Source organism: Echeneis naucrates, chromosome 16 (assembly GCF_900963305.1).
Source record: "Echeneis naucrates chromosome 16, fEcheNa1.1, whole genome shotgun sequence".
In the NCBI taxonomy this organism is placed as follows: domain Eukaryota; kingdom Metazoa; phylum Chordata; class Actinopteri; order Carangiformes; family Echeneidae; genus Echeneis; species Echeneis naucrates.
Genome location: NC_042526.1, coordinates 22,197,442 through 22,264,524, shown reverse-complemented (window position 1 = coordinate 22,264,524; position 67,083 = coordinate 22,197,442). Strand labels below are relative to the sequence as shown.

Here is a 67,083-nt window from a genome sequence, read left to right as displayed (position 1 = left end):
CCACAGCTAATTTGCTACGCATGCAAAAAAGGACAATTTAAAGGCTTAGATCTTAACGTTTGCATTCCGCATGCCACAAACGTGAGATAAATCTGCTGATGGCTACCAGAGGGTTTATGAATTGAGCTCATCTTTTATCTTTTATATTTGTTGGACAGCATTTGCACTGAGTATTCATGTTTTTTCTAACTGCCCCCCCAGACCTCGATCAGGGCACCAGTGAGCTCCTACCCAGTCTGTGGAGGTACTTGGCAACATGCGATGCACTAATAGATAATGTCTCTTTGGATTTAGGTCAGGGCAATGTGAGGCCAGTCAGTGGCATAATCACATTTGTCTTTCAGGAACTTCATTGCCCAGGAAGAGCCAGGACACACGGCCCACTGCACCAGTATGAGGTCTGACAGTCCTGCTGAGGATTTTATACCTAACAGCAGCCAGGGTATTATTGGCTATGACATGGAGGTCTCTCTGAGCCTCCAAGGATTTACCACCCAGACCATCAAATCAAATCAGATTTATTTGTATAGCACCAAATCATAACAAAGTGCAAAACAGCACAGGTCTAGATCAAACTCTTAAAATGATTTAAAAAGACCCAACAGATCCCCCCTTGAGCAAACACTTGGCGACAGTGGCAAGGAAAAACTTTCTTTAAGAAACAGAAACCTCGGGCAGAACCAGGCTCAGGGGAGGCGGCCATCTGCCTCGACCGGTTGGGTTGAGAGAGGGAGAGAGAGAGAGAACAAGAGAGGCACAGGGAGAGAGAGAAAGAGAGAAAAAGATGCTCAGTCCTTCCCCCAGCAGTCTCGGCCTGTAGCAGGACTTTAACTTTTTAACTATAAGCTCTGAAGTTCAGAAAAGTTTTAAGCCTGGTCTTGAAAATTACTAAAGAGTCCGCCCCCCGGACCGATACTGAAAGTTGGTTCCATAGAAGAGGAGCTTGATAACTTAAAGATCTGCCTCCAGATTTACTCTTGGAGACTCTAGGAACCACAAGTAAACCTCCATCTAGAGAGCGGAGTGGCCTGCTAGGACAGTAAGGAACTATCAGCTTTCTGAGATATGATGGAGCTTGGCCATTAAGAGCTTTATACGTTAACAGAAGGATTTTAATTTCTACTCTGTATTTTACTGGCAGCCAATGAAGAGCAGCTAACACAGGAGAGATATGATCTCTTTTCCTAGTTCCTGTTAATATTCATGCAGCAGCGTTCTGAATCAAGTGAAGGCCTTTCAGAGATTTCTTTGGACATCCAGATAGAAGTTATGAATGCATGGACAAGTTTTTCTGCATCATCCTGAGAGAGGATGTTTCTGACTTTCCTAATGTTTCTCAGGTGGAAGAAAGCTGCCCTCTTGACTTGTTTTATGTGAGGGACAAAGGACATGTCCTGGTCAAGCTCATTGATAGGTACAGCTGAGTGTCGTTTGCATAACAGTGAAAGTTGATGGTGTGTTTCCTGATAATGTTGCCTACGGGAAGCTGATAAAGCGTAAAGAGGATTGGTCCAAGTACTGAGCCTTGTGGGACCCCATAACTGACTACAGTGCATGAGGAGGAGCTTTTGTTAACATGAACAAACTGATGTCTGTCTGATAAATAGGATTTGAACCACCTTAGTGCAGTTCCTTTAATCCCAATTTCATGTTCCAGTCTCTGTAGTAAAATATTATGATCTATGGTGTCGAATGCAGCACTGAGATCTAAGAGGAGAAGTATGAAGGCTGACCCATTTTCTGAAGCCATTAGAATACCATCCAGATGGTTGTGTAGTTGGTTTGCTACTGCTTTCTCAATTATTTTAGAAATAAATGGAAGGTTCGATATGGGTCTATAGTTGGCCAAAACGTGGATCAAGATTCAGCTTTTTAAGCTGGGGTTTGATGACTGTGGTCTTAAGAGTCTGAGGTACATAACCCCAAGATAAAGTCAAATTAATCAGATCTAGAATAAATGGCTCAATTAAGTAGAAAATCTCTTTAAAGAGGCTAGTTGGTACTGAGTCTAATAGGCAGGTTGATGATCTGGATGATGAGACTATAGAAGCTAGCTCTGAGAGATTCAGAGGAGAGAAAGATTCCAGATGTACAATAGGTGTTGCAGTTGATTCAGGAGTTGCTGTATTCAGTAGAAGATTATTGTCTAATGTAGGTAAGAGCTGATGGATTCTTTCTCTTATTGGGAGAATTTTATCTGTAAAAAAGTCCCTAAAATCATCACTGCTTAGAGCTGAGGGGATCACTGGTTCAGCTGAGCTATGGCTCTCTGTCAGCCTGGCTACAGTGCTGAAGAGAAACCTGGAGTTGTTCCTGTTTTCTTCTATCAGTGCTGAGTAATATGAGCTTCTAACACCACGGAGAAGTCTTTTATACATTTTTAAGCTATCTTTCCAGGCTCGGTGAGACTCTTCTGAGTTACTGGAACGTCAACATCTTTCTAATTTCCTTGATGTCAGCTTTAAGGCACAGATTTGGGAATTATACCAGGAAGCCAGCCTCCTCTGTTTCATTACTTTCTTTTTTAGAGGGGCGGCATCATCAAGATTTGAACACAGTGTGGCCAAAGTGCTAATCACAAGGTCATCAACCTGTGTATGAGAAATCCTCATTTGAATTTAGATATGGCATTGTTGGAAATGATGACAGAATGTGCTCTTTAAATTTAGCCACAGCAGCTTCAGATAAACATCTTCTACAGCTGAATTTATTCTTCGATGCTGTGCAGCCAATTAAACTCAAATGTAATGAGGCAGTGTACTGAGTACTAACTCTGATATAAACTCAGAAAACTCTGATAGGAATTCTGAGTACGGACCAGGTGGACGGTACACTGTAACTAACAGATTATCATTAATTTATTGAAATAAGTTTTGGGTTTGATTTTGCTGTTGTTTCTGCTCTTTGTGGAAGATTAGTTTCAAAATGTGTATGAGTATGTGAGAGTGAAGATAAATTTAAGAATGATAGAGATGCAACCACAATACAAACAGATCCCACCCTACCTCATCATCTATATGTGGTGTGAGTTGAATTCACTATATTATTTCAACACAGTTGGGAATGCTCAGTTTTAGGGAGAACGTCTGCAGTATTTTAAGGACAACTTCTCACATATTGAACAACTGGATTGTAGAGTTAGTGTTTTTGACTGTTGTTACCATCAGCTGTCTGTCAAGAGTAAAGTAGTTTGATGGGGGTAATAATGTTTGATTGAATGCCATGCAGTGTTGGTGCCTAATATCTTTGCTTCATTTAACACAGGCAGATCCTAAGCGCTGAAATCTTCCACTGTATTTCCACATTGTAAACATGGTGAAAGATGATCTCTATGTCCAGGAGAGATGGTGGCACTAGGTGAGGTCAAAGAGGGTCCAGAGATTTATTCCAAATGGTTAACTGCCAAGAGGATACAACATGTTACAGAATACTGCCAGGACTTTATTATCTGAGGTATTAAGATGGCTGTGCTTTCTAAGATCAACAATATAAATGTGAAAAATGACAGCATGCTGCTCAGTGAGAAGTTGTTTTAATCACATTGCCATGTCGTTGAGAGGTCAGGCTACATCCAGACAGACTCCAAAGGCTGTTAACTGGGAATGAGATACATTTATTTTCAAGTATAAAACAACAGATTTCACATTTTTGTTTTATGCCGGCCTACAGTGACGTAAATGTATTAGAGTGCTTTTGTATTCTCCAAGAAGTGTTTTTATCTTGCGTTTTTGTTGGAAAAAATAAAAAAGCTGTAAGGTATTTTTACTGTGCTGTGATGAAAGGTGTCAGAATTTGAGCTGAGCTGTGTCTGGACCTGCATAGCTCAAAATCATCAAGGAATAGGTGATTCCTACGTTTGTCAAAGTTTCTTACAGGATAATGTCAGGGTGCTGGTCCAACAGTTTAAATTCAGTAAAAAGTGGCCGCTGCACCAACACAACAACCTTTAACATTCCTAGAGTAAATTACTTTAAAGAAAAGGTCAGAGATTATGTGAGAGCTAAAACAGTTTTGTAGCAAGAGTGGTCCAAACCTCTGGGACATTGAACAGGTCTGATTAGCAACGGCAGCTTGTTTAAGGTCAAAAGTAACAAGCTATTAATTTTATTGCACACAAATATGTCTCAAGTTTTTTCTTTTTTGGAGAAGTCATTTGAGGTGTCTTAGCCACAACAGCAGATGATCATATTGGGTTCCACTTCTGTCAGCAAGAGCTGAGATCTGATAGTACACAGGGCAGAAGTTCACCAACAATGGACAGTGGAAGACAGACAAAATGTAGCCTGCTCTGATAAACGGGGATTTCTTCTGAGACAGCTGTTCTGGAGTTAACTTCATGAATCCATGAATCAACCTGCTGTATGGACAGTATGTCATTAGAAATCATTTCCAAAGACTGCTTAAACTGAAATGTGTGAACTGGGAATTATTTTCTCTTCCTGGGGAGCAATAGTCAGGACAGCTTCCCATCTAAGTACTGGAGAGGTTCAGACACCTCAGGTCACATTCACTTCTACAATTCTCTTGTATTCCTGTTCAATCCTACAGGCATAAATTGTCTGATTTTCTTGCGGTGTCTTTATCAGGGGAATCTGTTTTTTGTTAAAACACTTACGGAATATGTGATTCAGATGTAAGAGCTGTGGAACCAGGTTCAAACAGGTGTTTGTATTCTAAAAACCCCTAACCCTTACCAAGATCAGCCCTAAAGCCTATATTATTCAGTATTAAAGAACAGAACACAAACACCGTGATCAAGCATAAGGAGGCTCATAACCCTAACCCTAACCCTTGGTACCAGAGCACCCAGGGCTTAAGGTCGATGATATCATCGGGTCTTAGGCTGCGGGTGAAGAAAGGAGCTGAGTTATCAACCATCACCACCACCATCTGGTGGTGAGTTGGGTCAAATGGCGGGGGAAGCCTCCAGACAGACCTGGTAAGCCCAAATATGTAGCGCAGGTGAGCTGGGAATGTTTGGAGAGCCCCCTGTCCGAGAGGCCTTCAACTCCCACCTCTGGCTGGAGGCTGGGAGCATCAAGCTCCAGTGGTTGATGTTCAAATCCTCCATTGCCAAAGCTGCAGCAGAGATCTGTGGCCTCAAGACCCTGGGTGCCTGAAGGGGCGGCAACCCTCGGACACTGGTGGACACTGGTGGTCAGGGAAGCTGTCCGACTGAAGAAGGATGCCTTCTGTGATCTCTTAACTTGGGGGACTCTGGAGGCAGTTGCAGGGTACCGATGAGCCCGAAGGGCTGCGGCCTTGGCGGTCGCAGAGGCAAAGCAGCAGGCGGTGAGGCTTGGAGAGGACATGGAGACTTTCGGTCAGCACCAAAGCTGCTCTGGAAGACTGTCCGACACCTCAGGTGGGGAAAGCAGGGAACCGTCTGAGCCGTGTACAGCAACGGTGGGACATTGCTGAGCTCAAATGAGGAGATAGTCGGGTAGTCGAAGGAACACTTTGAGGAACTCCTGAACCTGACGTACCCACCCTCTGAAGCAGAGACAAAGCAGGAGGATGGGGGCGTGGGGGTCATTGGCAGTCGGGAAGTCACTGAGTTAGTCGAACACCTCCACTGTGAAGTTGTGTGTGTTTTTAGCTTCAGTTCTAGATGACAACAGAAGACGTAGATCCACTCCACACAATGTCTTTATTATTGCTTTCAAACATGATGTGACTTAGGTTGAAAACCTTTAAAAAACAGAATAAACAATTCAGTCAACAAAACCAAAGCATGATGAATACAAAGCCATTTTAACTCAATTTTATTTACAAGATTTTAATGTTCTTAAATATATTTATTCAGAAAATGAATACAATAGAACGAGTTTACTCGTGTTTTAACACTATTTTATCAATTGAAGTAATAGCAATCATGATCTTGTTTAATAAGATTTAATTCTTAAATGTCTGATATTAAACTTTTATTTCTTACTTTTAACTTTTTAGACAAAGTTGATCATTAAAATACTGATCATACATTTTATTAACCAATTGAAATCGTCTTATGAAATGATTTCAAATCAATAAATGCAGACGCTGAACCTAAACCAACCACAGGAATTAATAAACAGAGATTGGACTAAGAAACTCCTAAATTTACACATAAAACTCAGGTGCCACATAAAATACTACATAAATTAAACAAATAATGTTGATTAAACAAAAGTAACATACCAGCAGCGTCTCTGGTCAACTGGGCATTGAGCTCTCATGCACTCCTCCTCCAGCAGCCTCATGCAGCTCACAAAGAAAGAGGCCACCTGCTTACCTGGCTTAAATCACTTCACCTCTCTTCCTCTACCTGCAGGATCTCTACCTGACTGCTCATTACTGCCCTCTCCTGCTTCTCTACATACAACCTAAGCAATTGGATATAATAATAAACAGTTTTGGCTTAACAGCCACAGTGGCAAAGCCCTAGGGATTGATGAGATCCATCCTGTCATGGATGACATGCCTCTACAACATTGTGTTGGGGTGGACTGGTCCCACTTTTTAGAAAAAGGGGCCAGAGGGTGTGTGCCAACTATAGAAGCACCACACTACTCAGCCACCCTGGGAAAGTTTACTCTAGGGTGCTGGAAAGGAGGGTAAGGCCGATTGTTGAACCTCTGATTGAAGAGGAACAATGTGGGTTTCGTCCTGGTCATGGGACAACAGAGCAGGGAGTATGCCCGTCTTGTCTATATGTGCTTTGTGGACCTGGAGAAGGCATACAACCAGGTCTCCCGCGAGCTTCTGTGGGGGGTACCGCAGGAGTATGGATTGAGGGGGTCAATCCAATCTCTGTATGCCCAAAGTGAGAGCTGAGGGGAGGGGTTGAGGGTCAGGGGGCTCAGGATCACATCGCTGCTTTTTGTGGATGATGTGGTGTTGTTGGCACCATCGGTCTGTGACCTTCAGCTCTCACTGGACTGGTTCACAGCTAAGTGTGAAGCGACTAGGATGGGGATAAGCACCTCCAAATCAGAGGCCATGGTTCTGAGCAGAAAACCGATGCACTGTTTACTCCAGGTTGGGAATGAGTCTTTGCCCCAAGTAAAGGAGTTCAAGTACTTTGGGGTCTTGTTTCATGAGTGTTGGGACTGTGGAGCGTGAGATTGGCCGGAGAATCGAAGCAGCGGGAGTGATATTGCAGTTGCTGTATCGTGCCACTGCAACAGAAAGCGAAACTCTCAATCTTCTGGTCAATCTTCGTTCATACCCTCACCTATGGTCATGAGAACTGGATTATGACCAGATTATGACTGGATCATGACTGGATCATGATCTGGATCGCAGGTACAAGCGACCGAAATGAACTTCCTCAAAAGGGTAGCTGGCTTCTCCCTTAGAGATAGGGTGAGGAGCTTGGTCATCCGAGAGGAGCTCAGAGTAGAGCTGCTGCTCCTTTGCGTTGAGAGGAGCCAGTCGAGGTGGTTCGGGCATCTGGTCAGGATGCCTCCTGGGCGCCTCCCTATGGGAGGTGTTCCAGGCACGTCCAGCTGGGAGGAGGCCCCGGGGCAGACCAAGGACCAGGTGGAGAAATTATATCTCCACTCTGGCCTGGGAACACCTCGGGATCCCCCTGACTGAGGAACAAAGGAAAGTCTGGGGCTCCCTGCTGAAGTTGCTACCCCCGCAACCCAACCTCAGATAACGGGACGAAGATGGATGGATGGATGGAACACATCTATAAGCCCACACAACCAGACACTGCTGTCCATGACAGCTCAGTTCGTCAAACATCTGCTGGCACGGGCAACTGATCTGCAAAACCAGATCCATTCAACTGGACAAAGAAAAAGCTGAAATGATCTAAACACTGACCGAGCAACACAGAGTGTCAGTCGCCATAAGAGTATGTGCTCATATAAACGCTATGGATATAAAATTTAACCCTTCAAACACAATTTCCCAAACAGGATCCTTCTCCTGGATGGTAACTTACACAAGATCAACTCTTGCCATCTCTTCCGATTGGCTGTGGGCTGTCATGCTTGTTTGCCTGTGTGTGTAGGTGTGACAGTGTATGTGAGTCAATATGATCACACTTGTCAGAAGTGGATTTTAAGGAGGATATTTTCCTTCAGTTTTTGATGAATATGTTCAATTTTTTTGGTGCATTCTAAAAAGCATGAGTAATTTCATTTCTTGTGGGTGTCAACACAAGCTGCAGTGTCCTGCTTTCACGGTCACACATTCACACCCACACACAGACACGCACTTATACACAAAAGATCTCTCGCTGCAAAGCTGAACTCCAAAGGTTTACTCTCTTTTTATTTGTAATTCATTCTTTCTTGTCACGAGAGTTCTTCCTTTTCTCCTCTGTTTGTCACATCTCTTCTCCCCTTGTCAGTGTTGTGCTTGTCGATGTGCTGCATCATTGGTGAAGCCACGTGCTCTCTGTTTATCATCAGGCAGGGGAGGGAGATAGAGAGAGAGAGGGAGAGAGGGATGAAGTCACTGCCTCTCTCTCTCATTTTGTCTAGTGCACCAAAAGGCACACAAACTGAGCTTGGTACACTCATCCGACCTTAGCCTGAGGGACACACGCAGGCACAGAAACCAACAACAGAGCTACACCAGACTGAACTGACGGAAGAAATCCTGAGCTACTCCGCAGGTACGGCGTAGCTTTATTTATCTGCTGCATTACAATCTCGTCTCTGAGAATGAGTATGAAACAGTCAACCTCAAGTGTTTTTTGTATAATATTCTTTGGAAAGCTGACATGAGCATGATAATTGAACTTTATTTAACCTTCCTTGTGCTGTAGGTGTTTTGTTTCAAAGGTGCACAGCAGGAAAAAAGAAGGGTGTTCAAGTCAGAATAGGATTTTTTGTGTTTTTGAATGATGAGGCTGACCCATCCCTTCATCACACATAAACACATGCGCAAACACACTCTACTGTCCGCAGAGAAAACAGAATGTTCCATATACTCACCATCACTGCCTATTAATGAAACAAAAAGGATGGGCGTGTGCTTCACTGTCACCAAAGTCAGTGGAATCATAATGTATTATTGTTAATATTGAATTGATCAAGTTGGATTGGTGCTGAAGTTGCTGCTTGCAGGTTAAACTCTCTGTAAACACCACAGATGTGACTCTGTGCAGAGAGCTGTGTGTGCGACAGAAAAGGTTTGCTTTGCAACTGATGACGGCGAGTGAATGATGACTCTACAGTAGGTTGAAGTCATAAAACTTGATTGAGTTTGGCGCAGGCTTGTGTTAGTGGAGCCACTGCTCTGCCTGCATTTGCTGTATGCTGCTGAGACTGAGGCTATAATGCACAAATGAAAAATGCTAAAAATAATGCATAGCTTGAAAAAAGAGAAGATAGAGTTGTCAACTTATAACCGTCTTCTCCATTTTTTCAAAGGGCTCGGTTGGCTCAGACTATAACTAAACTATCAGCAGGAGTACAAAATCTAAGATCATTCATTTTCTGTTGAATCATGCTCTAAATGTTTGCAGCAATAGCACTGCCAATGCCCCATTTTTCTCTGGTGCTCTTACATAATATCTCCATAGGATCCAGAATGCTGCTGCTGGATCTTTTTCATTGTGTTTTTCAAAACTGTACAACTTGGTCATGTTTTTTTTTTTTTTCCCCTTTTCTTTTTCATGTGCTTCACATGAAACAACTGCTGAAGCCAAACCACTCTTTCCTTTGGGAACTAATCAGCTTCTCACCTCAAGAGTTTATAAATAGATTTCAAAAGTGATACACTCCTGCTTTTGCTTCGATGTGAGCTGTGACATGTATGAGTATAGCAGAGCGTTTAAGTGTGTCAGCAAAATGAATTTAAGCCATATTAGTATAAACCTGATGGTTGTTTGAACTTGTGTATTATGATTAGGATACAAGACAAAGTCAGAGTGACTGCTGCAGTCAGTTTTTGATTATTATTATCATTATTTTCAAGTCATTTGCCACATTTTTCTTATTTCAGGACATCTGAATTTTATAAATGTTGGAAGTCATGAAGGGACAAAACAGCTGCACTGTACACTGTCTGGCCTTATTAAAAAGGCTAAAAATGTTTTCACCATTTGTCAGTAACAATGTATTCAAACAAAGCCAGTTGTCACAATATGAGTCAAATAAACTCAATTGTGTACAACTGTACCAAAAAGTGGAGGCTACAAATTTCAGTCAGTTGGGAATTTTTAAATGTCCCAAATATTCAGTGATCTTTTTTTATGATTCATGATGCTGTTGACTGATGAGTCACTCATTTTGTGGAAGATGCCATCCTTTCTGACTTGCAAAACTTTCTTCAGTCTTTCTTGTTCTTTCTGTTTTGAACCCCTATCTCACTCTCAGCCACCACACCTCCCTTCCTTCCTCCTGACATTTTCAACTGCTAAACAATGAGGGTTGGCACTGAAAGAGAGCCACTGAGAGAGCAGTGCCGTTATCGCATATTTTGAGTGCTAATTTATTTTCTCTGCTGCACACTTCTGTTGGATCTCTGCTCTAATTAAGCAACAAGCGTATTATTATTTTTATCATTTTTATGAAGATTACAGTCTATCTTGTGACACTTCTCACTGCAGCTTTAAATACCTCATTGTGAGTTTTCCAAAACCTGAAAAGACACAATTCGTTTTTCTTTTTTATTTATTTCAAGATGGAATATGTAGAATTGTATTGCTAAAATAATCCTTCTCTTTTTCTACCAATTGTTATGCTTCACACTTCTCTGTCTTTATGGTCGGGATCTTATTAATCTCTTCCTCCTACGTAATATAACCTCATGTCTACTACTGTCTGTGTAAATTTATTGCATGAAATCTCCTTTTATTTCTGTGCATGTTGATACTGCCTTTGCACCTGCAATGCACCATCCCTAGTACAGTAGATCTTGTTTCTTGTATTTTTATACCTGCTGCTAGATGGGGCCTGGATTGTTTTGGAACTTCCCTCCCAAGGCTGGCTGCACGGTTCCACAGAGCCTCCTGCAGACCATGTACGTAGGATCGTGAAGCCTCTGTACCTCCCTACATAACGCACCATACCGTGCAACGCAGGTCTCTCGTTTATCCAGCCTGTGTGGAGTTATTTATGGCATTTTCCGTCCATCCGATCCATTCTGTCAACCAGTCAGTCCAGTGTTTCACATCTTCATTCTGTAGCAGTAGAGCAAATGCCCACAAACCCACAAAAAATGATTCATGTGGTCCCTTTGTCATCTGACAAATGTCTATTTATAATGATTTTATAATAAATACGTACACTGGGACTGATACTGGGAGCCAAGCCAGAATCTGAAACTGATCATTTTCCCCAACAACATTTGGTGGCAACCTGTTCCAGGTTACACACTGCGTCTACTGTTACAGCATGAGGGGTTTGTTCATTCTTCACATGTTTCACAAATAAACATGTGAATTAGCAGCTCTTTTTTGTAATTACATGAAGATGAACATATAGCCACAATTTACATTTCAATAAAAGAAAGAGAGAATTTCTCCCTTCTCACTGACACTGAGCCATCTTCATCTCATCATTCTGTACATGCACTACAACTGTCAACTTATATCAGCAATCACAGTGTCAATGTTAAATACTAGAAAAAATCCTATGGCTTAGGCCATATTTTTGATAAATTGAGAAAAGTAAATAATTGGTGGATGAGCTTGTTAATAAGACAAATGCACTCCCAGTCCAACATGCTGCTCTATCCAGGGATGTTGCTTTACTTCGACTTCATTTCTCTACTTTATTTCTGAAAAATCCTAATCACATGAAACTTTACACCAAAGGATTGATAATTATCTCTGTAGCATAAACTAGTCTTCAGAGCTAATGTTGAGCTTCAAAAAGTTTGGGTGTAGTTACATAGCACGGAGATACTAGCTTTGGGCAGCATGGCAGCATAGTGGTTAGCACTGTTGCCCCACAATAAGAAGATTGTGGGTTTGGTTCCCGGGCTGGGTGCCTTTCTGTGTGAAGCTTGCATGTTCTCCTCTGGGTACTTTGGTTTCCCCCCACCATTCAAAGACATCATGTTTCGGTTAACTGGTGACTCTAAATTGTATGTAGGTCTGACGGTGAGTGTGAGTGGTTGTTGTTCTGGAAACAGATAAGCGGTAGAAGATGAATTAATAACCACAAGCTTTGGGTCAATCCACTGATTCGTTTAATTTTTGTAATTAATCAATAACCTGATAAAATTTGACAACAGGAAAATGACTCATTAGCAGAGCATTGTTGATGCTAATGGTCTTCTTGATAAAAATTTCAGTTCAGTGCTAACTTGTGTATATTAACCCCAGGTATTTTTACCAAGACCATTAGCACCAGTCCCACTGGTATTATGGGCCAAATTTTGTCTATTGTATATTTTTATTGCCTTTTCTCTACTGCAAGATTTGATGGAACCTACTGGATGTTTTGCACCTTTCTTGGTCAACCTTACTGTAATGGAGCATAACAGCATGGCCTGTCATCACACATGCCAAAGCATTAATTGCTTTTCCTCAGTGCGTTTGCGTTATCTAATACTGTCACCCAGCCAGGATGCTGCTTGTCCTGTGTGTCTGAATCTGATGTGGATGGTACTGCATGTCCCAAACATCCCTGTGTGTGCTAGATATGTGATGATAATATGACCTTGGTAAATGTTCCTAACTGATAAAGTAGTGCCGTTCATCATATTTCACACGTGAAAGGCAGAAATATTGAAAAAGAGAAGTAGCACAAATAAATATGACATGTTGCCAGGTGGAGATTGGTACTGAAACAGAAGTAATTTCTTCATACAGAATTAGCTTTAGTTATTGCATTGTCTTATTTTTAGATAGCAAAAATGAAATCATGCCAGGATCAAATGCCTTCAGGCCAAATATAACATGTGGTATGTTTCCATATCACCTTAATAAATTCCCCTCAGCTCCACAGGCTGTGTCTGGTTAAACGTAATATGACATTAGCAAAAGCTTTTAATGTAAAAGGTCAATTCATTTAAAGTGTCCACCTGTTCAATTAAAGAGGGAGGGGCTGCCACTGTTAATAGACATTTGATATTTCTTGATAGACACTATCTATCCATGCAGATATTTGTTTCATGTTTCATCTGTTTGATTTGTTTCAATAACAATGAATGCCTGTTCCTTGACGGAATGTAGCGTTAAGGGGTTTGTAATGCTGGTGATATTAAAAATGATTTCGGCCTTTGCAGAAAGGCTGCTTTGGTGAATGATGCACAGGTCTGACTGGAAACAAATAATATTTCAAAGGAAACAGTTTTCCAATAGATCAAAAAGTTGATGGCTTTATGTGTTTTACTTTAAAAAGGAACTGATTACTCAGTCACTTGATAGCTCACTATATGAAGATTTGAATTTGAACAGTTTCAAATAGTGGTTTGAGTCTGGAAAAGGGACTCTGTAAGCAAAAGTGGCAACAAAGTGTTAAATAAAGAAAAATAAAGGACATCCTGTTTGCATTAATGGACATTCATTTTTTTTATTTTTATTATTTGGTCTCTCAATTTTGCTAATAGATTTTTAATTTTACCTCAAGAGAACTGACATTTTCTTTCCCCCCATTATGTTCTGGTGTTGCCTGCTCTGCTTCTGAGCTAAAATACATGGCACTCCTGCTGAGTTCTGATATATTGCCTTTTTCAGTGGATGCTGTAATAAAATCATGTCTCAGCACACCATTCATCCCCTCAGTGGGCCCCACCAAGCTTTGCTGCTCAGAAACTGGTTGTCCACTTGGGTCAGGAAAGAGTCCAGCAAACACATACCTCTCCCCTCAGTGTACTGCTGGTGACCGCACACTGACTGCCCTTCTGTCTTGGCTGGCATGTGACCTGCAGCGCTGTGGGCTGTCTATAGCAACTTGACAAATAGAATGAACATTTGATTTTTTCAGGTCGGCTCCCGGACAACCCAACTGTGCCATTCAGCTGGAGCCAAATAAACAAATTATTGTGATGATATATGGATGTTAAATGTCAGATTTCAGCAGGTCACAGACAATATTCAAGCTGTATTTGCATAAAAGCAGGCATAGCTACTGTGTTGTGTGAGTGTTAGGGAGAGCCTTTTTAGCTCCGGCACAAGGCAAGTTAGATATAGCTCATGGCTGAGATCGTGGAATAAGCTGCTCACTTGTACTATTGATATATGATTGCTATTTTTATATTACACTAACTGGCATTACTTTTTTCTATAATGCTTGATGTAACTAATCACTGGCTCCAGTCAAATTGGGTGCGTTACAAAAATTGAGTTTCATAAACTGTCACCAACAACTCTGTCAGACTGAGAAGAGCTGCAAAGTTGTTGTTGTTGTTGTTGTTGTTCTACTGGTGGGGACAAAAGCATAATATGTGGTGATGATTGACTAAGGTAGAGTAAAATTTCATGGTGAGCCAATCAGAGGCAGAGGAGGGCAGACATTACAATGTATGCTGTTAGTAATTGATTGTATTAGGTGAACGTATGATTCAGGTTTTGCTGTGAATAAACTCTTGAATTTAAGGTTGTTTGCACATCTGACCAAGTGAACTCGAAAGTCGTAACATTGTTGCATTAATCTCTTGTTTCAGTTCTGCTCTCACATTGTGATTCCTGAAAGCGCACCAGACTTTCTGAGCAGCATCGTGCGGTTGGACAAAGCAGGAAGTTACCTAACTACATGCTCAGGAACACAACCGTTAGATAGGGTTAGGGTTAGAAGCTGTTATTTTCCTAACTTTGACAGTCTAACATATGACAACATATTAGCTCAGTTTAAGGGCTGTGACTGCTGGTAGTTGTGGTTGATTTTGTTTAAATATGCCAAATTGTGAATTTATGGGTTATTGTTGTATCGGATTGACCTAAGCTAGCTAACAACTCGTAACGTCAGCGGTCGCTTGTTGCCACGGCAACAGTAACCTTTCACGTAAGGACCAATGAGCCGCGTGCATTTGGTCCCGTGTGGTCCGGTGAGAGTTCGTATGAGCTTTCACAATCCAAGGAAACGATCTGTTGTCCGTTTAAAGCGGACCAAGCAGCTCTGATGGGAAAGTGACCAAAGTTTCTCTAAAGAGGAAACAAATCTTTTTTTTTTTTTTTTTTTTTATACCGGCACACCAAAGAAATTTTATTATGCTGTGACTCAATTACTAACTAGGTACCTTTGGAGAGACGTCATCAGGATTACTAATTTACTACTAATTATGTTTTTAAAATAATGTCCCAAACACTGATCATAGCGGATTTAAGGTCAAAGATGCTGTGTGCAGGTTGTGGTCACTGAAAGTGCTCCTTAAGTATCCAAGTATCCAGACACTGAAAACTAACTTTCTGTATCTAATTTACGTTGCATTGCTGCTAAATAACAGCCAAGCATTGTCATTACAAAAGTAAATATAAAGTTAAATAACTATCATGTAAATATTTAGCACAATTATCAATCCCTTTGTGGCACAATGAGAAAAAACCAGGAGACAAAGGCGACTTTTAACTTTTTTAAACCTCAAACAAAAACTGACTGAAACAGGAACAACTTTACCATAGAGCCCGGGAACGTAAACCACAACCCCGACTCACCTCACCTCACCTCACCTGCTGGGTGAGGAGCATAGCCCCTGGTGTCCGCCACACTTTTGTTATGGCATATAACATTGTATAAAATGTGTAAGATTTGAAAATTTTGAATCTTTAAAAAAGAAATAAGACATTCTCCATTTCATAAATCACATAAATGCCATTTTTGTAAGGTCTCAGCAGTTTACTTTGTCTCCATCACAGTTAAAACAAGCTAACACAAGCTTTAGACTGATGTTTCTGAAAAGTCATACTTTACTTATACTTTGCATTTGATAGGCTGCATCTCTAACACAACACATTGAAGTCACCATAAATAGATTTCCAAATAAAGAGGCTGTTACAGCTCTTGAGTTTGTCCTTTGGAAAACCTGCCAGTGTTCTAACTAAATAAAAGCTGGAGGCTGCAGATTACAAAGGCTCAGTGCTCTGACCTCTGCACATGTCAAAAATGAATTACCTTTACTCTGTCACAGTGACTGCTAAAGTAAATTCAGTTCTCACCAGGAACTCAGAACCCTTTGTGGAGTGCTGCCCTAAATTTCATAACTGAGGGCTAAGGCCAAAATAGAGTGAGTCTCATAAGTGATTCTTTGTGTCCCCTTCCATTTTCCTTTAATTTACCCAGACTAGCTTGGTTGCTGTTGTGACTTTGTTGTCATTTATTAGGGTGGACCACTCAGGATTAACATTTCAATTCTGAGTGACTGCGACAACCTCCTCTAGGAATCACATCTATTTAAATAACACTAGGGTGACCAGCTGTCCCATATTTTGCTGAACATCTGTCCTGCAAGAATAAAACAATGCCTAGCATTTCAAAGATCACAGTGATAAAAGTAGGTCTAATAATAATTTAAGAAAATTGTGTTCCACTTCACGCCTCGATTCCATTTCCCTCTTCTATTAAGACACCAATGGTTGTAGGCAACCCAGATTTGAGGCATTGAAACAAAAACATTTATAATATAACACAAGGCTATACGCAATTTTTTATGTGTCCCACATTGTTCACTAAAGCAGTCGTACTGCCCTGCAGCTGAACAGTTTTGACCTAGGACTCTAGTTAACACCGCACACCTACAAAGCCAACAATCTTTAGCCACTCTTGTGACTCTGGGCTTTGTAAATTTTAGTGTCAGTATGCTAACATACAGGCTACTTGACAGAAAATACAAACTCTCTTCACCATGGATATCTTTCCAAAATTAAGTGTTTAAACTGTTAAGTATTTCTTGAGATATCTCACTGAATAAATAGAAATGATAAATAATCATTCACTAACTGATCCTTCAGAGGCTCTAGATTACAATCACAACTTTCAACGTTGTTTTGCTTATAGTTCTTAACAGTTTCTACTATCTAATTGTTGCAACAGTGAAGGGGCTCATCCTTTCTATGTTTTCTGGAACTATTTTCTTTCTTCCTGTCTTATTGGTCCCTTTGGTGTCCTGCTGTCTCTTTGCCTCTGCTCCAGTTTCCAAGTATTGATTCAGTGAATGTACATGAGGTCAGCTGCTTCCCTTCCACACGGCTGTGCAATTGATTTCTTGTCTGACAGGAAGCAGTTCACTCATTGCCTCTTTACTTTGTCTGCAACCAGTTATGTTGCCCCATTGTCACTGTATGGATGGAGTGAAAATTATGTCCCAAACCAGTTCCATCTTCCGCGCAGAGAACAGACAGCTAGTGGACAAAGAGGACATATTCACTCCCTCAAAGGGTGTTGCATTCAATTTACGTAGTCCATCTTTCATTCCTGATATTTGAAAACAGTTAAACATTCATTACATTTTACAGACTGATTTTCTGATTCAACTTTGACCTCTACTTATTGGAGTTATGCATGTCTGCACCTTTCCTCTGGTTTTAAAAGTCATTTTAAAGCAAGATTTGTTGTTACAGACCCACAATGCCCACAAGAAAGTGTAAATCAAATTTGTGCTTTCTCCTCAATTTTATGGAGCATTTTAACAATGTGTTGTATTTAAAATTAATTTATTCAGTTTAGTAATAGTAACTATTTGTTGTTCATCGTGAATCTATGGGGTGCAGCATGGTGGCGCGGTGCTTAGTCCCGTTGCCTCACAGCAAGAAGTTTTATGACTTGATTTCTGAAGCTCTGGGGCCTTTCTCTGTAGATTGCTATGTTCTCTGTGGGTTCTTTCCTGTCCAAAAATCATGCCCTTTTAGATTAATTGCTGAATTTTAATTGTGATTATGAATTTGGTTGTGTGTCTATTGCTCTGGACATGTGATTGACAACAATCTGTAAAGGGTATATCTTCCCCCTCACCCAATTTCATGGCATGGATATAGTACATCCATAACATAAACACTACTCACTCAGACAAAAATGAAAGTGTAGATCTTAAAAGCTGTGTTGTGCCACTTGCATTGCACATAATGATGATATATCATCCACCTAAATGAGATAAGAGGCTATTTTTGATTTAGGGATCCTCATGAAGACTTTATCTGCCTGCCTTCAAATTTTCCTTACACATAGTATCATACTAATGGTCCATAAGCATGATATGTAATTTGGCAAGATATATATGCCAATGAGCCCAAATATTATATGTAAATTAAAGCAGGATAGAGAAGAACGGAGAACAGTATTGCTAAGAAGTAGTTTATATGACAGTGCAAATAAGAATTCAAACTGTGGATCAGCCCTTCTCTTACTGCTTATGAATAACCTAGTGATGAAAAGCAAAAAGAAAATATATACACGTGAACTTAAAAATAGGAACCAAATTTAACAAAGAAATATTGAGCACAGGATGATGCATGACTGTGGGAAATGATGCTTTTTAAATATGTATGATGTTCAACAAGGGCGGTACAGCAACATAGTGGTTAGCACCCCACAATAAGAAGGTCGCAGGTTCGGTTCTTGGCCTGGGTCCTTTCTGCGCCTGTGTGGGTTTCCTCCAGGTAATCCTGTTTCCTCCCAACGTCCAAAGACATCATGTTTGAGGTAACTGCTGACTCTAAACTGTCCGTAGGTGTGAATGTGAGTGTGAGTGGTTGTTTGTCTCTGTCTGTCTCTGTGTGTTGGCCCTGTGATGGACTGGTGACCTGTCCAGAGTGACCCCGCCCTCACCCAGTGTGAGCTGGGATTGGCTCCAGCACCCTTCACGACCCAGAAAATGATAAATGGTAGAAGATGAATGGATGAATGTTCAACAAACACAGGAGAACATGAGCCAGACCCAAAGGGACTGAGTTGTCATAGCAACAACGTCTGGGTAGCTCTGAAAAGGAGGAAAAAAGGAGTGAAGAAGGGAGAGAAACGAAACGAGGACAGGTCCATTTTGTTCTCCTTGACAAACTGCTGTGAAAGCAGACTGTTTTCTTTCCAAACCACACAAAACCCCATTTTCCTTTCTTTTTTTTTTGACAGGAGTGAGCAGTGGGGAGGATGTTCTGTGGAGAAAGAGGAGACATAGAAAACAGACCCGTAAATAGTTTCTCACTCACTAACACTTTGCTGCTTGACCACAGTTGGTTGAGTGATAAAGAGAGGCTTTGAAGTTCGGTCCACCACTGTGGAGAGAGCGCTGTGATGGCCACATTCCATGGCTTTGGCTGTAGAGCTGTTTTTCAGAAACACAACATTGCTGAAAGTGATGAGATGGTGATGAGGAGAAGGATGTGAAACAGAACACAAAGGTTATGGGGAAACACAATGCTAGTGGTGGACCAAGTGCTCAACTCTGTTACTTGAGTGAAAGTGTATATATTCCTGGTCAGGAATTACTCCAAACTGAGTTGTTCATTCATATGTTTACTTAAGTTAAAGCAATGGAGTACTTGCTCCTGAAAACACGTAAGTATTAAAAGTATATTATGATTTTGATCTCAACACATTGTTGTATTGTTGCTGCAATGAATTTTCAGAACCTAATGAATGATACAGCCTGCTGAGTGCACTGACTTGTTTACAGAACCCGCAGAATAAAATAAAAAGCTTTTAGAACATACTATGAAACCTTGAGCCTTGAAATACAATTGAATCGACAAAAGGACAACAGCCATGACAACCCCCCCCGCCACCTTCCCTTAATTGAAAACTGTATCTAAGCTGACCAAAATACAACCAACAACACTGTAGAGAAGAACAGAAATTTCATCTGCTGACTTCAAAGCTATACTTAAAAGTAACATGTAACTGGACGCTTTGTTACTGTCCATTCTTAGATACTGGAAAATTGCTATATCCGGTATGTATATAGCAATTTTGATGAGTACGAGTGCCATACGAGTAATGTGAGTCAATATCCGTGTTTGCGCTGAAGGAAAATCCTTGTCAGGACGTCCTATGATAGGACAGAGAGCAACACATCATACTCGCCATACTACGCGTCATGCCCAGTAGTTAGCTTAAAACATTATTCCAACATGTCAGATGATTATTTTAACACACTAGCTGTACTGGAGAAATAAAACATATAATGAATAACTGGCATATGTGGGTCTTTTTCATTGTACCTTCTGTTTGCCATCATTTTCATGGAGAAATGATCCGACTGAATGGCTGGGGGTGACTGGGGCAACAGGACTAACCACTGTAGGACCCTGCTGCCCCGTTGCTCTGGGCTTGGAAGTGCTACAAGCCAACCGATGGTTTGCGTTGAGGCTTGGATTTGAACGCAGGGCCTCTGTATGCAAAGCATGCATGCTTTACCACTGAGTTACCTTCCCAGGCCGATGCATATCTAACTTTACTTTATTGATGCAATTATGAAAAGAAGAGTGCATTCTTACAAGGTTCTATTTTTCCTAAATTATACCTAAATTCCCTTTCACAAATGTGTTTATAAAAACATATAAAAATTATTTTTAACCACCATGTACCAGTGTCTTTTTAGGAAGACAAGAGAACTATCTACAGTAAGTGCAAAGTTACACAAAAGATAGAGTATTATGTCAGAGGTGGACAGCCCTAAAATCTTTCCACCAGCAGCAATGGCGTCATGAGGCCAAATATAGCTGAGTAATGTGATGCTAATTGATTTCACAACCAGCTGTCTTACATAAGCATGTCAGAATGAACAGAGGGGTTGAGAAGGAGAGGGATGATGTGGGATGGAATGAAAATAGAAAAAAGACAGAAAATAAGGAAGGGATGACATGGAGGACTGTCTGACAGTGAAATAACTGAAGGGACAGTGCAGGCTCACAAAAGACAGGTGTGATGGAGTGGCAAAAAGAAGAAAAATGTTAGGTACAGCAAAAGGATGAAAGAGTTACTGAAAGCGCTGCAGTGATGGATATGAAAGGTTACAAAGGGACAAATATCAGACAAGCAGCATTTATTCATTATTTCCATGTTCAGCAGTGTAGTGAGATTTGTCTGCATGTGATGGAATCACCTGAGCCACCATGTCTGTACCAAAAGTAAGCAAAGAAGCATGTTAACAGAACAAAACAATAAACTTTATGACCTGACATTGACTGTGAAACATAATCAAATTTAACGTTTTGAATTTAATTTTTATTGCATTTTGTATTTTTGTTTCACTAAATTAACTGGAAGGAATTTGTTTTACCCAGTGCAGACAGAAGTGTGAACATATAATTTTCTCCCCCTCTACATTATTTTAGTATCCTTAAGCTCTTTAGTATGGTTTTAAAGTGTTACTGCTTTGTTCAGGGGTTAAAAACTGTATTTTTATAATAATCTGAGACAGTGTTTATGAATGCCAATGTCAGGACAAAAATATTGGCTATCCAGTGAAACAATTGGTTTATTATGGGCTACATACTACCCAGTGCTTGCCATTAGTGACTGAATTATTCTCCAAAGGAACATTTAGAAGTCTAAATGGCCACACTTTCATCATTTTATCATGTATTTATGTACTCACCACGCTACATATAGTGCAGGTCTAGACCAGACTCTTTATGGAGTTGTTAAAAAGACCCAACATATTCCTTCAAGAGCAAGGCCATCTGCCTCGACTGGTTGGGCTTTAAGAGAGAGAGACAAAGTTCAAAAGTTGCAAAGTTGGGTAAAGCAGGGAGCGAATGAGAACAGAAGGAGGGGATATTCAATGCAGGCACTGCAGGAACATGATGCTGCATGGATTTCATAGAGATATGGGAGCAGCAAGTGTTGCAGGAACATGGGGTAGTGATGAGTCACCACCTGCAGGATGAGGACAGGGAGAGAGAGGAGAGGAACTGGGAGAGACAGAGACTTCAGGAAACATGGTTAGAAGACTGTATTTACTAACCGTGTTTCCTTGACTATCTGACTAATGTCATTTGGCTTCATTGATAAATACAGCTCAGTGTTGTCTGCATAACAGTGATGACAGTTGATGCTGCGTTTCCTGATAATGTTGCCCAAAGGAAGCAGATGTAGAGTGAAGAGGATTGGTCCAAGTACTGAACCCTGTGGGACCCCATAATTGGCAAAAGCGCTTGAGGAAGAGTTATTGTTAAGATGAACAAAGTGATGTCTATCTGATAAATAGGATTGTGTTTTGGAACCGTTTGTGTTGGTGGAGCTAAATAAATTATTAAATAAAAAAACAAATCATAATCTCTAGTTGCTTATTACTGCTAACTAATAAAATACACTTTCAGAACTTTTGTATAATCACAATATCACACAAGAGGGAGTGCTCTTGTGCTGAATATCAGCACAACAGCACAACCTTGATCTTAAAGGTGAGGTGAGGTGCTGCAGGAATGCTTCAGAAATTGCCCAATATCCATTTTAGTCCATTCTCCAAACCGCATCACCGTGTATCATGACACTGGTCAGTAGAGATGCTCTCTGTTAGCTGCCACAGTCACACATGGTCACACAGACTTGAACCATAATACAGCGTCACATTGAGACAGATACATTGTTTGTGCTTGTCTAGGTACAACAGGTTGTCAGCAGGTTGCCAATTTTAAAATGAAACCAAATTCATTTAGGAAGACGTCATGATGGACAGGTGTTAGCTGTACTAGCTCAACAGATGCAGCAGCTAACAACCCCCATCTCTTAATCAGTTGCTACTCTGCCTGTACCAGCTCCTCCATCACCTCTTCACCGCCCAACTCTAGCGACACCCCTGAACCCTGGGTGGGAACCCCTGAATGCTATGAGGTGACCCAGAGACTTATGGCCCCTTTCTAACAAACTGTTACTTGCTGTTCGCTCTCCAGCCTCATACCCTTGCCTCTGAGCTTAACCATCAATCACCTCACTGGCGGACTTCACCTGTGGGGGAACACAGAGTGTGAGTAACAGTCTGAAGTGTGCTTTTTTCAAATGTTTGCTGAGGAGCTATGCAAAGTTTTTGGCATGGGGTCCTTCACACCAGAGATTGCTTGGGAGCTCCCGGGCTATGGCAGGGGGACTGAACCATGGCAGGTTATTCAGGTTATTCTGCACTGAAGCCAGCCTCTGCAGGTGGAATTCTGCTGCCCAGGTTGATGGCAAAAGCCAAGGCTTACTGGTAGTCGTAGTACTAGTGAGCCCAACCGCCATGCAAAACCCCCGTCATCAGAGACTTCTGCTCCTTCCTGGTAGGCCCCGGTCTCAGGTGACCCTTATAGACTCTAGTGGTGATCCCTGCATCATGATCAGGATGAGAAGGTGGTTCCGCAGCTAAGGCTCAAGCAATTTCATCTGTTGGACATGTCCTGGGTATTGTCACGCACCAGACAGCCCCGGTTCCCACACTCCTGTCTGTCCACTTCCACATCCTGAAGTCAGTGTGTCAGCCCCTCATCCTGGGATGCCCCTGGCTCCGTCAACACAACCCCAGCATCAACTGTGAGACTGGGTCCATCTGTGTGTGGGTCCTTCCTGTCACCTCCACTGCCTGAAGCTAACCTCCTTACCAATTTAATCACCACCACCAAGATTTTCTGGTGGAAGATGGAATGGTGGAATGGAAGATGGCCTTCAACATACCATCTGGGCACTCCGACTCTCCTGGGAGGAATTGACTGCTACCTCTTGCGAGACTCTGCTGCCACCTCAGCCAGTCTGCCCTGTGAAAAGGCTTTCCCTGGGGATATACAGTTTGCCAGTCTAATCCAGTTTATCATCAATCACTCGACAAATAAAGTGTAACTGTTTATGCTTTCACTGTAACTGACACAAAGAATTTCCAGAAACAAAAAATTACCTGCATGGATGAGACTTTTTTTTCTGAACTCACCTTCAAATGGCTTCAACACTTTCAGTGTCATCAACAAAACACTTTGCTGTTGCCTCCTTTCAATCTTTTCCATTTTTATCTCTCTCTAACCTTATTTGTTCTCTCCTGTTCTCTCTTATCTCTCTAGCATTATCATAATCTCTGATTCTTTCAAATACCTGGAACGAAATAAAGTCACTGTCTCTGTCCAGTGTTCATGTTCATTAAGCTTTTTTTTTATCTATCCAATGTGTTTCAGTGACCATTTCTCTGAGTTGCTTGGAGTATTTTTTCATACCCATGGTGTAAATTGTAGCCTGTCAATCAAAATAATTCAAATTAAATTCACCTATGGTAATAAAGTTGTTTAAGTACAACTATCACTACACTAGAATATAATATCATAGAATATCAAAACAGAATGTAAATTTTACAGAAAATATGAATTTAATTCATATTTTGCCATACATGAGTATGGCATTTCTTTGAAAACTGAGTCATGTGTTGAGGAAGTTATTGATGTGTTTGTGAGCAGGGAAATTGTGCCAAGTTTGGTGATGTGGAAGGATGTAAATTTTCCATGACACTATTATACAAAAAAAATACTTAAAGCCGAAAGTTTGTCGGCCACAATTAGATGGTTCCCAACCAGCACATGTATTGTTCAATATTCTGCCACTATCGATAAACTGGTTCAGGATGTTTTTATATGTAGTGTATGCAAACTATCACAACAGCTTCCATTTCACCCAATACCAAAATTAGTAATTCTTGCCTTTCCACCCCCGCCCCAAAAATATTTGCTTTTGTCAACCTCTATCTGACATAATGGACCCATTGTGTACTAAATCTCGAAAAGCAAATCTTTCATAGTTATCCTGTGAACATGCACTGATTGAAAGAAAGCTCAACTTGTATTTCAGCAATAACTATTCAATTTATCAGCTGTCTGAATTCAAACACACTCTCCCATCATCCATCCTCTAATTTAACGTTGTTACATCTGGTCTCTGTTTGTGAATTACATTTTTTGTTCGTCGGTGGACAGATGTTGAGTATTTTGTGTTACTGTGTTGACATTTCTACACTTCTAAAGATATGCAGTAATTCTGAAAACACTATTGCTATATGTCATTTCAATTTATACCATTCTTTAAAAATGACCACAAATGCAATAAGGAATGATTTCTTTTCAAAACTCAGCTGAAGTTTACACAAACAAACAAAAGATGAAAAGGTATCCTATTTATCCTATTTATTGTTATTGGTTGTCGAGCTCTGATTTCTGTGTGATTTGATTGGTTACATGTGTCTCACGCGTGAATTCTGCGTGCAGGACAATGTTAATTCAGAGTATACAAACACACACAGTCTTTTAGTTTTGAACATGTCGAATGAAAAAAAACATGTGTTTGCTGGTTTGCAAAAAGTGTGAGACTGAAAATGGGCTTCTAGCAGCTCAAGGATGAGGTTTCTCTTCTTGTGTGGGGAATTGTTAATTTAAGTGTGCTAGTAATTGTGAAGGACTGTAATGCCCTGTCCAACTTAGCAACTTCAATCAACTTCATAGACACACATACACTCATACTACACAAAACATGTGAAGTTAGCTTTTTTAAACTCTTCTTAAACTCTGCTGTTATGTACTTTAGATGAGTTCCAATTCATAAATGTTTCATTAAAGCAGCACAGTTTTGTAGCAAAACTGTTTCACATCTTGATCCCATCTCCTCTGTTTCAGATCAGTTCCTGATTTGTCAGCTGCTCAGATTACTCCTGTTCTATATAACATTCAATCAGCAAAACAATCCTTTCCATAATTTCACACTGTGGATTTGTGAAATTGTAGGATGTCACTGTTTTATTACATTTAAATGAAAAAGAACTGCCATTCTCATGTGTCATGCTTTGGAGCAAATGGAGAAATGAAGACAGCACTCTGCCTAATGAAATGGTATTGTAACTTTAGATGTGTATGTAAGTGTGTGCCTGTGTGTTTTTTGTGTGCCATGATGGTGTAGGTTGCTGTCCAGGATGGCGGGGATTAAGGAGCAGCAATTCACAGAAGAGAAGCCACTGCTGCCGGAACAGAGAGGAGTGGACTCAGACATGGTTAGTCTGCCTTCATTTACCTTTATTCTGGACCCCATGAACCCTCTGATTGTCTACATACCGACAGGCGCTGTGCAGGAGGAGCTACTCTGCAAGTCTCAATGTATCAAGACAGAGATTTTTGTGCTCATTAGCTGAGACGGTGTATAATTAGACAATGTGCTTGTTTACTAGTGGAGGGGGAAAATGATTAAATGCCAGCCAACTGTAACTCTTTGATAACAGCAACAGAATGAAACAACGAAAGGTCACTTAAGCTGAAAGAGAGTGGCGGAAGACAAAGTGGGGGTAAAGGCAGTGGGAGGCAGAGAAGAGGTCTGTGGGTGATTACATAAAGGCACCCTTTCCCAGTCCACTTACCCATTTGCTAAGCAACATTTGTTTCTGGCTCAATCAGGGAGCTCTTAACTGAGTTGGTTATTATGACGGAGCAGAAAAAGAAGAGGGGTTGATCCAGTATAGAAGAATTGATGAAAAATGGCCAGTTGTGACAAGGCAACAACGTATTGAGCTGATTGTAAACAAGTCTGGTTTATTTTTCTGCTTCTCATGAGCTGCATGTTTCTGCTGGTGAAATCAAATGGCCTCACTGACTAAACCTGTTCACCATGACTCGATCTGTGTGTCTGAAGTTCCCGGGGATACTGCAGACCTGTGAATCAATGTGAATGACAAATCCTACCAATGATTGATCTCAAGGTCACTAGGCTTACGCATCATGACACTCACAAACAATCAAAGTCATTATCTGAGGCCACAATCGATCCAGCACCATGTTTTCGTCGCTGACCTCATTGTTGTGTTGAAGTGGGGACTTCAGCACAAGCACTTTGTACTTTTATCTCTCAGCACATTTAAGCCCTGTTATGTGTTAGTGACCTTTAAGAGCAGTTACTGAGCCATTACCTCCTGGCACAAAACACTGCTCTGACTCTCATGTTGCATAAGGCTGCATGACTTCACATCAAGACATTCCCTGGTAGTTTAAAATTACAACTTTTGGTAGAAGTTCAGTTTTTTTCTTGTTTGTTGTTGAATTTGATTTGAAGGTGTCGGGTGTTAATGTGTTGGGCGTTCAGCCCTTAAAACCAGAAACAAACTAATACTGATACATTACAATTTCCAAATAAGTGCGAATAGGCCATAATCATACATTTTGGTAATAAAATCACCAAAATGTATTGGACCAAATATTAAACTATCAAAAATATAATTTGTAAAAGACCAAGTATTTTTGCCCCTGTTTTGTTCATATTGAGTTCACCACAGAAAAAAATTTTACAATTCAATAATTTGACTTATGTCTCAGATCCTAATTATGGCCCTAATGACCATCCAAGTGGCTATTCGGCCGTTTCATTCTGAAGCTTATACTTACAGTGTCTCCTAGATGCAGCATAGAGTGGCGAGTGGGTAATCTCTGCCAAAAACCTGCTCCTTTTCTTCAGCAACACGAGGGTGATACATCTTCAGACTGATCTTTCTGGTGATGCTGCACCAGGATGAAGCCCGGGGTGTTTACAGGGGTTTGATTTCAGTGTATTTTTAAGACCCCTATGAATGTTGCAGCAAAAAATGAGTCATAATGACTGATAATTTACATAACATGTTCATGTTTTGTGAACGTTGCTGCTATGTTTGAGCTGGTTCTTACACAATAACTACCTTGTTGTGCTTGTTTTACACAACACAGCAGGATAAAGGAGATGGTGCATCAGGGGGACCTCCCTGCCCTACCAGCCCCCCACCCCTTAATCGCCCTTCTCCCCCCAGTCGCCCCACTCACCGTTGGCATGTCATCGCACGGCACTGGCTCCGCCAGACCCGCCGTCGAACCGGTGGGGTCCTCCCGGTAACTACCAGAACCACCAGAACAAGCCAAGAGCACACTGAAGCAATCAAGCACACACAGCCAACAACATAGAACAACCCATAAAAAAGTTATAATACATAGAAAAAGCCACTGTCTACAAGTGTTGGGAAACCCTGAATCTTTGCCACCATGACTCATAGTAACAACGTAGTCGAAAGAAGAAATTATTTTTGAATGACTGAAAAAATATGTATTTCTCGACCAAAAATGTGGTGTAACTGTAAGTAACAGTTTAGAGGTATTAATAATAGATTTGTTCAGTTCCCATCAAATTAATCACCAGTACAGAACTGTAGATGACAAGACCTTTGTATACTTCTGACGCATTTACAGATTATAAAATTCCTGCAAATAGAAGGACTTGGCACAAAACACAACATGTCTTTCACTGCGCACTTTTTTTTGGGCTATTATTTTTGTATTTGCTTGATTTTAACACACTATAGGACCTGTTTTCGCAGACGAATTAAAATCTAATTTATTTATATCGCGGCAAATCGTAACAAAGTTACATCAAGGTACCTGTCCTGTAGCATCACAGCACATGGTACTGTCAAGAAGATCTCTTGGCTCAGACTTATTAAAGTCAGTCCTCTGATCCTCCTGGACCTGATACATTTAGTTTAGTGCTGCAGAAATTCTACTTTTCAAGACGTATAGAGCTGAAAAGTGTAAAATCTAGGCCAGAATCTACATTTGTGAAAGCAGCCTCCGGACACTGAGACTCAGAAACCGAACACTCAGCAAACACATCATGGCAGAAAACAGCAGCACCAGAGAGCACATACTCAAATGTTTAAGTATACTGCAACTCGCTCAATGAGTTGAGCTTGTGCACATCCTCTACATTCAGTATGATGGGCGAAAGGGGTGGCAGTTGTAGAAGAACACCACCTGCTGGTCCGAACATCACACTGACATCACTAATGTTTTTCCTTGCATGAAACTACTGGGACCGAAACTGCCCTTTCAATTCAGATGACAGATCAGATGTTATCGTCTTCCTGTTAAACTACTCCAGCTGTGTGATCATACAGTGGCATATTCACAGAATTAATGGCTCAATATGATTCAGAGTTGTCATGTACCTCTGCAGGGCAGCTTCAGGTTTCAGTGTGTCTTTCCCTCTCTGTAGATGTGTCATACTAATTTAACTCATTGTATTGTCCTTTTGTCCGATCACTGTTAATAACTAAACAGCCCTCTTTTCCCTCTTACACCACTAATCCTTTGGACTTTGTATATGTAGAATATCTATCTGTATCATATCTATATAAATCCTGTCAGTTTTTCTTTCAGAAATCTCTTTTCAACATGCACGTGCATGTGTGTTCTTCTTATTCTTATAATTTATTTCTTTTTTTGTCCAATTGTTCCTGTTATAAAATAACACAGGCTAGAATCAGTGAATGGTCATAAGTAAACTTTATATTCCAGTCATCAGCATCTAATTGTGGATCAGAAACCTGTTTTATTTAAGCTTAGTTCTTCTTAAATGGAGAGTCAAGACCATATTCCTCAAAAAGTGAGCACCTCTTCTGTAAGACACTGAGGCTCTGAAATATACAGATGGTGACGAATTAAAGGATAAACAATTTTTAAGTGACTAGAAGAGCTTCAATTCTAAAAGGCATTGATGAATTTCATCCATCCAAAAGTTTTTCCTTCCTGGTGTTTTGGTAGATAGACCAAAATCTCGTGGAGGTGTCCAACATGGTTTTTTATCATTTTCATACCACTCAGTGACCTCTCCCACCTTTTGAAAGGGAGCACTGTCATCTCTTCCCTCCACTTGTTTTCCTCTAGTTTGTCACAGGTCTGTGTTTTCTTCACAACTTCAAAATAACATTTCAAGATTTTGTAATACATTTTTGAAGAAATTTTCTGAAATGATATTTCTGAATCAAATTCAGTGTTGAAATATGACAATGTTTCACTGGCGCTGACACAGCTGTCAGAACTGCTGAAGCCAGCTCTTCATCCTTCAGTGTGTGTAATTATTTAAATCTGTTTTGTTATTGGAGGAGTCAGAACTGCCTGCAGGGGTTGTGGCTCCCCCTTGTTACTTTGATCTCATGACAAAAATGTTTTTTTCATGCCCAGATGTTTCTTCAGAGACGTCAGGTAAAATGACTGTAGAGGTGATTTGCTTTGGGGTGGATCTGGAAGCTACACTCTTTCCCTCATCCTGTATTACATCACCATCCTTCTTCTCTTTTTTATTACTGATGTGTTCACTGTTCCCCACATACACCTTAGCAAACTAATATAATAATATGGCAACTGCAATAGCAGTTGCTGTACTGATGTAGGAATTTAAATATTTGGAAATTTCAAAATGCTTTTAAAAGGCACACCACTAATTTAAAGATCACTTTCCTCTCGTAAGTCTCCCATGTTATTAATTACCTTACTGGCTTGCTGGTGTCCCTCTTTAAATAAGAAAACAGAATGTTTGATCGTTGATTTTCATGATTTTTTTTTTCTTAAATTGGAGCAAAAAAATGTATTAAATAAACACACATCTTGTGTAAAAGTTAAACTTGATATACTGCTAAGGTGCTTCTGGGTGGTTTTCTGTGTCTATGGTTTTGACTTACTCTGTAATGCTGCTTTTGTGTGAGTCTAATGTCTTTCAGCTCCAACAGAGGAAAATGTCCAAGATAACTTCCCTCCTGCCTATTTTAATTTATTTCCTTGTCATCTGTCTTTACTTGTCTCTTTGTGCAGGAAAGCTGTGAACAGCTGATGCCGGAAGGAGACTGGAAGGTATGTGTGTGAGTGCTGGTGTTTTCGTCAGGTGGAGATTGAGCCTCCTCTCTGTCTTACCTTTTCTTACCATCATGTCTCTTTTGTGTTCACGATGTCTCCTTTCTGTTTGCCATCTTTTAAATATAAGAAAGATGATAATACAGAAAGTGCTTTCGAAAGGCAGTTTTACCTCTGTGATACTGAAATAACGCGACAAAAGATCTGAAATATTTAAAGATGCAATGAAAAAAAATCCATTGAAATAATTCTGTTGTGATTTTGTGTAATTGTTTGTTTGAACATCTAGGCCAAGGAATGACTGATATCCTTATCAGCCAGTGAACAACATCAACATGTAAAACTTTTCATCTTCTTAATAATAAGCTCACAGTTAAGTTTGATAAGCAGCTAGCCATCTGATCTGCTATACAGCATAGGAAAATCAGGTTTTACCTTACTCTGTATGGCTTCCAGTTCTTGGCCCAGACCCTGAGGGACAACCTGACATACTATTGTGCCAATCACGCAAAGCAAAGACCTTACATGACTCTCAGCTCAATGAATGGGCAGTTATTACTGTCGGACATGAATGGTGTCAAACTTGCCTCCAGGAGACAATAGATTGTTGTTTGGCTTGTATAAATTTGACATCCTGGCTGGCTTCAAGCTACCAAAGGAGCTGGGTATGTTGCTTCATGTGAGGCTTGTCTTACAGATTCTGCAGAACTGAACATGTAAGGTGAAGAAATGGGCTTGATGGCCTTACCTCTGGAATGCAGGTTCTTTGAGTGAAAAATCTACAGAGGTTGCTTCAGGCCCTTTACTTTTTCTACATTTTGCTCAGTTGTGGCCCCATGCTAAAATCATTTAAAACATTTTTTCCATCATCACTGTAGACTGAACAGCCCTTACTAAGAGTCTGGCACAGCATCTTGGGTGCGATGCAACCCAAACTTTTCCTGTCGTTCTTCTCTTCAGGGCCATCTCTGGCTCTGTTCGGTTGGAGGCGACCATCACTGCAGGTCTGTGGGTCTGTTGGTTCAAGTCAGGGCTCTTGCTGGGCCACTCAAAGCGTTGTCCTTATGTAGCTCTTGTGTTGGTCATGGTCCGTACTGATTGAACTACCTTCACCTCAGTGAAACACTCCCTCACCTTGATGGTGCCGACCTCATGTGTCACCATAGGAATGTTATTTGTGCAGTTGGTAGGCAGTGCTTGTTATTGTGCAAACATAACTCTTACAACTGAGATGGAAGATTTAAATGTTTCATCAGATCAGAGAATGTTCTTCTTCAAGTGGAGAGTTCTTTAGGTGCAGAAAAGTCTTTGGTCTGGGCACTCTTTGTTACAATCTGCACCTGTCTCTCATCCCAGGTTCAATATTTTTCCATTCACCTGCTCCTGCCTCACTCTGCCTGCCAAGCCACACCTCCTCTCACCTGTCGTCACTCACCTGATCACACACCTGTAGCTCATCCCCTGCAATCAACCCCAGCATATATTCACCAGCTCCACACTCACTCCTGGACAGATTTTTGTTTGCTAAGCGAAACTTTCCAGCGTTTTTCTTCCTGATTTCCCAGTACCAACCCTGTCTGTTCTTGACTCACCTGTTTTCTCTACCTCCCACTAAATCATCCCAGACTTCTGTCCCTGACCACAACTTCTGCCTTTGCCTGCCTGCTATATTCTGAATAAATCTGAGACTTCTCAACCAATCCTGCATCTCTATCTACTGCATCTGGGTGCATACCACACCATTACAGTACAATCTGGCCAGACATGGATCCAGCAGAACCATCTCATCACAGAACTGGTTTGAGAGGATTGAGAGCATGCTTATTAGGGGTGTGCCAAAAAAATCCATTCATATAAGAATCGCGATTCTCATTTACTACGACTCAGAATCGATTTAAAATGTCCCAAAATGGATTAAAAAAAAAAAAAAATCCTCAGGCTGTCTGTCTCAACTTTGTCCACGGGTCCTCCTGACGTCACCACACAGCCAGTTCCAGAAGATATGCATACGCAGTAAGCACCAAAACAAGGAGTAAACTACAACAATGGAGGACAGACAGATTCAACCGGCCCCATCTACGATTTTAGGATTTGTAATATCACACCTGTCCTTGTTGAAAGCAAAGAGTTGGCTTTTACCGAATGCCTGGGAAGACTGAGACTGACATTGGAAACAGCACGTTCCTTTATTTAAATTTAAAAGGCAGCATGTTTAACAGCAATATTTTCTTCAGAGTGGCGCACTCTGCGACACTTTTCTGCATGGTCTGCCTGACTACATTAAGGACAAGCTTGTTTCCTACGCTCAACCCTGCACATTTGACAGACATTGAGCTCAGCACCCGGTTGGACCTCCATATCTATGCCAGGAGAAGAGAGAGGAGGCAGAACGCAGCCCATATGAACTCAGCTCATCACCGAAGTTCCCTACCTGCAACAGGAGCAGGCATAGCAGACAAGGAGAATGCTCTCCTTGTCTGCTATGCCTGCTCCTGTTGAGCCGGAACCTATGTAGTTGGGTCGAACTACATAGGGGTCGAAGGGTCCGACACCACTGGAGGAGCGAGAGTGGTGTCGGATGGGGAACCTTTGCATGTACTGTGGTCACGCCGGACATTTCGTCTTCTGCTGCCCGGTCAAAGGGCAGAGCTCACCAGTTAACGAGGAGGTACTGGTGCGTCCCGTGGCAGTATCCTCCCCCCCGCATCTCCTCTGCTTTTGAGTTGCTTCAAGGTGCCACTATTTTCACCAAACTTGACCTCCGTAATACCTACCACCTTGTCTGCATCAGGGATGGGACATGTGGAAGTGTCACAGTTGTGTTTGCAGGGGTGAGGACCCAAATGCAGGAGCAGGCGGAAGCTGGTGGTGAATGTTTTAATGAAAACTGAAGACTTGGAACAGACATAAATATACAAACTAACAGAACTCAATACACTAGAAAAATACGAAAGCCTAGCAGGGCTCTCCAGAATACAAAGATTACAGACTCCAGAAAACAGGACAAAACAAAACAGAGGATCAGACCAGGACTAGACAGAAACCAAGACTTAAATATAAACTGAACTAAACGAGACAACAAGGAGCAGGTCTGGAGACAGGGGCAGGCAGGGAGCAGATTGGTTGTGCAGGCACAAGAGGGAATCAACAACAAGACACAGGTAAAGCACATTAGGGCAGTGAAGGCAATGGACAGGTGGGAACTTCACAGGATGAGGGAAGAGACAAGGACTTCAAAATAAAACAGGAAGTGACAACCAAAATCAAACTGAGTCTAAAACAGACACTAACTGACACTAACAGAGAACTGACTGACCCTGACTGGAACACTGCCTTCCAAACTCCTACCGGATATTGTGAGTATATGGTGATGCCATTTGGCCTCACCAATGCCCCAGCAGTTTTCCAGGACTTGCTCCATGATATCCTTCGAGACATGATTAACAAGAATGCCTTTGTCTGTCTAGACAATATCCTCATCTTCTCCACTTCCCTAAAGGATCACATCCACCATGCTCAGACTGTCCTATAGCGTCTCTTGGAGAATTTCCATGTCCAGTCTGTATCCTTCCTGAGTTATATCATGGCCCAGGGTCACCTTGAAATGGATCCTGCTAAGGTCAGGGCAGTGATGTCTTGGCCTATACCAGAAACCTGTAAACAGTTGCAGCATTTTCTGGGCTTTAACAACTTTTATAGACGCTTCATCCGGAACTATAGCTCAATTGCTGCTCCTCTCACTGCCCTGACGTCCTCCAACACTCCCAGTCTGCCAGTGCTGCCTTTCAGATCCCGAGGGATCGCTTCAGCTCTGCACCCATTCTCCAAGTCCCCGACTCAGAGCGTTGTTGTGGAAGTGGATGCATCTGATGTTGGAGTTTGGGCTGTCCTGTCCCAGCGAGCAGCCAGTGACCAGAACTACATCCATGCGCCTTTTTCTCTCAGTGCCTCTTACCAGCCAAGAGAAATTATGATATTTGCAACGGGGAACTTCTGGCTGTGAAGCTCTGGAGGAGTTGCAGCACTGGCTGGAGGGAACCAAGGAACCTGATGGACCGACCACAAGAACCTGGAGTACATCCAAACTGCTAAAAGACTCAACTCTAACGGCACAGTGGGTCCTCTTCTTTGCCAGGTTCAGCTTCACCCTGTCCAACAGACCTGGCTCCTACAATGTCAAACCTGATGTCCTTTCCCATCAGTTCCAGAAGGAGGGTGAAGTTATCAGCGCGTCAGATACCATCCTCCCATCTCCATGTGTTGTGTCATCTCTGACCTGGGAGATAGAAGAGAGGGTAAAAGCTTCCACAGAGGGTCAGCCGGGTCCTAGTGCATGCTCTACAGATCATCTGTATGTGCCTGTAATCCTGAGGCCAGATTTACTCCAGTGGGCCCATGCTTCGAAGCTGTCCTGCCACCCAGGGATAAAGAGAGCAAAGGATGTGGTCCAGCAATGTTTCTGGTGGCCCACATGAGAGGATGACACCTGGGAGTACATCAGTGCCTACCCAACCTGCAACCAGAACAAGTCTTCTCACCAAGTTCCATCCGGTCTTTTACAGCATCACCCTATGCTGCATTGTCCCTGGTCCCACGTATCCGTGGACTTCGTCACAAGTCTTCCACCATCAGAAGAGAACAGTCATCCTGACCATCGTGGACCACTTCTCTAAGATGGCTCACTTCGTGCCCCTGTCTAAGCTCCCTTCAGCAAAAGAGATTGTGCAGTTGCTCCTCAACCATGTCTTCCACCTCCACGGCATTCCTATGGATGTGGTCTCAGATGGAGGGCCTCAATTCTCCCTGAAGTTCTGGTGCATGGTGTCCCAGAACCTATCCTCTTGGTCTCCTGATGGTTTCCTGATCTCCTGGTGGTCTCAAAGCCTCAAGAGTTTGTGCAGTGGCCATGAGATCTGGTCTAGGCCTCATAGTTTTGACAGCACTTGCTAACAGTTAAAGACGGCATCTGAACTGAGGAATAGGCTACGAAACATACACTAGGCTTCAAGGTAAGAATAGACAAATTAAAACCTGTCATGATATCAGTTCAAATTTCCCCTCTGTTTATCACTCTGTGTCAAATGAGATGTAAGTTTAACCCAGGCAGAGTGAATGAAGGAAAAAAGGCCGAAATGACAAAGAGAGAGAGTTGGAAAGCAAAGCATGTTGCTTCAAGCTGAGCCAGCAGTACACTGAGTTTCTGCACAGGAAGGCCGGGAGGATGGACAGAGAAAAGAGGGGATAGAGGGAAAGAAAAGGGGGAGAGATAGGGTTAGAGGCAGGACAAAGGGTTGGGCTGCTGCATAACAAAGAAAGCAAGGAGGGGGAGGCTGTGTGTGAGTTATTCATAGTGCGTGTGCACTGTAGTCAGCATGATTGTCACTGAGACACCATTTCAGTAATGTTAATATGCACGTCCACTTCACAAGCTTCCATAAATATTCCTTTGTGAAGATTTATTATTAAATTAGAGAAATTTCCTAAGCGATTTCTAAGGTGGCTTATCAATGGTGAATTATCCTGATGCTAATTGAGGGCAACACTATTGATGAAGAAATCTTGGTAATTGCTGTATCTAAGGCTACAGCAATCAGGTGCATGGCAGTGCTACTAGGTCACACTTTACATATTGGTTATACTGGAAAATGTATCTGTCAGTGTAACCCCATGCCTCTTGGTTGAGTTTCAAAGTCTGGCAGCTGGTGTCTGTGCAGTATGTAGACACACAATGTAAAATGTGAGGATGTGATATTATGAAGACAAGGTTACATTTTGAATTTTTGTTGATTCACACAAAAATCTCTTTTGAGCTGACATCAAACAATGGTAAGATTTAACCTCATTTAGACAAATTTATAAATAGCAACAGTTTTGTTTTTGCCGAAAGCCGATAACAACTACATTGATGACAGCCAGAATGAGTACAGAGCAGTGGCTGTGATGAGAGAGGCAGTGAGAGAGAGCGAGAGACAGAAAGAGAGCAAGTGTGATTACAGACTCAAGACTGATGTGCCATCTGACCAATCCTGAAGGGGAGGTGTGGCTGTGAACCAGTCGTCTGGAGCATGCCCCACCCCTATCTCTGGTGACTATGAAGTGGAAGAGGAAGGGAGGAGGGCCGCAGCTCTGAGCCTGACAGTCTGGGTGGGAGTTGTGTTGAGCATACAAAGACACTGCGGCAGCCAGCATCATCTGGAATCCAACTCTGCATCTGACAGCAAGTGCTCACCAGGATCTATTCCCATAATATATGAGAGCTCGCCTTCCTGTCTGCACCCTCATCTTTGTCCTTCTCTTGATTGCTGAGAAAACTGTTTCTGTGGCGCCATGCCTGAGTGCTGGGATGGGGTGAGTGGGTAACGTACTCTGCAGTGTTTCTGAGAGATCTGTTCATATTGTGTGTCTGAGTCATTGTGTTTGGGCCCATGTGAATGATGCCAGAATAAATGACTTGATAAGTGCTGGCATGTTCTGTGTTGAGAATGCATCAAATGGATCCCTCTTTGATTTTGGCCCACTGACACAGTTCAGCTCACTAATGCTGCACAGATGCTGTGCAGAGCATCAATGCACTGCTCTCTGCGGATGTGTGTGTGTGTGTGTGAGCGTGTAGAGATGTTAATCCTTCTGCAGTATCATCCATTCTGGCAGCCTTAATTAAACTGGTGACAGTGTTTGTGTGAAGAAAGGAGATCAGAAAGTAGAGGTAGATTATTTGAGTGGAATAGCTTTTTTTTTTTTTTTTGAGAGGGGTGGTGTTGTTCATTATTGTGTGACACAGCCAAAATATTTTCTTAAAATACATTAAGGAAATTCAGAGATATTTCTAATTTTCAACGACGAAATTTCACTGTTTCGGGGGATGCTGTAAATTCCTTCCTCACCCACTTGGGAGTCTGAAGGTCATCAGGAGCTTGTATGTTTGGGTAAAGACTCGTCATGTTTACCCGTCCAGTCACTAAAGACACACTCTGAAGAGGGCCCCTGATGCAGTAATTACCTCAAATTAGAAGGCTGTTTGACGATAACACTGATGTTGATGCTGAAATAAAAGAGACATAATCTCCCTGGATTGACACAGAAACTGCTGTCTGCAGGACTGTCTGCTGCTGCTGGGATTATGCAGGATTTTGGCAGCTGGGTGAACACACAGTGTTTGTTTGTGCACTGTGAGGGCAGTCAAGATTACATGCCTGTGCATCCTGAATCTCTCCTGAGTTTAAATCAAACTGCAGTTTATCTGTCTGAAGGTATAATAATCCCGATATGTGTGTATGTGTGTGTTCTGTCTGTCTACATTACACAGTTAATGGCAATACAAATCTCATTCCTCCATTTTGATTTTGTCTGACTCTAACTAGCGAATGCTGACAAAATGTGGGTCATAACAACAGTGGGTTGGATTCACTGCAAGCCAACCGTATGCGAGCCAGTGCGATCTGTTAGAGAACTTTCATCTCAAGCCAAACATGATGATGATGATGATGGCAAATCACAGACAATATTTGCATGTAAAATTTTAAAAACCACATTTAAAAATGTGTTTTTTCTACAATAAGAGTGGAAGAAATTCCCTGCGAGCTACAAGCCCCCAACAAAGGCGATGGATCATTGTTTTTGTTTGTTTGTTTGTATGTTTTCTTTTTAATGGCTGTAGAAGAGACATAGACAGAGGAAGCAAGGCCAGATAGAGATCTGTTACAAGTGCTCCACAGTGTGTGGTTAACAATCTATAGTCAAACAAACTGTAATTTACCTGGGAACATCTTCCTTCGTGCTGTATTCCCATTTCATAAAACCCCAATCTACACTAGAAAATACAGACACTGATTTTCTCATTTGTCATAACAGAATCCATTCTTGATGGATAACATTTTTCTCTGCGCCTTAGCCCTCCCTTGAGCCGTTCATGAGAGTGACAGAAATCATTTATATCATAATTAAATGAATTCAAACCATGCCTCCCTTACACGATTCTTTGTTTCTTAATTTTGATTTAGGAATTTACATTCTATTAAATCCATGTTCATTAATGGATCAAGATATTGTGTGTCTCCTCCTGACACCAGTTTCCTCTGGGAATGTTCAGGTGCAAAATAAACTCACAAAAACACATGACTTTGTGTGAACCACCAGGTGTTTGTGCGTTTAACAGGAACACGATGTTGAGACCCCTTTTGGGATGTTGCACGTAGTTATCCGCGGGGCTCCCAAAGGGAACAAGCCTGCCATCCTCACCTACCACGATGTGGGACTGAACCGTAAGTATTCATGAAGAATGTGTGTGTGTGTCTGTTTCTACACTTATCAGAGGTGATAATTGGCCATCCCTGTCACATCAGAACTTCCTGCCTTCGCTCTGCTCGGGCACATGATGCATTTACACATGCAGCAACACTTCTCTCATTTCATCATCTACAACAGGAGGTCTATGTCACCAATGTCACCTACAAATAATTCCAAGAAACATGGGCGAAAAATAAGATTTTTCAAAGTTTTGGAACTAGAGCAGAGAGTTGCGTGTTTGTTTGTTTTTTTATAGATATTAATATGCAGTCACATCTGTTTAAAATTGTATGATTTTAGTGAGATAGTAGATATGGAACACTAAAATCATCTGCTGTTCTGTCATTCTTGGCATGAAATCCAAGTCTACACTCAAGATATTCCAATTTATACAATTAAGCAAAGGCTGTCATGTTAAACAATATAAGTAGCGTATCAAGCAGGCAAAAGGAAACATCTTCATTTTTATGCCCTTCACATATAGTTAATTGCATCTTGACAGCATTGTGAATAATATTGTGTAAATATGAAAGTGTAAAATTAGCATATCAAGTTAACTTCACCTACAGCCTATGACTTTTCACTTGACATGACAAAACACTTTGTAGGGCTGCCATTGATTCACAATATTGGCTAGCACTGCCCCTTTGGGTGATTTGTCACTTTAATCAGGTGCACCATCTCTACAACATGCGCTACAGCTGCAGTCAACACACTGAGTCAGACAGTAGCCTATATATTCCCAATCCTGCACCTCAGCCAAGCAAACAGCTGTTGGCTCCAGCTATATAGGCACGCTGCATGAGGCTGGCAGAGGTCTCAGCTAACTCTCCATAAGAGGGTCAATGAGCCTATTACCCATAACGTCAAACTGAGTTTGTCTCTTAGTGTGATGAATTATGACAAAACAGGGGAGAGGAGGAGAGGAAGAAGAAAATCTGAGCAAGTGTAAATGGCGCAGATGAAATGTAGGTCAGAAAAACATCCCCATCCTGCGGAGGAAGGCGGGGCGGAGCCAGCAGCAATGCAACACTGCCTCCCTGGGAGGGGGGACTGAGGATGGCAGGGGTTTTGATCACAACGTGCCATGGACCAGATCCACAGCGATGCTGGCTGCTGATGTAGCTGTACTTATCTGACTCTTGGTTCCTGCCCTGCTCCTGTTTTCAAAACATGCTGTTAAGATGAAGAATGTAATGATGCATAAATCTATGTTCATTTTCCACATTTCTCATATGACTTAAGAAAAATATTTCGCTCATCTACAACAATATGATAGGTAATCTCTTTACTGTTTTGCTTTGTTTTTTGGCCAAAAAACCTAACTAGTGTTACTGTGAAACACATACTTGGATACTCGACAGCGCTGGTGAGGAGTCCTAGAAGTTTTTCTTGTCAGGGACCCAGGGATACATTTGTACGCATATATTATAGGAATATATAAATGAGAAATATATAAAGATACATAAATATGAAAATAAACACAACAATTCAAGACAAATACACTCACCTTTGGAGAATGCAACCAACATTTCTTTGGTTTTAATGAAGAGTACCTTAACTTGCATTTTCTATTCTCACATTAAATATAAAAAGACTTCTATTCAGGCTAAATGAGCAGTGGTTAAAGCTGCCACTAATGTTTGTATTTAAAAAAGGTAGTGCAAACATTTGACAATTGCAGCTTCAATTTCATGACTCTACAAATAAAAAATAGGAACTGGTCCACATGACCACTTAGCTGAGCATTCACTCTATCAGCAGCAATACTGAATTTCTCCCTGCTAGAACCATGAGGCCAAGTTGAAAGCTGAAAATATATATTTCTCATGCTCCACTACCTCATGGCATTTTTAGTCAAAGGCACCTATTCCTTTGTTTATCTGTGAGATAAAATGAATCGCAATAAGCAGACGGCACAAAGATCTGTCAGTGCCTGCCTTTGAAACACAGCAAGAGAACGAGAGAAAAGAATGAAAAGATTAAAAAATGGAAGACAAAATGGCGAGAAAGATTAGAAAGGCATGACAGAAGGAGAAAAGAAGTCAAATAATAGGAGCTGTTGCAGATGTAGAAAATAGTAACAGATGGAGGCATCTATCACTATGGTTGACTGACTGAGATTGAGACTGCAGAGGAAAGGGGAGCATGAGAACAAAGGATAATAGATGCAGAGAAGATAGAGTGAAAGAGAAGTGCAAAGGGAGAAGTAGGTCATGGTGTGAATGATGCAGGCTGACGCTGCTGATGTCCGATGATTCAGCACAGAGAGGCTCCTCATCTATGTCCTTCAGTAGCAATGCGACATAAAGTGAATGACATCTAGTATTCATGCAGCTGTGGAAAAGACAATTGATACGTTTAATGTGGTGACATTTATTGGTTCAGGAAGTGGAGCTTAAAATTCAGAGAGAAATCTTTGGGGAATCAAGAGAGCAAGAATGGAGGAGAGTGATTTAACTTTAGTTATTAGTCAATTATTTAAAGAATTTAAAAAACGTTATTCCTTTCGCGGATGACTGTTTCAATTATTTCAATTGCTAACCCAAACAAAAAATCTGATCAAAAGGAAAAATGCTGAACAGTGTAAATGCTTGGTGTGTCTCTGATGTATCTTCGTTGGCACAGATGGTCACCTTTAATCCTGTCTCTGAGTGTGGTGCAGGTTTATTGTGTTCACGGCTCCACCCTGTCCTCTCTTTACCCCTCCCTTTGCACTCTGCCCCGTCCTCCTCGTACCTGATGCTCCCTCTTTTTATTTTGCTCCCTCTGTCTCTCTTTAAGACAAATTGTGCTTCAACACGTTCTTCAATTATGAGGATATGCAGGAGATCACCAAGCACTTTGTGGTTTGCCATGTTGATGCCCCGGGACAGCAGATTGGAGCTTCTCAGTTGCCTCAGGGGTACTTGAATGCACACACACACGCACAAACACACACACACACACACACACACACACACACACACACATTAAATAAAGACTGCTGATGAGGTTTTTTATTTAAAAGATTGACTGTCAGCAGCATTTCCCTCCAGGGATTAATAAAGTATTTCTGATTGTGATTCTGAATGGAATATGAATACATATGAAAAATTGAGGACCTTGAGGTCTGAAGGAGTTGTACCCTTTCTTTCCGTAGGTATCAGTACCCCACCATGGACCAACTGGCTGGGATGCTGCCCACTGTGGTGCAACACTTTGGGTTGGTGCTCTGCGCTGTGCTTTCCGATTACATCTTTCACATTCACACATTCCACATTCACACGTTCATCCAGTGCTTCAGTAACAGCCATTTGCAGGGACATCGTGTGCTCTTTCTGTCTGTCAGATCTCTCCCTTCTGTGTTACATCCAAAATCTGCATTTGCTCATTTCTGTTATTTATTCCATCACTTTTGGATAGTTTTGTTGTTTTGATGTTCAGCTGAATTACAGAAAACTCCTATGCAAAATAACACAAAGCCAATCAAAATTTGACACATAAAACTGTTAAACTGATCTTGGTTCCCACTAAATTTAACACATTAAAGCTGATGTGACTCAACTGGTCTTTTAGCCCAAGCAGGTTTTATAGAAATAAAGGAAAACTGAAAGAACTTCTTAAAATTTGAAACAGTACCAGCCACAGCACATCACTCTGCACAAACATGAATTTCAATGTCTGCTGCAATTAATCACTCTCTCTAACATGGCATAGAGACAACAGAAAGTCTCAACACACTGTATCAATGCAGTTCACCCATCAGATCTGAATACACAGCCTCTAATTGATTGGCACTCTTTTTAGATTCAAGAGCATTGTTGGGATTGGAGTTGGAGCTGGAGCTTACATCCTGGCCAAGTTTGCTGTAAGTTAACTCCTAAATATCCTTCTGTGAACTGCACTGTTGCTGACTATGAGCATCAAGTTGGAATTAGAAACATAGAGATTTAATGTGTATTTCTGTGTCTGCTACTCTCAGCTTATCGCTCCTGAACTGGTAGAAGGTTTGGTTCTGCTCAACATTGACCCCAATGGCAAAGGATGGATTGACTGGGCTGCCACCAAGGTGCATGCTCTTTCCTGTATTCTCCTGTTTCATATTCAATTTTCCTACAATAATAACTTTCCTACCTTTTCCCCCAGTTGTCAGGTCTTACCAGCAATCTGCCAGATACTGTGCTGCCACATCTTTTCAGCCAGGTATGCTCATCAGACAGGAATTATAGGACAAACTAATCTTTTTGCAGAACTTACACTATTTATATCTATATTTGGAACTACAACTGCTTTATGTTTATCCTCTCATCATTCATTCATTTATCTTCTACTGCTTATCTCTTTGTGGGTCATGGAGGGTGCTGTAGCCAATCCCAGCTCACATTGGGCGAGGGCTGGGTACACCCCGGACAGGTCACCAGTCCATCACAGGACCAACACACAGAGACAGAGAGGAACATTCACTCACACTTGGTGGTGACATTTTGAGTCACCAATTAACCTAAATATGCATGGACGGTGGGAGGAAACCCACATATGCAAACTGTACATAGAAAGGCCCAGGAACCGAACCCACAACCTTCTTATTGCGGGGCAACAGTACTAACCTCTATGCTGCTGTGCTGCCTATCTCCTCATCAAAACATAGTAAATCTGTCTTCGCTTTACAACTTTTAATTCACATTTGTGTGCATGTGTCTGTGCATGCAGGAGGAGCTGATGAACAACACAGAGCTGGTGCAGAGCTATCGGCAACAGATCAACAACACTGTTAATCAGTTTAACCTTCATCTTTTCTGGAACATGTACAACAGGTAGGGAGATGCAAAACACACACACTCACAGCTCTCTCTTGCTTTCTCTCTCTCACCCACATGCACACCATTTATGATGTCTCTACTTTTGCAGTCGCAGGGACCTGGAAATGAACCGTAGTGGGACTGTGCTCAACGCCAAGACCCTGAAGTGAGTTTACAGACATGATACAGAACTTAAACCAGCTGATTTCAGCAGGACTATGTCTTTCAGAGGTTAATCATTTTCAAAAACAAAAACAAAAGTAAGGTTGCAGAGTGAGGGTTGACTATTTTGGCATCTTTCCCAATAAAAATGTTTACGTGACATCAGCATGAAACTCTCGCCTTTTGTTGGAGAGTAAATATATGATTGTTTAACAAAAAGGCAAATGTACAAAGTAGTGCAAAATAACATTTCCACAACATAAGTTACATCATAGCAGGAAACAAACAGTGTTATGTGTCATCAGATAATCAGTGACTAGGACCAGTGCAGTGTTGAGAAAACAGGAAAAGCAACCTGCAGCTTGAATCAACATTTTTTTTTATTGTGGGTGACTTGATAGAGATTATTAGCTGTAGATTCAATGATAAGCATACAAGAATACTCTACCTGCCAAAGCTTTTAATTGAAGTATTAGTCAGAACATAAACTGACTCCAGCTACCTACCTCTCTCTCTCTCTCTCTCTCTGATATGCACTTCTGATATTCTAATCATTTTGTTTTTAATATATTTGCTATGTTATATGAATACTGGCCTCAAAATTAGAAAGGAAAACATTATCTTGGCCTGTGGGAAGTGAAACTAGGCATTTCTGGCTGTTTTCAACAAATTGACCAATATATTCAACATAGAAAAATAATCCAGGCATACAAATGGTGAAGTTTCATAAACTTTGTAAAGTTATTTAATCTTTTATCCACTGGTAAATATTTAACAGAGCTGCTGTTTTCCTGCAGATGTCCTGTGATGCTGGTTGTTGGAGACAATGCTCCTGCTGAGGAAGGAGTAGTAAGTCTATCATCTCTCTTTGTGTTTCTTTAGCTGTCTGCGATCTTAAGATATCAGCCAATGGTGAGGTTGACCTGAGACGTCAGATCAGTCTCAAACTTCAACATACAGATTTCATAAATGCACATTCAGAAATTTGTATGCTCTGTGAATTTATATTACAAGTGTGCCTCAGAATTAGATTTGTCAGTCCAAAATACAACAACAAAACAAAGCATGTGCATTCGTGAAAAGCCCGCAAGAGTTCATTGATCATGGGACTGTTCTGACTCCATAGTTCACTCAAACTCAACTTCCTTCAAAAGTGCTTTGGTCCCTGTATTAGTCTGTGTGAAGCTCTGAATGGTATATTCCCTCTCTTGGCATTCGGATTGTGACTATTGTGTCCTAATTCAGGAAAACAGAACCACGTCAGTCAGCAGAGGTTTCACCTGGTTCACTCTCACTTTTTCTACCCACAGGGACTCCCATCTGTGTGCGTGATGCATGCCCTTGACAGATATGGCCAGTATTTGTGTGCGCACACACTCCCCAGGGCCAGATGGCCACACTCTTTCCCTGCTATTTTTCTATCTTAAAGTGGCCCAGAAATGAACCTTTCTGCACCAGTTAATCTTCTGCATGTTAAAACTTAATTTAGGCCGGTCAAACAGATGAAACAGAACAAAGGTAGAGAGGGAAGTTAGGGGAAGATGTTGTTATAAAGCTTGTAGAGATTGTATTGGATGTGACAGATGAAGGTCATGTAGACTTCATATCCACGATATGAGGCAGGCTACTGTGGTTGCTTCTACATACTGTACATGTCCCATCTTTTTGTCATCTGTCATTCATACGTTCAGACATTCATGTATTTTAAGACTTTGGACACATGCCTCTGTTGCTAAATGTGAAATTTGATTTTTAATGTCAAGGTTTAAAGGCAAAATGCAGCAGAGTTAAAACATGTTCCAATGCACTTATGCACAAATGTGGATGGTCAAGCACTGTTTATATTGTAGCGTCTGGCAGGGCATGTGGAAAGGATGGATGAAGCATGAATCAGTCAACCATTTATTGCAGGAACAGTAATGGTTATTGTCGGCCAAAACAACAAAGCAGGGATTACCGTACGACAACTGTGCATTAAGCTGTCCCTCAAGCTTGTTCACACCCACACACACACGCACACACGGCCCTTGTCCCCCACACACTTGCACCCCACCCCCCTCCCTACTCAATCAACCACAAACCTGTCGTTATTTCACAGATCATTTGAACATGTACAACATTATAACGGGAACATTACTAGAGGGTTGCTATATGTTAAAGTTCACATCTGTCTGTTGTGTGCGTGTGTTCTCACTGAAGCTGTGCACTCAGCTGCTGGAGTGAGTCATCTCTGCAGCTCACTGCAGTATCTGGGTCACTTATATGCCCGCAGAAAAATACAGTGTGTCAGTATGGTACAAGTCTGAACCCAAACGCACGACTTGCAAGACAAAGTAGAAAAGTAATAAATGTTTATTTACAAAGTTCAACTCAACATCACTCTTTGTGGGGAAACTAACTGGTAGAAAATGAATAGCATAAGTAGCACCAAAAGACACATGCTTGGAAATTACTACAGAATTAGAAACAAAAGGTGCAAGACACTGCTTGGAGAAAACTAGACAAGGTATCAACACAAACACAAGGTTTGACACAAAAGATCAAAGTAGCAACATAACGCAGAAAACTAGAGAAGGCAAAGGCCGTGGACTTAACTGTGAGATAGCTTAGCTCTACACAGGGACTTTGTTTACACAAGATAATGGGGAACAGGTGAACACAATAAGGGCAGATGAAGACAATCAGACTGGCACAAGAGGAAGAGCAGGGAAAGGGAAGCACAGGGAGAGTAGGAATTTCAACACGAAATTAAATAAAACACGAAAATGCAGAGACAACACTGACACAAGACTGAGTTTCAGGACATGACACAGTGTCCACATAAAAGTTTGGATTATGATGTCTTTTGTTGCTGATGCTTTTCTTTTTTTTTGTCTTATTCAATTCAACTTGCTGTTTTTGTATTCAAGGTTGAGTGCAACTCCAAACTGGATCCCACTAACACCACCTTCCTAAAGGTACCCACAGCTACCGCACATTTACAGAAATACCAACATAAATGAGAAGTGCATAGATGTCCAATACAGCAATCGTGGATTACTGAAAACAAGTGATTTGTGAAGTCCATGAAAAAAGATTTTCAAAGTAATCATTGTCAATTTGGATCATGAAGTAAAATGAAAGTTAAAAAAAAGTCACACTGACCAAAGAAAGAGACTATGATCCCAGTAACCTGAAATCACTGTGACACCATGCCGAGGAAAAGAGATTGTTTACTTTCCAGCAGTCCCCAACCTTTTTTGCGCCACAGATCGGCCTTTAAGGTGTGGCGGATAAAAACAACAAATTAAATAGATTTTCTAAATATAATATTAAACAGGAATCCACTGTGTGCTCGTATGCAACTTTATTAGCTGTGTCCTCGTAAAAACATGAGCATGGGCCAACAACATGAGTAGCATCCTCTCTGCCTCCTAACACTCTCTGGTCACTATGGCAACATTTAAATATGCCTTCAAAATAAGATACACCACAAAAACTGTGGAGCCCCTAAAGTCCCAAAAGGTGGTATCATGTGTGCACAAGTTAATATTATGTTCCCTCAAGACAATAACTTGTGCGCAAGATAAAAAAAAATACCACTTTTTTGGACTTTAGGGACTCCGTAAAAACCAAATATAAAGTGTATAAGTTATTTATTCTTTCTGTGCGGCCCAGTACCAAGTGACCCACAGACCAGCCTGGGGGTTGGAGACCACTGATCTAATTAGTAGAGGAGACGCCAGGCAGTCTCAACACTCTATACTGAAATTAAACACCAAAAAAAAGGTAAAAGAGGAGTAAAAAGGTAAATAAATATGTTCACAATTCAAATTGCATTAAATTATGACTATATTCATAAGAAAGGTCATACCCTGGTTGAAGGAAAATTAATTAGAACTCTCTAAAGCATGGTGATTAATCTCAGTATTGGTAAGTTTAGAGTAGTGGGGAGAGGAGTGATGTGCTACATCATGTATGTAATAAAATAGAACTATTTTACAACTGGTGAATGTTAGAAAAAGTCATTCAAATGTGAGCCATAATGAACATAAAAAATCACCAATGATGAGCACACATGGACTTTGCTCCTGTAGAGTTTCCCCAACACAATTTAAGAAGAATTTGAGTAGTAAAAATGAAAAAGCGTTGCCAGTGGTAGAAGAACAGAAACCCGTGGAGGGAGAAGCTATGTAGCTGCTGACTGGGTTTAGTTTATAGCTGCTCTCTTCTCTTGTGGCAGATGGCTGACTCTGGTGGACTCCCCCAGCTCACACAGGTAACACATCATAAAGCAACGTTACACAGTCAACATGCTGCCATTAGCACAACTGGGAATAAAAACTCCAGACAGACTGTTCATTATCAATCCAGGTTTTACATTTTCTGTTCCAAAATCAGTGAAACCAAATATTCTAATATTTGATTTGCAGCCTGGCAAGCTGACTGAAGCCTTCAAGTATTTCCTGCAAGGAATGGGCTACAGTAAGTATTACTATAATACTATAACAAGTATTATTTTGTGAGCGTTTCTCAAATTAGTTCCCAGAAAACAGCAGCAAGATGATTGCTGATACATTTGAGTATATTGTGATGTCATGTGGTCCATGCATAGGGATATGAGTTGTGTTAATCTTGCCCTCTATCTCCTTGCCCTATTTTCTCAGTCGCTTATGTGAAGGATCGGAGGTTGAGTGGAGGGCCAGGTATTTCCTCCTCCCAGTTCACCTCTGACCTTTTACCGCTGCCCCGTTCAATACCATTGGCATTTTGAAATTTATGTTAACTTCATTTTATTAATACACTATCTTGAGCTGTTATGAAATTTTTTGGTTTGCTGTTTTGTTCTTAAAATTTTTATGTTTTGCTTTGTTTCGTTTTGTTTTCAATTTCAAAGGCATTAAACCTCATCTTTGTTCAGACAGTTTTTCAACTGTCATGGAGAAATGACTGCCCCCCCTCCCTCACCATCCCATTGCACCTCCAATACTGCTCTTTGCATGGCCTTCAGCTGGCTTTGAGCACGTTTATAAAAAATGACCATCAACATTAAGGAATATTTCGGTATTTGAAGGATAATTATCAGCAGAATACGAAATCTAAACAAATCAGAACATAATATACAAAAACTGTGTTGAGAGCTTAAAAGTGCTGAGAACGTATAAAGAAACTGCTCAGCCTAAATCAAATTAACACAGCACAGACTGTGAAACACTGACAGGAGACATTTGTTATAGATATATTATATCTGGTATATCTTGGCCCTGAACTTGTGGCTGTTGTTGCAGATCATACAAAGAATGTTAATTGGCACAGGCCTTGACATATTTATTGGCAGGAATTAGTCGGGCTGATAATGATGCTCTTAGAGCTGGAGCCAGCATTTTTGTGGTGAGGTTCCAAGTGGAAATTGTTTTATGAACTTAAGTCATTCTAATTAAATAAGTCTGACAAATAAAATAAGAAATAAAATAGTATCAAATCGTGCAGATTGAAATCAAAAAGTGCACAGCTAAGTTCCTAATTTAGGCCTGAAAAGTGGGATATTACTTACTTGCCTTGATCACACCTAACCAAACAGATCTGAAAGGAGGATGGGCCAAAGATACAACTCTAAATGAATGCTTGAATCAAGATCAATTAAAAACTAATTTATTTATATACAATAGTGCCAAATCATAACAGAGTTACATCAAGGCACATCACATATTGCCTAGGTCTTTATCGAGTTATTAAGGAAATGTTGCTCAGTTTTCTGCTGGAGGTGTAAACAGGTAACTGTTTGCTAACTTTTGCAGCTTTAAAAGCAAATTCTTGTAACAGTTTTGGTTATATCTTGCTTTGCTGCATCAGTTGTGTTTTTGCCAACCAATAATAATAATAATCATTCCTTTTGTGTTAATATTAATGAATCATAAGTACTGTTTTCTTGCATGAATCCTACTGATTTTTATTAATTATTGTAATTTTGGTAAGACTCAAATATAACACATCAAGAATTGAGATTAATTCACAGAGTTTCAGGGTTCCTTCTTGACTATGGAAACAGAAACTAACCATAAATCAACTCAAGGCCATTTGTTAATTTGCACAAAAAAATGTGCCTAATATTAGCACATCATTGTTAATTCCACAATTTTTACATTATATACCACAGACCAACTGACAATTTTAGAATGAAGAATCTGAGCCCTGAAATTCTCTCGCATGGTGCTGACAATGTGTCTTTGTGTGGACACATTAACTCAACAGCTTGAAGCTGTTGTCAGCGTTTCACATCAGCACTACGAAGTGATATTGCTTAGTTCTCCACATTAGCATGTATTTCCCACATCTCCCCAACATTAAGTGATCTCACAGTTCCTTTACAAAATGTAATGTTGAATTATTGTTCTATTTCACTCTCCTCCTCCTACCAGTGCCCTCCGCTAGCATGACCCGTCTGGCTCGCTCCAGGACGGCTTCCCTGACCAGCGCCAGCTCCATGGAAGGGTCCCGTTCTCGGGCCTGTACCAACTCCGACAGCACTGAGGGAGTAGGCACAGTCACCCACACCATGGAAGTGTCCTGCTGAGGAGCCACAGTAGGAGGGATCGAGGGTGGAGGGATGGCAAGCAATATAGAAAGTGATGATGATGATAAAGAGATGGAAAATACAGTATGATGAAGATTGTATTTCAAAATTGAAGGACTGAAAGTGTGAGACATGATTGAGAGTAAACATAACAGTAATAGCACTAATGGCTCATAAAGAAGGTGAAGATAACTCTCTCTGCCTGCCATCTTTGCCACCCTCAAAGTAAAATCCACACATGTTGCCACTAAAACACCCCAGCCACACCTTTTAAATGTCCAATTCATGTTTCCCAATCAATTTGTTCTTGCGGTGTTACTCTTGTGTTTACTTAGTGTTTACTCATCCTTTACCTGCATCTGTTTTTAAAAACACATCTCACCACCCCAACAAAAAAAACCTACAAGGTAACCCTCATTATCAACAATCCACACAGCAATGGTCGTAAAGAGCTCCTGTTGATACTGTGACATGAGAAGGTGAAAGTGCAGGATATGAGAGTTAGTGGCCAGTTGGCCAGTTGTTAGTGGCCTCTATAAAAAAAAAAAAGAAGTTATTTCAGTATTTTACCAGGAATACGCTTTTTTGTGTGAGGATCTCTCTCTCTGCTTAGTTCTCTCCACAAGTGAAACATCAGGATTATACTGAATGGAATGGAATGGAAAGGAGTGAAATGGAATCAGTGAGCTGGACCAAATTTTAACAGACAGCAGCACACATGTGACCATGGCTCAGTGCACTGGGAGCACTTAGAAGAAATTTACAAGATTTTTAGTCTTGAAGAATAGCTAGAACATGATGTTGTGAGAGCTTACATCAAACATGTAAACTTGCAAAAACTTAAATGAAATAAAACAAATGGTATCATCAGCATACACGTATTTTAGATGCACTTCCAAACAACAACACTGTGGTATTTCTGCTAGACCCAGGTGCACTTCCGAGCTAGAGGTGAGCTTGTTGTTTGTTGAAGGACATATAAAATCGTCACAGAAGTTTTTACAGTTTGGGTTAGGGTTGCAAGAGCTTGAGTCTGTGCACGGGCTCATTCACAGATTGTTATATGCAAAATATCTGAGACACAGTCTGAGGCTGAACAGGAAACTAAATCAAGGCTACCAGTCACAAGAGAATAGAAACCTAGCTACAACACTACCACGTAGCTAATCTGACAGGTATGTAGCTTCTTCCTTCATCATTACTTTTACCATGATAATCTGCAGATGCTGTGGCCAAAGTATAGCCAAGCAAGATGAATTGACTTGAATTGACCAAGCAACTTGAATTTTATCACTTATTATGTTTGTTATGTCATATCCCACCCAAGAACAGATTAATTAAACCAAACTGTTTCCTAAAAAGCACTTGGTCTATCAAGAGAAGGCTATTTTGGTGTTGGTGAATGTCACAGACCGGCCAGTTGGTAATAAAAGTTAATAATCAGTTTGTTGATTACTGAAGTTTGTATTTCCCCTTAGTACTCAACTTTGGAGGCAAGTGTTGAGCCATCGCACATTTTGAGCCAATTCCTTTCATGAATATAGGCTGGAATAAGTATGCATTTATGCATTTACAAGCATCTATGTCCATGTCAATGTGAAATTAATCAAAGTTTATCTTAGTGTTCTGAATTGTATCCTCATTAGCATCTACACAGACACAGACATGTGCAGTGTGCTAAAGCAGGTGTGCAGCTACGATGGTGGGTGTGTGGTTGGCACATGCACCATTTGGTGGAATGGGGCTTACAACCTTTGCTGGATGATTTCACCTTGCATGTTTTTGCTAAAGTAGGCTCAGTTTTGTCATTATGCAATGAGCACGTGAGAAGGGCTGCGTTTTTACTTATAAAACAAATTTCTGTGGGAAACGCTCTGATTGTTATATACAGATTTACCTTTGGCTGTATTTGATTCTTAGTGGTCTTGATGTGACGATTTAATGCTGACCCAAACGAAATCAGGCCAGACAGACTGACGTAGAACCAAGCTCACTTGACAAACCCACTTTCTGGGTCACCAACCAAAGAAACAACAGCAGATTCCCCTTCCAGCATCCTGCCCCTAACTGGGAATCACAAAGCTGTCATATTACCCAGCTCACACACAGACTAGACTGAACTTTGAAAGGAAACTAAGCCAAAGAAAAGACATAAATAAAATCCACAAATAAGGGAACCATTGCTATGTGTTTAGTGTGTTTCAATGTGTAATGTAACCGTAGTGTCATGAGCATAGTATAAGCGTATAGTGTATAGTTTTAGACTGGAGAACCTGTGTGCTGTTGTCTGCTGTAATACTGGACAACCTTGCTCATTGTGATTGAGACTGGGTTCCCAGGTGATGCACTATAGAAGTCCCCCTCTGCTGTTTTCATTTTAACAAATAAAAGGAAATCCTTTGACCCTGTCAGAGGGGCATTGCTTCCAATCACTGAGGTGTGCGCTCTCCCTGAGGTGGCCTGTAAGGGGCGGGGCTTTTTTGGAGCCATTTGGGCACCAAGCTTGGAATGTAGGGCAACAACCAGCCATCTTGACCTCCTCTCTACCACCCCCAACACACAACTTCCTCCACCTACCCTATAAAAAAAAAAAAAAAAAAAAAAAAAAATCAAGGTGCCCCGACTCTTACAGGCAAGCCCAGCCGCCACCCAAAAGGGCTATCAGCTGAAGTCACTTTCTAAATACTGCTGATGTATGTAGTATTTCTGTTCACCGCGGGGGGCAAGCAGAGACAGTGTGGCAGAGAATACACATTTTTATACACAAACACGAAGGGAACTGAAACACAGCGAGAGATTCTGATATAAAAAAAATAAACAAATAAATGAAAATGATAATAAGTGAATGCTAGGACAAATTGGACAACAACAAAGAAAAGTTTGGATTATAAATGGGTAGTCGTCTAATCTGACCCCTCAGTACTGAGATCATCAGAGTTTGTCTACGATAATCCGACAGTGTTCCACTCACTTTGAATTTTCTGCCATTTACACTTTGGGTTTCCTCATACAATACTTCTACTTCTCATCTGCCTAGGGGTGCTAGTGAATGTATTGTCCTTTCCTGAAAATCTGTACAATATTGTCTATCTCGTCCTTTAAGAACCTCCTCTCCATGATTTGCCCTTTTATCCCTGACTCCACACCCCCTGTAAATGAATCCCTGCCTCCCAGCTCTTCCCAAATGTCTACAAATAGTGAAGTTCAGTTGCAACTTTTGAAGGATGACTCTTCCTGTACACTGGCACTAGATCAGTTATGTGGACTGCAGTACTCCTCGTACTTGTAGATAATTTTTATTTAGAGAACAGGTTACCTGAGTTTGCGCTGTTGTATTGTGAAGATCAACATGTTTTTGTTCTTCCCCAGGAATCAGTTTTTTTTTTGTTTTGTTTTTTGTTCAAGGGAAAAACTGAGTGTCACCTTTTCCTGGTATTATATATATTATATATTGATTCATGCCATCTAGTGCTACTCTCCTTATGATTAACATTATGATTGATTTGTATAGAGCAATAAGTTATTTTCTCATCTGAATTGTTTCACACTGTGGGAGTCTTCCCTACCTGCTTGTTTCTATTCATAAATGTGGGAGGACTTAAGAAGTGTTCATATTGGTACCATGCCTGAGTACTATTGCCCCCTCTACACTATTCTGCCACCCAATTTTCATATTAGTAAAGTTGTTTTCTCACATTAGTGTGCATACACATATAGGAATGTCAGGTGGGGACACAAGTAGCTGGTTAACCTTCTACCAATTAAACGGAAAGTGAGTGTTCTGTTAAACCCATGGGCATGTAAATACTCTGGAGTTATACCATAACTCTCAGCATTTTTTCGTAGTGTAGTGTCTGACTGTAATTGTATGTTTTTGTCAAGCAAATATTTAATTTCTTCATTAGACCACAGAGATCGTTCAGTGGCCAGTTTCAACATGACAATCGAATAGTTTAGACATGACTTCAAAATATCCACTTTTTTGGTCTTTTTTGCTTTTGGTGCAGTGGTTTATACACCTGACGTTAAATGTAGCCTAAGATACATGAAATGCATCTGAGGCCACTTTTTCAAGTAGCAGAGTATGGTATACAGTGTTCTCACTAATCATATAAACTGGATGAAAGGGGTCAAGTGCACTCAAATCTGGGCCCTGATCCCTGAAAGTCCCTTAACTGCTTTGTTGTCATACAGATTTGTACTGCTAAGTTTATCTATGATATATATACATGCATATACAAAGGTAGCTGTCTCTGTCTATGTACTGATCAAGTAACAAATAATGAATAAAGACTTTGTGTCAAAGTTTGAGGAGTCATTTTCTGTCATGTTTTACAACTGTTTCAAATAAATTTGGATCAGCTCCCAACCTGAATTTGGATTGCAAAGCACTCAACGAGTGATAAACCTTTATTTTGAAATCCTTTGTTTGGACACCTTGTGATATTAAGGTTATGTCTTTCAAGAGAGACCCATGTATAAAAACAGTAAATAGTAAACAGTAAATACTATTTAAACATAAACCAAATTTATAAGCACACATTTTTACATGAAAAAGAATGATCTCCACATAGTTTTTTACATGTAATTTTAAGCATCAAGGGAAAGCTGCACTGAAATGAACTGATGTTGTGAGTGCTGCTCTGAGATTTTCAGTTAATGAAGCAGAGCCACATAAAGGCTCTTAAAGGAAGGCAGGCCTTTACTCTTTCATTATTATATTTTGTCATATATTCATTAATCTTCTCCCAGTTATCCGTTTACGGGTTATGGGGGGTGCTGGAGCCAATCCCAGCTCACACTGGGGGACGGCAGGGTCCATCATAGTGCCATGATATAACAATGATAATTAAGCAGCTGGTGATTCTTGAGGATTTGGGCAAATGAATGGCAGATCGTTTATCAAAATACAAGGGGGAGTCTGTCTGAGGAAGGAGAGCTCTAAAATTAAAATTTCATTCACTGTTGTCTAATAGCCATGCCTCGAACCACTCAGAACAACCCGCTGGGGAAGCAGATAAACGCCACCTTACTTAGGAGACGACTCAACTGGCCACGCAGAGCAGGAGATGTCTGACGAGAGCGGCCGTGTCGAGGTCTTTCGTCATGGCCTCCCAAGTTAGACTGGTCCTCGGCTGAAGTGGCTGTCGGTCTGGCTCGTCCCTCTTCAGCAGCAGTGTTGTCTTTCGTGTGATTGGCTTGGTTATTAAGTTAATATCCTAATTATTCTTCTCTTTCCTGATGAAAACAGACTGGAACCTCTGGAACTCTGGAACCACCGCAACTCAAGACGCTGGAGGCGGAGTGCCGTGCAGCCAAACTTGTTCCGGTCTCCAGCAGCCTGGCTTCAAGTTGGAACTTAGCCTCTGTAGCTTAGCGGCTAAACTCTGACTTCTGAGTTTCTTTTTCTGTTGTGGTTGTTCTTGCTTCATCAGGTCTCCTGGGGAAGATCTCCTCTTCATAACTTCCCCAGAACTCCAGCAAATTCAAGACCGCCTAAAATTTAACTTTGACTACTTTTATTTGGGGGCCGACCCACGGGTGTGGTCTGGTTGTCTGCGCGAATTTGGTCCAATCAAATTCCTCCCTTTAGCTTCAGGGCATAGCAGGGGCGGTGTTTGGGTTTTAACTCCGCCTTTCATTCACCCAAGTTTGAAGTTATACATAAAACAAAGATAAATGTATTGTTTTGATAATTGTTTTGATGTTGGACATGGTTTTATCTGATTGACTGTAAAACACAGTTAAATGGTTATTAGGTAATCACGACATTACAGAGCACACAACCAAAGAACTAAGAGGAGAACATCTTCATGCATGTCTGGACTGGCTGTGGAAAATCAGAAACATATGACTATGGACTGTGTATGAAGTTTCTTTTTTTACATAACAGTTATAGGCAGCAGCCAAGCACATAGAGTACGCTGCTCAGACAATATTGGTGGTAGGTGGTTTGTCATTCAGGTGGCGCTGTTGTTACATAATTGGAACAGTTCCTTGTCCGGTGTAAATTCTATCTCAGCCAAACTATCTCGTAAAAAATGATTCAAACTGCTGTGAAGTCCTCTTCTCACGGGGGAATCAGTTTGGCATGGTTGCAATCTCTTCTTTGATCAGAATATCCAATTTCTTATTATATCAATCTTTGTGTCCTTGTTGGCCTGTATGCATTCCAGAGTGGCAATTTGCAAGTGGAGGATCAGAGATGGGCACCTCTCTGTGGGGTTAGGCAGGTTTATGCAGATTTATGGCATGGACTGCAATTTATTGTTTGATAAAGGTCCAGGATGGCACTTAGCAGAGATCTGGGAAATCTCTGTGGAGGCAACAGTCTTTTTAAAGAGGAGATCAGAATCTCCACCCTTCCCTTTCCACACCTCACAACAACTGTGACCTTCTGTGAAGTGCTTCAAATCAGTTTTTCATAGTATTTGAAGTGTAAGAAGTCAGTTCATGTGTCAGCTAAAATATACTCTATAAAATCACATCCTCCCCATCGCAACATCTTCTTATTGCGGGCAGTGCAGCTGCTGTACCAGACAGTAATGCAGCTCGTCAGGATGCTTTCTGTGGTGCCCTAGTAGAAGGTAATCACGATGGGGGCTGGTGCACCTGCTCTCTTCAGTTTGCGGTGGAAGTAGAGTTAATTTGTGAAGATTTGTGAGATTCACGTAAACTCAAATTCAGTCCTATGCCCCGTTTTTCCATTTCATATTTTTGATCTGAGTCTAAAATTTAAATATGAAAAACTAGTGTTTTTTTGTGTTTGTTTTATAATAAAGACAAATAACAAAATAACCAGTCACCTTTTAATTATTTTATGGAAATGGAAAGAACAAATGATACACAGATTCTCATGAATTTATTGATGTTATGGTCTGTTTGTTTACATCTTTGTCATCGTTAATTAAATGATTACAGTTGTCAAACGCTTTCAGTTCATCATACTGTGGCTTTTTTTCCACAATGATTTCTTTTCTCAGCAATATGAGGGCTGAGGTGAAGGCCCAGCTGTAGTGCTCACGGTTCGCCACTGCTCTAAGTTGACCGTAGGTGTGAATGCAAGCATGAGTGGTTGCTTGTCTCTGTTTGTCCTTGTGTGTTGGCCCTGTGATGGACTGGTGACCTGTCCAGGGTGTACCCCCCCGCCCCTCGCCCATTGTGAGCTGGGATTAGCTCCAGCAGCCCCGCGACCCGGAAACCTGGAATAAATATCACATAAGAGGTAGCGCCTGTGCAGGGATCTTTGGAACCATCTGTATATACATGGATGAAGGGCTGATACGTTGTGTGTAGTCTACCCTCTACCAATACCAAAATATCCTCAGTTCTCTGGACCTTATCCACAAAATACAAATCTACCTCCACTTGAGGAAACAGCCACGTAGGTATTATTGTAAGCGTAGCAGTTACAGAAAACGTGATTTGGTTTAGCCCCATTCCTTTTGCCATCCTTTAACTACTCCATGCAAAACATTCACGCTTTGTTCTCTCCTTTTCCCAGCATGGAAGGAGTACCTTGGAGGTTGGGTGCTGCTCAGACTGCCCTTGAAGGTTAATCCAGTAATTCAACATCAACTGCTTATGTCTTTAATTCCATTGTAATATTAGCAACATTATCACGGCTATCCGGCCCAACCCTGATCCTTACCTGCTTGAGCATTGAGGTAATCTCTTACCTCTTCCCATATTATCTCATTCAACTCAAAATGATGTACAGCAGCTTTCACTATGATCTGGATTCTTTCCGTTTTAGATTTAACAGCAATGGTTGCATTTATGGCTCCAGCAATGAAAGTTACTAATTTCTTCATATCCACTCATATCCATTTATTTCTGTTATTGTTACAACTCGTGCCTACAATTTTATAAGGTCCAATTTCTTTTAACCTCACAGCCCTCTTCGTTATTAAAAAAGAATCAACAAGTTTCCATCTTTATGTCCCCTATCTGGTTTTTCGAAATTGCGGTAAGTCGTATCGGATTCATTGTTGATACTCTGTTTGCCTCTCCAAAACGTAGTAAGATTTTAGATTCTGACCCTACCTGCTTCCTTTCCAAATATCTTTCTTCACCTTCTCAAACACTCTTAAATTTCTTTGTTACTGCTTCAGCAGATTCACCCTCTTCTCTTTCCTTTGATTTATGACTAGGCTGAGTTATGTCCATGTCCTCACTTTCATCTGATCCTACAGTATCTCCCCATTCTGGTCCATTCTCAACACAGCTGAGACGAACGCCTTCTTCGCCGTCGTTGATCCGCCGTTTGGTGGGTAAGGAAGCCTGGGCTTTGGGGCACGCCCACTTCCGGTTGCCTCGTTTCCTGTTTATCCCACTGGCTGCAAGTAAAGTGGCCGCACCGCTGAAGCTTTATCGTAGTGCTTCATTACTTTGGCCATGTTAGATACCTGGGGGGATCTCGTAAAAAAGAGATTAATATAGACGAGACTACTGAAGCTACTGTGTCACTTTTTCCATTGCCATTGCCAACATTAGCAGCCACTTCTCCAGGGTTTTTCCCAGTAGTGTACAGGACCGTATTGTCCGCATACATCAAGGTCCCTACTCCATCACACACAGATGGCAGGTCATTAATGTATGCGCTAAACAGCAGCGGTCCTAGGATGGAGCCCTGCGGCACTCCCAACACACAGGCTTTTGGAAGACTGGATCCAAGTTAATACATTAACTGAAAGTTTAAATGATGACAGTTTTGAAAGGAGCACTGAATGACTGACCGTATCAAACACCCTTCTTAGATCTAAAAATAAGGTACCCACCTCCTCTCCTTTATCAAGGCTGCTTTTAATAATTTCAAAGAGGTAGCATCATGCAGTTTCGGTAGAATAGTTTGCTCTAAAGCCAAACTGCATAGGATGCAGTAGGTTTTCTTTATTTAAATGAGCTACCAGTTGTTCAGCAACTGACTTTTCGACAACTTTGGAGAAAGCCAGAAGTATTTTAATCAGTCTGTAGTTGCTCACTTCCTGTGTGTCACCTGATTTATGGACAGGAGTCACAATGGCATTCTTCATTGTCCTAGGAAATATGATAGTATTTGGCCCATACACTGCATCATTTGGCCATTTTAGCAACACTGTAATGAATTTCACTGTAAAATAACTAATAAAATACTGGCAGCAGGGACGCCAGTAATTTACTGTTATTTTATAGTCCATATACTGTAATTTATTTTAACAGTATATTACCGTATTTTGGTTAACAGTACATGCCAGTAGGATAACTGTGGGTTGTGGTAATTTTACAGTATATGACAGTGTGTTATAAAATCTATTTTATAACTATTTTTGCTTTTAATATGTACAAATCATCACCAATTAAAAAAAGTATGCAGGGCAGTCAGCATCCAAAAGTCCTACAATAAACACACAGCTTGACTTTTCTAGTAGCTATTTAACAAAGGTCTTGCCCTCTAGTGTTGATACCTTGAGCAGATCAGAAACACATTCAGCAACAAGACGTTTTCACCACTGTCCACCTGGCTGTGCTCAAATAAAGAAAAGTAGCAGGTTAAGCTAGTGGAGGACACGGAGCACTAGAGTAGCACAGAGTGGACAGTACAAGAAGTGGTCACTGTGACTCTGTTTTCAAGGACCAAGAACCACAACTGACAGAGCAAAGCACTCAATCTAACACTGTTTCCCAGAAACGACAGCACAGAGCTTTTACTTATAACTTATTTCACTTCATAACTTAACTTTAAAGCACAGTAGCGTTTTCAATTTTCAAATAAATTTTCTACCAAACTGTCTGAACCATGTCTGCTTCACTCAGCAACATAGGGTTTCTATGCATGCTGGCTCAATGAAGAGACATAATCATAACTGAACTGATTCAATTTCATTTTGTCATTGCCAATCATTCCTGACCTCTGACCTTGAATAAAATCAGATACAGGCCTTTAAGCAAAAAGTTTGAGAATCCTCGGTATAGAACACATTTGCTATAGTTTATTACAACAGACTTTGTAAGATTAATACTATTTAGAATTAGTATTTACAGTTGTATTACAAAAATAATTACATAATTACATAACTACATTTGGAAGAAACTGTCTCCAATAAAATCATTAGTGACAGGCTTTACTGAACTCATGAGCATAGCCTCAAACACTAAAGTGTAGTCAGTGTAACAGTCTAGCTTGAAAACAAGTCTTAACTTAAGTCTTATCTTAACTGCAGCGTTTGGCTGGTATCCTCAGTCACCGATGACGAGAGCCTGAAACATAAAAAAACAAAAAAATGAGCAACACGTCTGTGGTAAAATAGAAAAATATGAAAGGCTAATGGAGGGAGAGAAAGAAATATAAGAATGATGGGAGAGAAATGGGCCAGAGCAATAAACTGTTGAAGGGAGAGAGAAAATGGTTAAAGACAGGACAAGTGCAAAGAGGAGAGAACAGCAAGAGACAGAAAGGGGAGAGGGTGGTTAGTTGGTTGTTGTAGTTTAGGGAGGGAGGTTATCTCATAAGAGGGCTCAGAAGTCAGTAGAGTAGCACGTTGTGTTGCACGAAGTCAAGGAGAAACTAGAAACGTCTTAATTTTCAGAAGAAATATTGTGTGGTTGCTTCCAATTTGAAAAAGTAGATTTTTTTAAAGCAGTACATGATGAAGTTGAAGCATTAGTTGAACAAGCTGATGCAGTACTTCGTGTATTTTAACAAAGTTGAAGGAACAGGCAAAACAATGCGCTCATTTGAAATCAGACTGTTCCTCTGATCAATGATAAAACCAGATAAAATTCTTTGCACCTGCGCTTTCTGCTCTACTAAACCAAGCAGAGTCACCCTGTCGAGTCTGTGGTGTTCTAGGATGTTGCTTTTGCAAATTTGTTAAGTTTATAAGCAAAGAAGAGTGTTTAGTATGCTGTTTTACTAGAGCTGAAGCAAGCAAATAGAGTGACAAGACATCTGTGACCTACTTAGATGAAGTCACACTGAAATTCAGCAAGTTCTTCAACAGTGTGTGACACCTGAAAAGTTAAGAGAAGGTACAACAAAATTATAAAGTTATGTTATAATGTAATGTTATGTAATGTTATGTTATGTTACACATACAATCACAAGAATCATTTAAGAATAACTGATAAATACTCACATCAGTTTGAATCATTAGTCCATCTGGGCTCTCACCAAAATGAGCCATAAGAAGCTGAACTACCTGGAGAGTCAAATCCCCATCCAAACCCTGGGAAACAATAGCTTAGACATCACAGTGGTTTGATTTGGTCGTGAAGTACTCCACAACTGCTCGTCCACATTCTTCCATGGAAAGCTCCAAAACTTGTAGGACTTTGTTATCTGTCAGCAGCTCAAAATGAGCATAGATACCCCTCTGATTAAAAAGGTATGGCTATTTCATCCTTCGATCCTCGATGGAAGATGCTGGCATTTGATTTATGTGGGTACTCTGAAGGCTGTATGCAGTCTCCATGAGATCCCTTAGCTTAGCCCTTTTTAGAAATGTGAACTAATGAAACAGACCTAATGAACAGTCTGAAATGTCAACATTTTAATAATCATGCAGACAAAACAACGCTGGACACTACCAATTTCATAAGATAAGCATAACTTTACCTGCTCTGTTGAACTCCACATGATGACAAAGCTGTGCTCTCCAAAGTCAAGTTCAGGAACGGCTACTTAGGCTACATCTTGTCACTCAAAAATTAGTAGTTTGAGGAGTTTGATCAAGAAAGAAATGCTATCAGCAAAACAGAAACATTGGACCACAATCATCAGTAAGATGCTGATAGATAGTGACTGGACTTGAGAAGGGACGATAGCCCGTCTCCACTGCTTGACAGAAAATACTGCATAATGCTGTTAAATTACAGTTTCTCGTTGTCAACTGAGCAATAACTGTAAATTTTCATGTAAACATGAATATTTAACAGTAGTTTACAATTCCTATAAAATACAGTAAAATACTGTTGTAATCCACCGTAAATGTATGGCAATTCATTATAAATACTGTTTAAAGCTGTTAAATTACAGTTATCTACTGTTATTCTTAATTGACCGATTTTACTATAAATTTACATTTACATCTGTATCCCATCCCTACTTTTCTCTCTCCTCTATTTCTCCCCCCTACCCGAACCAGGGTCTGTATCCCCACCCCGCTTTCACTGGTGCAGTTGGTGAGAGGTTAGAGTAGTTGACAGTGGTGTTTGAGATAGTTCCTTTTGTGTTCCTTTTGTGTTTGTGCCTCTTTGACACCATGTAGTTAGTACAGGTGAGCTGGCCTGTGTTGGAGTGTTGTTTGAGTATAAGACCATTTAGGTGAGTTTAGTTGCTGAATCTATTAATGCAGCTTGTATTGCCTCCACCTCCTGCGCCCTCTATACTTTCATGCCCCCTACCCGAACCAGGGTCTGTATCCCATCCCTACTTTTATCTCCACCTCTTCTATTTCTCCCCCCCTACCCGAACCAGGGTCTGTATCCCCACCCCGCTTTCACTGGTGCAGTTGGTGAGAGGTCAGAGTAGGTGATAGCAGTGCTGTTTGAGATGGTTGTCTTTGTGTGAGGAGTGGTGATGGCTGGCATTAGGGGGGTGACGCTGGGACGCCAGTGTTCACGGTCTAGCCTTCTGGAGGTGTTGTGGGCCTAACTAGACGAAACACCGGTGAAAAGAGGTTCCCACCTGATGACCCCAAAGACATGATAGCTATCACCGCTCACTGGTCTAGTTGGATATTATCTGTAGGGAGCATAGAGCAGTGTGAAAATTTGTTGCTAGGAAGGTGATCACTGAGTCTGGTCCATTTTTTGTCGCACAAGTTTCTTGTGTTTCTCTAAATACATGTGAGGGGTGAACATTATTGAACATTATTTTACAATTATAAAATACAGTAGGATACTGTCGGAAATCCACTGTAAATACACAACAGTTCGTTACAGTGTAGCTTTGAGTGCGTTATTTGTCGATGTTGTGAAAAAAACACTATGTATTCCCGCGCATTTAGTCAATCATTCTTTTCATTCATTTATTTTGATTTATTCTGCTCATGGTAAACTTGGTTTACACATCCATAGTAGGAAAGGAACAGGAGGAAGAACAATCATGTTATCCCTTATTCAGAACATAAACAATAAATTAGTGCGGTCAAACCCACCTTCAAATGATGAAGTCTTCATTCTTTCATTCTTATTTTATCATTTTGCCCCAAACATTTTAGTGAGATTGTTGTTAATTTCTTAGTTAACTTTTGTCATACTACATAGGTTTCCCAAATATAGCAACAGGAGGAAACAGTGGAAAGTAGCTCTCCGAAGGGATGGGTTCAATGTAAGATTGCCCACCATGCTCTGCATGATGGGCATTTAAAGCTGGAGGACTGTAGAGCAGAGCAGACAGTGATCCCTTCTGTCTTCAGTCTCCCAGCTCACCTCCAAAGGGTATGTATATCACTATGGGCAGTAAGAATAAGATAAATGAATGCCATTCTATGTTGTTTTTTGTTTTTTTTCTGAGTGTGAAGGAATTAATTATGTATTTTGTGTGTGTGTAGTGTATATAGCGTGAGTAGTGTATTGTGTGTGAAAAATTACTATCATTTGTTAACTGATAAATTGTAACTTGTCTATAAAATGGTAAAAATATGTCATTTTGTTGTCTGAATAATTGCTAAAATATGTCATTCTGTGACTTGGAAAATGACTGCGTTATGAATGTGTTATTTCGTTGCCTGAAAAATAGACCCAAAATAAATAAATAAAAGTGAGAAGATGTGTTTCTTTATTTTTAAGCCACACATATGTGTGTGTGTGTGTGATCAATGAAGTTCTTATTTTAGTCATCTGAGAAAATTTTCCACATTGTTTTTGGTCCCTAACTGTTTGTCAAGTAGTGCATGTGTGAGTGAGTAAATGAGATGCATTAACGTAAATTTCTTTTGTAGAAGGCACTTTATGAAGTTAAGTCCATTTACTTGTATTAGTTTAGAGTGCAACCTTGCCTCGCATGGCGCTGACGTATTGCAGCAGCAGTAGCGCCACCGTGCTCTCTGCTTGGTGTGGCAATGTGCTGCTTCGCTGCTGCCTTTGCCTGCCACCCATTGTGACCTTTACGGCTACCGGCTCTGTACTCCGGAGCGTGTGTGTCGCCTTGAAGCCTGGGTCCCAATTGTGGGGTTTATTTTAGTTTGACTGATTTATTTATCTGGCTCATGGTTTATTTTAAATTAGTTGCCCAATGTAATTGTATGATTTTGGCCATTATGTTCATATATTGTTTAGTATTGAGTTGAGTTTGGTTTTATTAGTTGTTTTTATGTATTTTTGTATCTTGATTATATAGTTAGATTCTATTCTGCCTTTATTTTTTGTCTTTTTATTTTAATTTGATTAGGTTAGGGTGAGTAAAGTAAAGTAAATTTTTCCTTGAATCATTGTTTTGGCCACCTAGCATTTTGTTTCATATTTCATTGTGAATATTTTACATGGCTGCCAACCGCAATTCTGGTTATGTCGTCTATTTGTGCCTTGGCTTTCTATGTTGTTTTGTTCTTCTTGTTTGTGCTTTGGTTATTTTTAGTTTAGTGAACCCCATTAATATTTCTTTCCCTTTCCAGTGCTGAGAGCTGCCAGAGGTGGTTTCCCTTTTTGTGTGTGTGCCGTGCATCCCCTTTTGGTTTTGTTTCATTTTCACATATTTGGTGGGTTTTGGTGATTGCGATTGGCTAATTCCTATGGTGAAACTCCCTGGGCGGTATTGTGGTAAACACATACCCTACTTCATAACTTCTGGTACACCACTCTCGCTCACCACATTATTTTAGAATGAAAAATTATGAGCATCACAGTACTTCCATTTTTTATGATGTGATAACAATAAAATGTGTTTTTTGCTTAATGTTTCACAAATTATCCACCAAGTGATGGGCTATAATGCAAAATGGAAATTGAGGCACATAAACTGCAAAGGTTGGGATTACTGATAGATAACATTTACTGTAAGGGATGAATGTACAGCATCAGACGACCCAACAGACCATCAACAAACACATGACTAATTTAAGTGTGATGTTACTGGCTAAATTTTAAAGCCAAATTAATAATTCTCAACTGAAAAAAAGCACAGTGTTCCTAAGATGAAAAAAAGGTTCTTTCTCAACATAAACATACTTCTGCCGAAACTCAAGTACAGTCCTTACCCCAGTTTCAGTTTTCAATATGGTAAGTGGTAAACACTATGTACGTATTATGGTAATCTACAATATAGCCACATTTATTTCCAGTGGCGGAAATGTTGTTTTTGTCTTTTTCTTTGTAATTCAACACTCTTCTGTCATCCTCAATTGTTTATATCCAAAATATATTAATTACTGCTCTCTTTGCCATGTATGCACATGAAACAATCTCATACTAGTTATAGCTTCCTTTATATAGAACTCTGATCAGAATTTAACTTACTTGTTCACATCAGCTATACTCGTATTAGTTTGGTAAAAAAAAAAAAGAAAACTGTGATCAAGCATACACAGCAAGAAAGAGAGGGATCAAAAATAAAACCTCATGTTCCTTGTTCTTCATGTCATCTACGAATGAGGCCACATGTCTGTTGAACATCACGCCCCATAAGCATGAATACTGCAGCTGTTCTTCTGACAATCAATGGATGACCCTTCAACTCTTCACAGGTGTGAGGCCACTGGGACAGCTCCTACTGCTCTCAGTGGTCCATCTGACCCTTGGAGAAAGTACCGATTCTTACTTGATTCTTGATTCTTACCGAACATCAGAACAAATCAAAATTAAGTTCAACAATGCTCTTAAATGTGAAGGACTGTTTTATACATGCTATCGGCATTTTGTATTCTGTGTGCTTTTTCTTCCTTGCATATTTTGTGTCTTGTGCTTTATTGCCGTGAGGTTTTGATCTTGTATTTTTTGATTTTCTATTGCTCAGTGACTAATTATTGTTTGCCAGCATCACATGAACTGAAAAGTAAAGGCAGCACTGGAGCAACCTTGAAGCTTGAGGTCAGCCTGACCTGTAGAGACGCACAGCATCCCCACTCAACAAAGAGTTTTACATTCACTGGTTTCTAATCACGCTGTTTGCTTTTTCACTCTATCCTCAGTGGTCTTCCTCATAAATTCCCCCATAATTTTCATCTGGCTCAGAAGGCAGCAGCACGTCATAGGCTGAACCACTTCTAGAGAACATTTCACTCTACAGAGCAAAATCACTGGAGTCAAAATCAGTGGCGTAGCCATGGCTGTGCCACCCACAGGGACAGCTGGCACACCCAAAAATCTGATGCATTTTTTTTTTCTATAGTCTTATTACCATGTTGTAGTCTAAATCTAGACTATCGGTATGTAATCATGATGTGTTGCACATGCAACCTACTGATGAACTGTTTGCTTCGTATTCTGACATCGTTGCCTGTTACAAGGTGCTCTGAGGAGCGCCTTTTTTCAGTTGTCAGCAGGATCAAAGCCATCAGCAGAGCAACAATGCTCACAGACAGACTGGATGGCCTCTCATTACTCATGTTTGAAAAAAAGCTTGCAGAGAAACTGGACTCTGATGAAATAATAAATGCATTCAAGGCCAAGCCACGTCGTCTTGTCCTTTAATTTGTGACCTGTGCAGTGCGCACAACTAAGCATCAATATGATTGTCTTTTACTCTGCTGCTTTGCTCTGCAATATAAAGCCATCAGGCCAACCTGTCACATAATCGTTTGTGATGAATGTTAAGCCCAATAGTTGTGTTCAGCCTATGGTTAAATGGCTTTGTTGATCATGTGTAATGTGGATACCTACGTTATGGCTCTGTGAGAGTGCATGAGTGTTATATTTCCCTATGTTCG

At 40.8% G+C, this 67,083-nt stretch overlaps 1 protein-coding gene across 4 annotated transcripts; it reads left to right on the top strand.

The window, feature by feature from the left end:
- Positions 1-10,891: 10,891 nt before the first annotated feature.
- ndrg4 (NDRG family member 4) lies at positions 10,892-50,715 on the top strand. Of its 4 annotated transcripts, XM_029522050.1 has the most exons (17): positions 10,892-10,965; positions 25,722-25,812; positions 30,416-30,454; positions 38,610-38,715; positions 41,525-41,645; positions 41,883-41,945; positions 42,530-42,590; positions 42,705-42,791; positions 42,869-42,925; positions 43,433-43,536; positions 43,631-43,687; positions 44,481-44,532; positions 46,593-46,640; positions 47,906-47,941; positions 48,096-48,147; positions 48,330-48,368; positions 50,082-50,715. In XM_029522050.1, the coding sequence occupies exons 1-17, from the start codon at positions 10,892-10,894 to the stop codon at positions 50,234-50,236; spliced, it is 1,242 nt and encodes a 413-aa protein (XP_029377910.1). In that variant the 3' UTR covers positions 50,237-50,715. The 4 variants fall into 4 exon arrangements, with proteins under 4 accessions (XP_029377910.1, XP_029377911.1, XP_029377912.1 ...); XM_029522051.1 differs by lacking the exon at positions 48,330-48,368; XM_029522052.1 differs by lacking the exons at positions 10,892-10,965; positions 25,722-25,812; positions 30,416-30,454 and adding an exon at positions 36,782-36,802.
- Positions 50,716-67,083: the final 16,368 nt, after the last annotated feature.

Bases quoted from the DNA above. Each gene is read 5' to 3' on its own strand.
- ndrg4 (XM_029522050.1), top strand. From the start codon at position 10,892: ATGGGGCCTGGATTGTTTTGGAACTTCCCTCCCAAGGCTGGCTGCACG. The intron at 41,646-41,882 runs GTACTTGAATGC...TTCTTTCCGTAG, and splicing joins GCTTCTCAGTTGCCTCAGGG to GTATCAGTACCCCACCATGG. The intron at 48,148-48,329 runs GTAAGTATTACT...CTATTTTCTCAG, and splicing joins CCTGCAAGGAATGGGCTACA to TCGCTTATGTGAAGGATCGG.